Here is a 72,089-nt window from a genome sequence, read left to right on the forward strand (position 1 = left end):
CATCCCTGGGATTCTCCAGGCAAGAACACTGGAGTGGGTTGCCATTTCCTTCTCCAATGCATGAAAGTGAAAAGTGAAAGTGAAATCACTCAGTCATGTCCGACTCTTAGCAACCCCATGGACTGCAGCCCACCAGGCTCCTCCGTCCATGGGATTTTCCAGGCAAGAGTACTGGAGTGGGGTGCCATTGCCTTCTCTGTCTAGCCTGCTAGCCTACCTAAAATTCAGATGTGCCAGCTGCCACTCTGTTAAAATAAACTTATATCAATATCCATTTCCATATCTGTATCTTATAAGTGGATATGTATACAATTATATATACTTACACAATATAATATTAATGTGTGTATATATCTATATATACACACAAACATGTTATATAGATATAGATATATATTACATATAAATTATGAATAAATATATATATGTATATATATAGACACCCATATTGACATTCATTGATTATGTTTCTCTGGAGAACTCTGTATGATATAGGACCTAATCAGGTAGCTTAATAGTACAAACATTTTGCCCTACAACAAAAGTTTAGAGATGTCTTCTGTACCACTATTACTGAAACAAATAAGGACATTTAAAAATTATATTATTGTTGTATTAGAGAAGTGATTTAGGTAGTAATTCCAGCTGAAAAAAAAAAAAAATAATCTAAAGTAATTTTTTTTCTTTTCAGATCATAATTCCTATGGGTAAAACATTCTCAAAGAGTTTAGTAATTTATTAGCAATTGATAATCTGCAAATATTTACAATTCAATTGTGAATAATTTAGAGAAATGTGGACTTTGGAGATTATATATATAGATGTAAAGTATATATATATGTCTGTGTTTATATGTAAAATCAAAAATAATTGTAATAGGTAGAACTAATATGAAATAATTTCTTGTTAAATCACTCTTCAATTATAAGGTAATTTTAAGTAAGCAGTTTTAGATTTTATTAAATGTTTCTCTAATTTATTTACTAACTAATCTAGAGAAAAAGTAGAGCTATAAAAATCATCATAGAATTCCTGGGAAATTATTTAACTAATACCAAATCTAATGCATATACACAACAAATATAAACATAGATATATGCCCTGCACATGCAATGTAGTGAGTAAAACAAAAGGAATTATTGTTCTATTTAGAGTTCAAATTCAAGGATTACAGTATGTACTCTTAAGGCAAGGACACACTGTGCTGACTCAAAACCAAACTTCTTTTACTGACAGTGTAAGAAAGTAGCTCACATGATTTGTATTTGTTTAAAAAAGAAATCACAAGATATATCATTAAATGGATTCTTAAGAGTGACTTGAGGTACCACTACAGGTTTTTGTTGAAATAAATTATTTTCTGACTTAATTTAAGTAATTCATTTAATAACGCAAGCCATTTTTCAAATCTGTTATGCTAGGTCAATATTTTTAGGTTCATTGTAGCCACACCATGAGTTCAAATGAAAATAGGAAGAGACCATGGGTAATAATCTGGCAAATGGTAACAGTGGTAGAAGTAAAGCTCCCAAGTGTGGTTATTAGCAGATGTCATGTGCTACTTGTTACCATGTCATTTTACATTTAGTGTGCTAAAAGAAGCCACTTTGGAATAAACGTCTTTTGGATTTGCACTTTAAGATTTTTATCACCACCACTGCTATTATACACAGCATCCAAAAAATGAGTCTGATTTAAATTAAGCATGTAAGGAATATTAGAATTCTTGAAGCAGAGCCATTGCAAATCAATCTCTATAAATCAAAATTATTTGGCTACATTTTCACATATGCATTTCTATCTGAAGATAATATAATGATAAATGTAAATTCATCAAAATTACATGCAGCGTAGTAGAGATAATATAATATAATTAGATATAACATTTATCTTCATTTAGTATCAAACATGAGCAAAGCACACATTATGTTTAAAATATCAAAGTCACAATAATAAACTATACTTAGCCTTAAGGAAAAAGAAAAATAAGTTTCCCTGAGATTTCTCAAATTAACCATTCATAAATAAGAGCCATCTAAGGTTTTTTTTTTTTTAAACTCTTTCACCTTGCCTTATAAGTTGATAGTGTAGTCATCAATTGCATTAGATCAGGAATCACCAGATGAATTAAATACTATATGAGATAAACCAAAAGTCACAGTTATTATGTAGAAAATGAAAGGAGATATCTTCTGCTGAAGAGTCTCAGGACAGCTTGCATGATACTGTTTGCCTGTTGCTCTCTCTTTCTCTCTCATTTCCAATAGAATCCTGAGCTGTTTGAATCATACTCTGAGATACAAGATCACTAAACTATCCAGAGGGAGGAAAGAAAATTTCCAGAATTCACTGATAAGGCAGCATCTACACTAATAATACCTGGACAAAATAAATGACTAGTATTCATAATTAAGCTTTTCAGACCAACATAAGGAAATTGTCCTATACATTATTTGATCTTATTCCTCTGAGGTTGCATCTGACTGTCACTTGACTAATTGAAATTCTACTGCACTGCTCACAGTTGGGAGACTACAGGGAATCAGCCACTGTGTATTCCTATTAGACCAGCAGATGTTATATGGGTCAATATAAGCATGACACAAAATAGATTCTTTTAAAACACATCACATTAACCTCTGAAAGTTTCAGGATAATGAGCTAATAAAAAATATTAATTTTATTTTTCTTCAGGACCTGTTTTACAAGGTCCAATGTCTGATCCATTAAATACACATACACACACACACACACTGTCTCTCTCTCTCCTTCTCTCTCTCTCTCTTGCCCCCACTCTCTCCCTCACACTTAAAACTCAGTTTTTAAAATTTAATTCATTTTGAAGTCGGCAATAAAAACAAAAATAAGCCCTTAATATTTGACTTTTCTCTTATTTTTTGCTGTTATTTTAATCTTTCCCAGTCTGTACCAAGGTGTTTGATGTAAATCTCATGTTTCAGATTTAGCTCAAATTATTTGATATGCAAAGTTAGTTAAAGATGGAGACAGGACCTCTCAAAGTACATTTCTCCATAAAAACAACACCACCACTGACAAAAATTGTCAAAACCAACACTTTCTAGAATTATGAAAATTAACCAAAAGCTTGTAACAATCCAGAGCATGACTAAATCTTACTTTAAAAAAAAATTGGAGCATTTTAACTTATCCTATTCCCATATTTCTCAGCTCAATGATAACCTTGAAAATCAACAGTTTTGTAAGGAAGGTAACTATGAAAACCAGAAACTTAGCAGTCATCAGAAATGGCAAGATGGGTTTGGAGAGAACTGTCATCATTTGACATGGCTGGCAATTCCTTAAGAAGTTCCATTATCAGATTATTGTTTCACTTGATCTAACTTAGAGATAACCTTTGTTTCATCTCTATTTGAACTACCTTTTCTGTCAGTAACTTCCTGAAAACAATCAGCAGCAGTGGTTTAACGTCACTGTTCACTGATATATTCCCCACTGGGGCTAACAGTCTTAGCCTTCTTAAACTAAGACACTCTGTCTAAAATGAGATTTCCATAGGTAGCCTGTAAAAGCTATGATATGGTCTTGAGGACACAAAGGTCACATATATGTGCAAGCCTATGTGAATGTACAGCAAAGCATTGAGAAGGGCCTAACTTTTCACTTGTGTCTGACCTTGAGGGTTTTTGAAAACAGAAGAGTTGGAGTTGTAAACTTCTTCCTGGAATATTAAAAGCATTCCTCACAGCCTGCAGAGTTCCTAGGTGAAGACTGGGAGCCTTACTGGTTCAAAGTATTTAAAGCTATCCTTGTCTGATCACTATCTGACCACTAAGTCAATTAAGCATAGACAGTAAAGCATCTGCCTGCAATGCGGGAGACCCTGGTTTGATACCTGGGTTGGGAAGATCCCCTGGAGAAGGAAATGGCAACCCACTCCAGTACTCTTGCCTAGAAAATTCCATGGATGGAGGAGCCTGGTGGGCTACAGTCCATGGGGTCTCAAAGAGTTGGACACGACTGAGCGACTTCGCTTTCAGTGGCTGCACTTGACAAATAATAGGGATGATAAAGAATTAGTCCAGGAATCATGTTAAACAAGTAATTATCATCAACACACTACTACAATGACAGCAAGAGCCAACAAAAATCACAAACTTAAAAAAATTAGGTAAAATGTGATTTCTATGGATGCCCCATTTGATTATTTAAAATGTCCAGTTTTCAACAACAACAAAAAACATGAAACACATAAAGAAACAGAAAGTGTGGCCTTTATATAAGGGGGGAAAAAAGCAAAGAAAGCTGTTTCTGAGGAATCTCAGATGTAGAACTTAGAAAGAGTTTAATAAGCTATTAAAAAATGTTCAAATGGGGCCGGTGCACTGGGATGACCCAGAGGGATGGTATGGGGAGGGAGGTGGGAGGCGGGTTCAGGATGGGGAACACGTGTACACCTGTGGCGGATGCATATTGATGTATGAAAAAATAAAAATAAAAATAAAATGTTCAAATAACTAAAGGAAGTATATCTAGAAAATTAAAGGAGTATGATAATAATGCTTTAGTAAATAGAGAATAGCAATGAAAACATAAAAAATGAAACAGGATAATACAGAAATTATTGAGTTGAAATGTATAATAATTGTAATAAAAACCACTAGAGAAATTTAACAGCAGGTTTGAATTGGCAGAAGAAAGAAACAGCTAACATGAACATATATTTATTAAGGTTATCTCTGATGCTGGGAGGGATTGGGGGCAGGAGGAGAAGGGGACGACAGAGGATGAGATGGCTGGATGGCATCACTGACTCGATGGACATGAGTCTGAGTGAACTCTGGGAGTTGGTGATGGACAGGGAGGCCTGGTGTGCTGAGATTCATGGGGTCGCAAAGAATCAGACATGACTGAGCGACTGAACTGAGCTGAACAGAGAAATAAGAAAAGATACAGACAGACAAATAAAGTTTCAGAGACCTGAGAGACACAATCAAGCGTGCCAATCTATTTGCAATGGGAATCTCAAAAGAGAGAAGAGAAAGATGTATAAAGTTTATTTGAAGAAGTTATGGCCAATAAAGTCACAAATTTATTGAATATAATTAATCTGCCCATTTACAAATCTTAGTCTCAAAGAATTATACACTGTGTTGCATCAGAGTTGAACTGTAAAAACAGAATCTTGAAAGTAACAGGAAATAGTGATTCATCAAATGAGGGACTTTCAATGAGATGAATGGTTGAATTCTTTTCAGAAATCATGATGACCAGAGGCATAGTAGGGCACAGTCAAATTGCTAAAGGAAAAAATAAGATTGTCAACTAAGAATTCTATATATAGCAAAACTATTTCTCATATATGAACAAGAAGTTAAATTATTTTCAGATCAGCAAAAAATGAGTGAAATCATCACTAGTAGAAATTTTCTATAATAAATATTGAAAGTCCTTTAGCCTGAATTAAGAAAGAAAAAAAGGGGGGGGAAGTTGGGGGGAGAACACTAGACCATGGTTTAACTCTACACTAAAAAAGCACTGGTAAAGATAACTACATGGTTAACTATTAAAAAAGTATGAACCTTCTATTTACAATTCTTCTCTTTGATATAAAGACAACTATATACACTAATAAATATAAAACTGTATTAATGGTTTATAATGTATAAAGGAGAAGAGGGCAACAGAGAATGAGATGGTTGAATGGCATCACCAACTCAGTGCACAAGTTTGTGTAAACTCCAGGAGATACTGAAGGACAAGGAAGCCTGGCATCCTGTAGCTCATGGGGTCACAAAGAGTCGGACATGACTTAGAGACTGAACAAAAAATGTATAAAGACATAATTTATATGGCAATAATAGCATGAAAGAAGGAAGAAGAGCTATACTGGAGGAACAGTGTTTATACTATGGAAACTAAAGTGAAAGTGAAGTCACTCAGTCATGTCCAACTCTTCGCGACCCCATGAATTGCAACATGCCAGGCTTCCCTGTCCATCACCAACTCCTGGAGTTTACCCAAACTCATGTCCATCGAGTTGGTGATGCCATCCAGCCATCTCATCCTCTGTTGTCCCCTTCTCCTCCTGCCCCCAATCCCTCCCAGCATCAGGGTCTTGTCCAATGAGTCAACTCTTCGCATGAGGTGGCGAGTATTGGAGTTTCAACTTCAGGACCAGTCTTTCCAATGAACACCCAGGACTGATCTCCTTTAGGGATTACACGTAGGTAATTAAGTAACTTAACAGTATAGCAAAGGAAATATGGAAATTAAAATGGCATTGTAAAGATAGGAAACTGGCCATAAGACTAATTCACTTCTAACACAAGTTGCAAATTCAGGGGTCCACAAGACTACTCTCAGCTTGATAATTCACTATAAGCCCTCAAAGAACTCACCAAAAGCAGTAATACTCACTGCTACAGTTTATTAGTCATAAAGAAGGTTGAGCACTGAAGAAATGATGCTTTCGAACAGTGGTGTTGGAGAAGACTCTTGAGTGTCCCTATGACAGCAAAGCAATGAAGCCAGTCAATTCTAAAGGAAATCAATCCTGAATATTCAAGGACTGATGCTGAAGCTGAAGCTCCAATATTTTGGCTACTTGATGTGAAGAACCGACTCACTGGAAAAGATCCTGTATCTGGGAAAGACTGAAGGGAAAAGGAGAAGGGGGCAGCAAAGGATGAGATGGTTAGATAGCATCACTGGCTCAGTGGACATGAATTTGAGCAAACTCTGGGAGATAGTGGAGGACAGAGGAGCCTAGTGTGCTGCAGTGCATGGGGTCACAAAGAGTCAGGCACAACTTAGCAACTGAAAAACAACAACACAGTCTATTACAACAAGGATAAAGATTAAAGAAACTAAGGGAAGAGACCCATGGGGAAGAGTCCAGGAATTTTCCAAATATAGAGCTCCCAGTTTTCCTCTCCCAGCAGTCATAGAGTGTTGACTCAGCAACAACCTGTGGCAGATCCATATGCATGGATCAATACCAACCAAAAATGATCACCGGAGGCTGGGTGTCCAGAGTTTTTATTAGTGCTTTGCCATGTAGATATGACTGACCACATGTGTGGCTGATCTTTGCCTCCAGTCCCTCCAGAAGTCAAGCTGATACTTCATGATCCAAATCTTCACAATAAATCACATAGTTACTGTCTTCTGCAACTCAAATTCTCCACATAAACAAATATACTCTTATCGGGCCAGTCATTCCCAGGGCTTAGATATTATATCCAAGGAACTAAGGGCAGAGAGACAGACCGCTCTTTGGTAAAATTAATTCTTTTTCATACAGATGTATTATAAAATATCTCTGAGCCTAACTCAAAGGAGGACAGTGTCAACTACAAATTGGCACTTGCCATGGTGCTTGCCATCTACCTCTTCAAGGATTAAATCATGGGCTGCTGCAGCTGCTGACCTTCAACACCCCTTGAAGGAGTTCAAGGTCAAGAGCAGAAGTGAGGCACTGTGTACTCAGGGCAAAATTGGCAGAACAGGTCTTCAGATAGATAACCTCAGGAGCTGATTGTATGAGCCTTATTCTTATATCTCCTCATATCTAGACAAGCACTAAAATCTTTCATGGTGACAATTGTTTCTCATGACTAGTAGAAGCTTCATGAGACCAGCAGAAATTTTCTACAAAAAATGTGTGCTTGATTGCATGTCCTCCCCCTTTACCAAAATCACACATATACTGTCCGTTCCGCCTTCCTTTTTGGAGCAGTTTCTCAGAACTATCTAAGGTGCTGTCTCCCAGGCTGCAGTCCTCATTTTGCCTCAAATAAAACTTAACTCAGAATTCTCACGTTGTGCATTTTTTTAAGTCGACAACAGTAAAGGAAGAACAGAGAAAAAATGATGTAAGGCACACAGAGAACATATAGGAAATGGTTAAGATAAATGCTGTCTTTTCAGTAATTAAATGTAAACGGAATAAACACTTCAAGTAAAAGCTGGAGAATGGGTGAACAATTAAAAACCATTATACAACTATATACTCTTTTCTAGAGACACACTTTAGATTCAAAGATCCAAAGATTGTTCATAAAAGATGGATAAGGATAAACCACACATTCAGTAAACAGAAGAGGGTTGGCATGACTATATTAACACCAGACCTCACTAATATCATGGACTTTGTGACAGAAAGCATTAGTAGAGATGAAGGCCATATTCTGTTTGATTCAACTTACATGAAATGTCCAGAATAAGAAAATCCATAAGGACAGAAAGATGATTAGTCATTTCCAGAGGTTATGGGTGAGGGGAAAGTGGAGTGTGACTGCTAATAGGTATGGTGTTTTTTTGGGGGGAGCAGGTTAATACTCTAAATTTAAATGGAAGTGATGATGTACAAGTTGCTGATTATATAAAAAATAATGAATTGCATACTTTAAAAAGGTGAGCTTTATGATATGTGAGTTACAGCTCAATGAAGATATTATGAAGATATAATGCTTAAATATTACTATTGCTTGAATGTAACATTTTAGAAATGTGTATAATTATTACATATGTCTGCTTGTTTTCCAGTATGATCACCAAATAACTCTTTAGGAAAACAATCTCTGGATCTTGAGTGTAATTCCTTCGTAAGCTGTCTTTTTTAAAGGAATATCTTCAAGGGGACTTATTGCCTCTTGTGATTTGTCCTTACAGACAGTATTTTGTTTGCTTGTTTTAAGAAGAATGTAAGTATATAAACCCCCAAAGGTGGATTTCAAATTGGATGGTGGTAAAATCTACACAATTTTTTTTTCCTCTTTGCTGCGTAAATATTTTAAGCCATTCTAGCTGCTCTATGCAGTAATATTTTATCCACAATATAAGGTAATACCTATCTAGAGCTTAGTTTTCCAAAGCTCTGGGTAGTCCTCTAAACTGCTGTGTATTCTATGAACAAGTTTTTTACTGGAAGATTTATGCTAATACTATTGAATTAGTTTGGGTTTTCTTCCCTAAAATGAGTGAGAGATTTGGAGTTTTTACTAGCCTCAAAAAAGCTATTTTCAAAGAAAGTGATATTTTTGCTTATATGCTTCAGTAACTTTAAATTAAGGCAGTGGGGAATTTAAAATGCTGGAAAAAAAGCTCAGCAAGAAATAACAATAAAAGACTAGCCACATGAAAGCATTGCAAAGGAAGCCAGTGGGATATAATTATTACTCACATTATTATCAGAGGTGAGTTATGTGAGAGAGTGGTAACATCAGATAGCAGGAAAGTCAATGAGGCCACAGGATCACAAATCATTAGGAAAAACATCCCATATGCACACGTTATTCTTTGTATGTGTTTTTCACTTGAAGAACTGAAATGAAATTTAAATCAGCATTTCACAGCTGCCATATTTTGCCTTTATATAATATTTAGACCTTTAATTTTCCATAAAGAAGAAAGTTAAAAATTCACTTAAATTACATATGAAATCCTTATTTTGGTGACTGTTTTGTTATGCACTTGTTTTAAATGTAGAAGTTTCCCAATTTTTTACTCAGAGTGAAATAATGTAGCTACCATGTTTTGGAATAGAGAAACAGGGATAGAAACATATAATATTCACACGGTAAAAAAATAAAAGGACCTAAGTACTAACTGCCATGAGAATTATCCTCTCATTATCCATATACAGAAAATAGGACAACATGTGTGAAATGATGAAATGACAGTTTTCAGTCATTAGGCAACAGGCAGTGAATTCTGAAGGAAAAGGGAGCAAGAAAAGTAAGTCTCATATTTTCATCTTTGCCTCAGCTTACTGCCCAAGGCAGTTTTGAAACGTTGAACAAAAAAGAATGAAGAAAGATGAACTTTAAACCCATGGAATAACTTCAAGCGCATAAACATATGAAATGGGAAACCAAGAAGCAGAGGAGAGAGACAAAGAACCAGGACAACGTTTTTTGTCCACACTTTTTTGTTGTTTCGTTGTTCAGTTGTGCCTGACTCTGTGCAACCCTGTGACTGCAGCACTCCAGGCTTTCACACTTTAAATATATACATCCGTGTGTCAACTACCTCAGTAAAGCTGGAAAAATTAGAATCTTTGCTAAGGCCAGAATCAAAATAATAACAAAGATCAGTTAGTGAATTTCTCATGATTTTCTTCTGACATAGTGATTAGACGTGATCTGAAAATGGAAATACATATCAAAGAAGGCTCTCTGGTAGTTTGAGTTTTCGCTGCTGATGCTCTTTTGTGTCCTTGATTCATCTTGAAATGCAAAGTTTCCTACACAGAATTTATCAGAGATGATGTGTCTCATCTTCTACTTGCTCAGTATCTGGAAACAACACAGGACTCAAAAGCTATTGTTGAGTGTAAGATTAGGTAAGTAACAGCCACTCAGAATGTGTGCCACTTCATATCTTTCCTTGCTTGGGAGGTGAAGATTTCATACTGTAATGGAGAAAACCAGCCCAAGTCTTGCTTTTTCCTAGCAGTGTGGCTATACGCTTACTTCCCGGCCCTCTGATGTTTGCTTCAGGAGCATAAATATGCACAATTGAGGCTACTTGCACCTTGGCATCAAAGGGCAAAACCATGGGAGACATCTGCTTCCAGCCACAGGTCCTCAACATTCTTTACTTTCTGGGGATGAAAAACTGGCAGTAGGCATCTCAGGTGGTTTCCAGTCTCAAAAGCATGGACACGAACCTGGAATGCTTGTCTTGGTGTACAAAACAACCTAAGTCTAAAGAGGTACTGTTAATCTGGCTAGGCAGTTGTTACCAGTGAACCTTTATTTTCTAAAGTAAAATGAGGAATTAAATTTAAAAAATAAAGGAAAAAAACAAAAAAAACCCTACTACCTAATCCAATGTTATGGTGATTTCCCCTTATGTTTTCTTCCAAGGGTTTTATAGGTCTTGCTGTTACACTTAGGTCATTAATCTGTACTTAGTTACTGTTTTATGTGGTGGGAGGTAGGGGTCCAGCTTCATTCTTTTGCATGTGATTAATCCAGCTTTTCCAGACACATCTGTTGAAGACACTATTCCTTCTCCACTGAATTATCCTGGTGCTCTAGTCAAAGAGTAATTGACTATTACTGGGAGGGTTTATTTCTGGATTCTCAGTCTATTCCATTGGTTTGTGTCTTATGCCAGCACCACACTATTTTATTCAATTAATGAGGCTTTGCAGTCAGTTTTGAAATCAGGAAGGGTAAGTCTTCCAATTTTGTTTTTATTTTTCAAGATTGGTATGACTCTCCTGGGTTATCTTCTTTTATTAAAAATAAAATTAATATGTAGCTCCATTTCAGTGGCTTTCAATTAGGGATTGTGCTAAGTTGCTTCAGTCATGTGAACTCTTTGTGACCCTAAGGACTGTAGCCTGCCAAGGCTCCTCTGGCCATGGGATTCTTCATGCAAGAACACTGGAGTGGGTTGCCATGCCTTCCTCCAGGGGACCTTCCCAAAACAGGGATCAAATCCACATCTCCTGCAGCTCCTGCATTACAGGTGGATTCTTTACCACTGAGCCACAAGGGAAGCCCCAATTAGGGGTCATTTGTCCCCAGTTCCAGGCGTACTTGGTGGTATCTGGAGACATGTTTGGAATCCTTATCTAATTAGTTAAAATAATCATTTTAATTTACTGAGTTGTTAAAGTATGATTTTCCTTCCGTGAAAGAACTGAGAGAGACTTGAAGCAGTAGAGCACATGATGAAAACAGTGCAGTTCCTTGATGATGGGCAAAGAGGGTATTTTGTGGGCACACTTTTGTTAATGGAGCTAAATGTATGCCTCATAACCTTTTTCTCATTTTAGGCTACATCTCCATTTTAGGCTATATTTAAATACTTGCTTATCTTCTTGGTATCTGGGAAGTTAGCAGTTCTCAGAGTAGAAGTTGGTAGGGGTGGCCTGGTGTGTATCAGTGACCCTGTCGCTGAGTGAAGCAGCTGGGGCTTAAGTCTCCAGAGGCTACTATAGTGCCCTAACTTTTAGGAGCCAGGGGAGTCAGTAGGTGGGTGTCACAGGAGCAAAATAAGGGGTTTCTGGGAACTGCAATACAGGCTGTAGCCTGGAATTCTGCATCTTTCCCAGGGGATAGTTCAGGCTCAGTTGGTACTATCCCCGCTGCAGACAGGCAGCTATTAACCGGGGTTGCTGGCTATCAGGCTCCCACTCATCCTCCCAGAATCAGTCCCTCCAGGAACAGAGGCTTCTGTACAGAGGCCTAGTCCACACACAAGGAAGGGACCACCCCATTTCTCAACCAGGGGTTGAATTGGGATGGCCAGAGCTCCTACTGTCTCAGTCCCAGCTCTCAATAAGGACAGATTCCTTGGAAAACTACCAAGCCCCCTTTTCCCACTGTCCTACAGCCTTACAAAGTCTAGATCTGTCACAAGCGGTAGTGTAAGGGTAGAGGCCCAGGAGAGCTTGGTTCCTGCTTCAGGGATGCAGACGCGCCGTCTGCACTCAGGAGTGATCCTGATGGTCCCTAAGACCCACACTGCTTCTGGGTGTCAAGGAAACTAAACAAAATCTCAGGTTCCTGTAATTCTCTCAGTGTTGGAAAGAATGTACTCCATGGTGGAATATGGGAGATACTAGTGACTCAGAAAGAATGCACCCCATGGTGGAATATGGGAGATACTAGTGACTCAGAAAGAATGCACCCCATGGTGGAATATGGATATCCTAGTGGCTTCCATATAATGATACGGGGTTTGATGTAGATCATACTTGGATGGCCTAGTGGTTTTCCCTACTTTCTTCAATTTAACCCTGAATTTTGCAATAAAAAGCTCATACTCTGAGCCATAGTCAGCTCCCGGTCTTGTTTTTGCTGACTGTATAGAGCCATCTTTGGCTGCAAAGAATATAACCAATTTGATTTCGGTATTGGCTATCTGATGATGCTTATGTGTACAGTCATCACTTGTGTTGTTGGAAGAGGGTGTTTGCTATGACCTTGTAGTCTCTTGACAAAATTGTTAGATTTTGCCCTCTTTCATTTTATACTCCAAGGCCAAATTTACCAGTTACTCCAGGTATCTCTTGACTTCCTACTTTTTAATTCTAATCCCTTATGATGAAAGGGACATCTTTCTGCAGAACTATGGACAGAGGTTTGTAACAATGTACAGAAGGTGGTGACCAAAGAAAGAAATGTAAGAAGGCAAAGTGGTTGTCTGAGGTGTTTATACTAAAGGCTGAGGAAAGAAGAGAAGCAAAAGGCAAGGAAAAGGGGAAAAGATATACCCAACTGAATGCAGAGTTTCAAAGAATAGCAAGAAGAAATAAGAAAGCATTCTTAAGTGAACAAAGCAAAGAAATATAGAAAATCAATAGAAGGAGAAAGAATAGAAATCTCTTCAAGAAAATTAAAGATATCAAGGGAACATTTCATGTGAGAAAGGGCACAATAAAGGATCAAAATGGTAAAGACCTAACAGAAGCAGAAGAGACTAATAGAAAGTGGCAAGAATACACAGAAGAACTATACAAAAAAAAAGTCTTAATGACTCAGATAACCACAGTGATGCAGTTAATCACCTAGAGTTAGACATCCTAGAGCTTGAAGTCAAGTGGGCCTTAGGAAGCATTACTGTGTACAAAACTACTGTAGGTGATGGAATTCCAGCTGAGCTATTTAAAAATCCTAAAGAAATTGCTGTTAAAGTGCTGTGCTCAATATGCAAGAAAATTTGGAAAACTCAGCAGTGCCCACAGGACTCAAAAAGGTCAGTTTTCATTCCAATCCCAAAGAAGGGCAATGTCAAAGATTATTACAATTGCACTAATTTCACATGCTAGTAAGGTTATGATCAAAATCCTTCAAGCTAGCCTTTGGCAACATAGGAACCAAGAACTTTCAAATATAAAAATTGCATTAAGAAGAGGCAGAGGAACCAGAGACCAATTGCTAACATCTTTTGGATCACAGAAAAAGCAAGGGAATTCTAGAAAAACATCTACTTATGCTTTATTGACTGTGCTAAAGCCTTTGACTGGGTGGATCAAAACAAACTGTGGAAAATTCTTAGAGATGGGAATACCAGACCACCTTACCTGTCTCCTGAGAAATCTGTATGCAAATCAAGAAGCCACAGTTAGAACCAGACATGAAACAATGAACTTGTTCAGAATTGGGAAAGGAGTATGTCAAGGCTGCATATTATCACCCTACTTATAGAACTTCTATGTAGAGTACATCATGTGAAATGCCAGCCTGGATGAAGCATAAGCTGGAATCAAGACTTCAGGGAGAAGCACCAACAACCTCAGATATGAAGATGACACTACCCTAATGGCAGAAAGTGAAGAGGACCTAAAGAGTGTCTTGATGACGGTATAAGAGGAAAGTGAAAAGCTGGCTTAAAACTCAACATTAGAGAAACTGTGATCATGGCATCTGGTCCCATCACTTCATGGCAAATGGAAGACGGAAAAGTGGAAGCAGTGACATATTTTATTTTTTGGGGTTCAAAAATCACTGAGGATGGTGACTGCAGCCATGAAATTAAAGGACACTTGCTCCCTGGAAGGAAAGCTATGACAATCTGCATATTAAAAAGCAGAGACATCATTTTACCAATAAAGGTCTGTACAGTCAAAACTACGGTTTTTCCAGTCAATGTATGGATGTGAGAGTTGGAACATAAAGAAAGCTGAGCATCAAAGAACTGATGATTTCAAATTGTGGTGCTGGAGAAGACTTGTGAGGGTCCCTTAAAGTGTGAGGAGATCAAAGCAATCAATCCTGTCTTGTGCTTAGGTGATCAGTTGTGTCCAACTCTTTGTGACCCCATGGACTGTAGCCCTCTAGGCTCCTCTGTCCATGGAGATTCTCCAGGTAAGCATACTGGAGTGGATTGCCATGCCCTCCCTTCAGGGGATCTTTCCAACCCAGGGATTAAACCCAGGTCTCCCACATTGCAGGTGGATTCTTTACCATCTGAGCCACCATGAAAGCCACCAATCAATCCTAAAAGAAATCAACCCTGGATAGTCATTGGAAGGACTGATGCTGAAGCTGAAGCTCCAGTACTTTGGCTACCTAATGTGAAGAGCCGACTCACTGGAAAAAATCCTGATATTGGGAAAGACTGAAGGCAAAAGGAGAAGGGGGTGGCAGCAGATGAAATGGTTAGATAGCATCACCAACTCAGCGGACATAAATTTGAACAAACTCTGGGACATCGTGAAGGACAGGGGAGCTTGGAGAGCCGCAGTCCATAGGGTAGCAAGTGCCAGTCATAACTTAATGACTGAACAACAAGAAAGTGGCCTCTAATCTCCAGACGCTTCCACATGTGGGGTTTGAGGGGATCCGAGATTGGTGTATTGTGGTGGGTAAACTCAGGCTTCTATTATGTTAGCACCTGGGATCTAGACCACATTAGTCTACAATGCCTCCACTTCACACAAGGATTTGTCATCTATTAATAGTTCAACGATAGTGTTGTTCCTAATATAAAAACATAGTCCAGGTTCGATGCACGATACTGGATGCTTGGGGCTAGTGCACTGGGACAACCCAGAGGGATGGTATGGGGAGGGAGGAGGGAGGAGGGTTCAGGATGGGGAACACATGTATACCTGTGGTGGATTCATTTTGATATTTGGCAAAACTAATACAATTATGTAAAGTTTAAAAATAAAATTAAATTAAAAAAAAATAAAAATAAATAAATAAATAAATAAATAAATAAAAAGAAAGGGACAGAGTATGGAAGTTGGGTGGAGGTAGGATTGCTAGAGTTAGTAAATGAAAACACAGGATGCCAAGTTAAATTTCAATTCCAGATAAATAAACATGTGGTTTTTAAGTATATCTCAGTTATCACATGGTATATACTTGTACAAAAGTCTCTTATTTATCTGAAATTCAAATTTAACTGGGCATCCTGTATTGTTCTAGCAAGCCTAGCTGGATGAGGCAGAAAAGTCTATGGGAGGGGTGGTGTTGGTGTTGGTGGTAAATGATAATAAAAATACCTTTTAAAAGAAAAAAAAAAAAAAAAACGGTCACATTGTTCAAGGTATTAGTCTGTGATTTTGAAGTCAAATGAAGAGAGATCACCTTGAACTACAGACAAAATGCAAGACTGTGTTTGCCTGATCTCTTGGCAGAACTGGAAGCTATATACTTGCTTTCATTGTGATGCGCAACCTAGTGGCAGCATTCACATTTAAGTACATTCAGATCCCACCTGCCTCCAATCTCAAAGCCTCCTGATATTTACCAAAAGGACCTGTCATTTACAAGATGAAAAACTGGCTTATGTCAGTTTGTGACAGTCAATTATATAAATAAATAGACAGTCATAGGAAATGTTTCACTTGACAATAAATGGCTCCCCTTTCTATTTCAGAAGTTTACCATAGACAAAAAAATGTATCAGGACTGTATCTATTTATAGTTACCTGGAGTAAATAGGCTTGGTAGCACAGAAATCATCACAAAGCATTGATTACCTACAATAATAAATATTTATATACAAAAACAGAAGTGGAAATGCATGACAGATTTAGTGCTAGGACTTTTGCTTCCAACCATGATGGATTACCAAAGACTGAATTCTCCCCAATGATTTCAAACACTATAACACTGAACAGAAGGTAAGAAATAATGATTTTCATATGTGTGACAATAGGTAAGGCAGGTCTGTGATATGTGAATAACGAGAAACAAAGGAGGTGAGTGTTGTGCAAGGAGGGAAATGAAAATAGAATCCAGAGATCTTAATCTGTTGAAGGGATCAAAATCATAATTCAGGGGTAGGCTAATACAGATAGAGTTGAGGGGACATAATATTAGAAAAAAAGAAGTTAATAGACATTCAAGCAATATTGCATAGGAACCTGGAATGTTAGGTCCACGAATCAACGTCGACATTCTAAGAATCAGCGAACTAAAATGGACTGGAAATGGTGAATTTAACTCAGATGACCATTATATCTACTACTGCGGGCAGGAATCCCTTAGAAGAGATGGAATAGCCATCATGGTCAACAAAAGAGTCTGAAATGCAGTACTTGGATGCAATCTCAAAAATGAGAGAATGATCTCTGTTCATTCCAAGGCAAACTATTCCATATCACAATAATCCAAGTCTATGCCCCAACCAGTAACGCTGAAGAAGCTGAAGTTGAACGGTTCTATGAAGACCTACAAGACCTTTTAGAACTCACACCCCAAAAAGATATCCTTTTCATTATAGGGGACTGGAATGCAAAAGTAGGAAGTCAAGAAACACCTGGAGTAACAGGCACATTTGGCCTTGGAATACGGAATGAAGCAGGGCAAAGGCTAATAGAGTTTTAACAAGAGAATGCACTAGTCATAGCAAACACCTTCATCCAACAACATAGGAGAACTCCACACACGGACATCACCACATGGTCAACACCGAAATCAAATTGATTACATTCTTTGCACCCAAAGATGGAGAAGCTCTATACAGTCAGCAAAAACAAGACCATGAGCTGACTGTGGCTCAGATCATGAACTCCTTATTGCCAAATTCAGACTTAAATTGAAGAAAGTAGGGAAAACCACTAGACCATTCAGGTATGACCTAAATCAAATTCCTTATGATTATACAGTGGAAGTGAGAAATAGATTTAAGAGACTAGACCTGATAGATAGAGCGCCTGATGAACTATGGACGGAGGTTCGTGACATTGTACAGGAGACAGGGATCAAGACCATCCCCATGGAAAAGAAATGCAAAAAAGAAAAATGGCTGTCTGGGCAGGCTTTACAAATAGCTGTGAAAAGAAAAAAAGCCAAAGGCAAAGGAGAAAAGGAAAGATATATGCATCTGAATGCAGAGGTCCAAAGAATAGCAAGGAGAGATGAGAAAGCCTTCCTCCGCAATCAATGCAATAAAATAGAGGAAAACAACAGAATGGGAAAGACTAGCGATCTCTTCAAGACAATTAGAGATACCAAGGGAATATTTCATGCAAAGATGGGCTTGATAAAGGACAGAAATGGTATGGACCTAACAGAAGCATGTGATATTAAGAAGGGGTGGCAAGAATACACAGAAGAACTGTACAAAAAAGATCTTCACAACCCAGATAATCACGATGGTGTGATCACTGACCTAGAGCCAGACATCCTAGAATGTGAAGTCAAGTGGGCCTTGGGAAGCATCACTATGAACAAAGCTAGTGGAGGTGATGGAATTGCAGTTGAGCTATTTCAAATCCTGAGAGATGATGCTGTGAAAGTGCTGCACACAATATGCCAGCAAATTTGGAAAACTCAGCAGTGGCCACAGAACTGGAAAAGGTCAATTTTCATTCCAATCCCAAAGAAAGGCAATGCCAAAGAATGCTCAAACTACCGCACAATTATACTCATCTCACATGCTAGTAAAGGAATGCTCAAAATTCTCCAAGCCAGGCTTCAGCAATATGTGAACCGTGAACTTTCAGATGTTCAAGCTGGTTTTAGAAAAGGCAGAGGAACCAGGGATCAAATTGCTAACATCCGTTGGATCATCGAAAAAGCAAGAGAGTTCCAGAAAAGCATCTATTTCTGCTTTTTTGACTATGCCAAAGCCTTTGACTGTGTGGATCACAATAAACTGTGGAAAATTCTGAAAGAGATGGGAATACCAGACCACTTGACCTGCCTCTTGAGAAATCTCTATGCAGGTCAGGAAGCAACAGTTAAAACTGGATATGGGACAATAGACTGGTTCCAAATAGGAAAAGGAGTACGTCAAGGCTGTATATTGACACCCTGCTTATTTCACTTATATGCAAAGTACATCATGAGAAATGCTGGGCTGGATGAAGCACAAGCTGGAATCAAGATTGCCTGGAGAAACATCAATAACCTCAGATATGCAGATGACACCACCCTTATGGCAGAAAGTGAAGAGGAACTAAAAAGCCTCTTGATGAAAGTGAAAGAGGAGAGTGAAAAAGTTGGCTTAAAGCTCAACATTCAGAAAACAAAGATCATGGCGTCCAGTCCCATCACTTCGTGGGAAATAGATGGGGAAACAATGGAAACAGTGTTGAACTTCATTTTCTTGGGCTCCAAAATCACTGCAGATGGTGATTGCAGCCAGGAAATTAAGACGCTTACTCCTTGGAAGGAAAGTTATGACCAACCTAGATAGCATATTCAAAAGCAGAGACATTCTTTTGCCAACAAAGGTCCATCTTGTCACGGCTATGGTTTTTCCTGTGGTCATGTATGGATGTGAGTGTTGGACTGTGAAGAAAGCTGAGGACTGAAGAATTGATGCTTTTGAACTGTAATGTTGGAGAAGACTCTTGCAAGTCCCTTGGACTGCAAGGAGATCCAAGGAGTCCATTTTAAAGGAGATCATTCTTGGGTGTTCTTTGAAAGGAATGATGCTAAAGCTAATACTCCAGTACTTTGGCCACCTCATGCAAAGAGTTGACTCATTGGAAAAGACCCTGATGCTGGGAGGGATTGGGGGCAGGAGGAGAAGGGGACGACAGAGGATGAGATGGCTGGATGGCATCACTGACTCAATGGACGTGAGTCTGAGTGAACTCCAGGAGTTGGTGATGGACAGGGAGGCCTGGTGTGCTGCAATTCATGGGGTTGCAAAGAGTCAGACACGCCTGAGTGAACTGAACTGGATAGATATTCAAAGGGAGCTCTTCAAGTTTTAGCTGAGTATTGGTATGGCTATATATAAAAACAAATTACACAAGGGCAGATAGAAAATTACTTGAAGTTGTTGGATTATCAATTCCTGGAGCTCACACAGGGCTGAGAGAATTTATCTTTCCATCAGCAGAACAGAAAGACCTTCTAACCCACAGATCATACAAGACTTGAGAAAGTTATTAAATTAATAATGGGCTTAATTATGTCCACAGTAACAGCTGATCTGTATTCATACTAACAAATTGTAAAGCAAGCCTTAACAGATTCAATTGATAACTCAACTGCATTCCAAGCAAAATCCACCACTATTTAGGGGAATACAACAAAATCTATCACTCAAATGTAAGATTTACAAAGTTCAGCGATCAATCACCTATTACCAGGGACAGTAAGACTCCTACATATGAATGGCTTCCATTTTCATGAGTCTGTTTTCAATACCAATATTGTACTCTTTTTATTACTATAACTTTGCAATATAGTTTAAAATCAAAGACCATGAAGTCTCTAGTTTGTTCTTCTTTCACAAGAATTGCTTTGTCTACTGGGGGTCTTTTGTGGTTCCAAAAAAGTTATTTTTAAAATAGGAAAAAAGATCTATTCTAGTTTTGGACTTTTTAGCAGGCTAAAATTTACCTTAAACATATTTGGCATTCACATTAAATTTCATTTCTAATACATGAGAATCTCAGATAATCAGTATTATCAAAACTTTTTTGTGGAAAACATCCTGTCCACTGATATAATTCAAACTAACATATCCATTGCCTCTTTATCTTCATAATATTTTTCTTCAATTGCTGTAAAAAACTTATGCCAGGTTTCAATATGTAGCTTTGACAACACTACATCTACAACCCTTTATATTTTTATATATAATTTAGTATATCTTTTAGTGGATCAGTAAGGGAGAATTTAGAAGTAAATCATCTGTTCCTCTCACAGGTCTGGGGAAGTAATACAGTCAAATTGGTCTGTAAAACATTGAATCCTGTGCTTTCTCCAGAACACTGTTTTACATCACTGCTATGTTTACTAAAGCAAAACAGCTGTATAATTATTTTCCCACAAAGACAGTTATTTGCAAACTATAAAAGTGCTTCATATTCTAATTAACATTGTCCAGCAAACACTTATAGAGGGTCCACAATGTGCAAGCATTATTCTAATTACAGTAAATTACAGTAGTTCTGGTTTATGCCTTTGACTAATTTAGAATTTGCTAATGACCAACTTATCTGTAGAAGTACCAGAATCATAAGACATTTTGAAAAATTAATTCACCACCCTCTTAAATAGTTTAGTGACTCATTACTTAATGGAATATCTTACTCAACAATGAAAATATAATCAAATGAATCATGAAATAAGACATCATATGTGCTTCATTTTCCCTAACAATTTCTAACATTTTAAGTTTCAAAATCCTTTTCAATTTCTTATTCTGATTATCAATCCTTTTGGTTAAATAACACAACAAAAGGTGAAACTGAAGCTCAGGGCTATATGTGAATTGTTGTCTGTCACAATATATTTTAATAGCTGGCTAAACATCACTTCATGGTAAATAGATGTGGAAACAATGGCAGACTATTTGTTTAGGCTCCAAAATAACTGCAGATGGTGACTGCAGCCATGAAATTAAGACACTTACTCCTTGGAAGGAAAGTTATGACCAACCTAGACAGCATATTAAAAAGCAGAGACATTACTTTGCCAACAAAGTTCCGTCTAGTCAAGGCTATGGTTTTTCCAGTGGTCGTGTATGGATGTGAGAGTTGGACTGTGAAGAAAGCTGAGCACCGAAGAATTGATGCTTTTGAAACTGTGGTGTTGGAGAAGGCTCTTGAGAGCCCCTTGGACTGCAAGGAGATCCAACAAGTCCATCCTAAAGGAGATCAGTCCTGGGTGTTCATTGGAAGGACTGATGCTGAAGCTGAAACTCCAATACTCTCGCACCTGATGCGAAGAGCTGACTCATTTGAAAAGACCTTGATGCTAGGAAAGATTGAGGGCAGGAAGAGAAGGGGACGATAGAGGATAAGATCTTTTTATTAAAATTTCTTTAATGTCCTACAAGTTTTGCTGTTTTATATATATTGATAATTGAACCTAATTCTCACATATACATTCTACCTTACTATGGAATCAAGAAAAAAAATCTTCAATAAAGAACTTTAAAAAAGAAAATAACACCTTACATCAACCTGTGGGTATTTTACTTTTTGAAATAACACTTTGGGATAGCAGAATTTATTTAATTTTAGACACTTCCATAATTAAAAAGTTGTGTACCTATAAATATCTAAACTAAAACAAGAAACTAGCAATATTTCTCTCAAGCCCTTATCTCCAATATGTCATAGTGCCGATCAAGAGAGAGCTACAACGATGTTTGACTATTACATTATATTTTAAAGCACAGATTTTGACTGATATTTTAAATGTAAGGAATCATCGTAGAATATTGAGTTCCTGTAATTAAATATTAAGAACAAGTATAAAATAATATTTCTGAAATTTTAATTTTTTGAAATATTTTTAAGTATGTAGAAAAATTCATTGGTGAGTTCCTTATGTTCACAAACTTATTTTTTGATGAACAGACTTTTCACTATTTTAAATAAAGCATACACAGAGTTAGAGAATACATTTTAATGCAGGCTATATATCTTTTTTATTTTGAATTGTGGAAAAAACACATAAAATTTACCAACTTAATCTTCTGACAGAACCTCAGAGAGATCTGTATACCTATGGTTACAGCAGTATTATTCACAATAGTCAAGAGATAGAAGCAACCCAAGTGTCCACTGATGGATGGATGAATAATCAAAATGTGTTATATACATACTGTGAAATATTATTTACAGTATGTGTATAAAAGAAAGAAAATCCTGTATATGGATGAACCCTGAGGACATAACACTAAGTGAAATATTAGTCACCAAAAGATAAATAGTGTATTTTTAAAGTAAGAATTTAATGATATTGTTTGAATGAGAAAAAATTTGCAATTTTCACTGAGTTTTATAGTGCCTAAGACTGCTTTATAAATTTAAAAAATTATAAACTTTTAGTGTAGTGAAAACCTAAGATGTCGGATGCCAGTTTTATACATTAGGAATTTCCAGGCCAGAAATTCAGCATTTTATCCAAGTTTATATAAGTAACAGCAACTTACTCAGAATTCACAATGGGGCATAATATGCTAGATGTCTTAGATGCTATCCCATTTAATGCTCATCATTTAATGATTTAATTAGTTTTATTCACTTAACTTTATGCCTGAGAAAGCTGAGACTTCAAACGTTAAGTAACTGGCCTAAGATCAAATAGGAGAGGGTGGAGAAAACATTTGTTTTACTCAAAGCTCATGTTCTCAAACTAGTAAGTTATATTGCCTTCTTCAGCTTGTGTCTAGATCAGTCTTCTTTTATGCACTCTACCAGTAATTGAAAATACATGAGTTTTGTTTAAACAGTTTAAATGATTGAATTTGAATGTCTTATCCTCCTGAATAGCTACCTTGCGCACTGTAACCTATTTTGTTTCTTTAGGGCATATTAAAAAAAAAAAGTGTGTACCTTGTAATAATAATAAATTGGTACTATTTCTTTAACATGCAACAAAGGTATCAAGAGTATGACAAAGCTTAAAACATAGCATTTGATCTTAATTTATTTGCAAATATTAACAGCAAACACTTTTAAATCACTTCTCTATGTCAGGAATACTCATGCATATGAGTGTGTGTGTATGTTGTTAATACCTTCATAATACCTTGGAAATCATAAAGCACATCATAAAAGCATAAAAAATACTTAGGTATTAACAACAGATACACAAATGCATATATATTGCTGGCAAATAAAAAAGTGATAATATATAGAAGAATCATAGTTCTACGAACAACCGAATAGACTAGGTATCAATATTATCTCTGTTTTACAGATAAGGAATCAGAGGCACAAAGAGCTTATACGTACAAAGAAAGTGGAAACCAGGAAGGGCCAGGATTTACACCCATAAAATCTGAATCAAGGGTTTGTTCTTAATCAGTTACCTAAACATTTAATGCTAAATTACTGTCTTTTTCATATGAAGCATTGTTTTGGGTTAAATGTGTCCACCCAAAATCCTTGTGTTGAAGTCCTATTTCCCAGTATTTCAGAGTGTGGCCTTATTTCAAGGTAGGATCTTTATGGAGGTAATCAAGTTAAAGTGAAGTTACTATGGTAGATCCCAATCTGATATGACTAGTGTCCTGATCAAATGTGTGCGTGCATACTGGCTCAGCTATGTCCGACTCTTTGTGACCCCATGGACTGCACCCCACCAGGCTCCTCTGTCTATGGGATTTTCCAGGCAAAGTACTGGAGTGGGGTGCCATTGCCTTCTCCGATGATAGCTCTAGAAAACTAATAAAAGAACCATTACCAAAAAATTATCATTATATGTAATATTATAAAACTAGCTTTAATAACCACAGCTATGCATTCTAGCTGAATACCTGTTATTGCAAGATTAAGACATTGGTATATATATTACAGGGATTCTCTGGTGGCTCAGATAGTAAAGGATCTGCCTGCAATTTGGGAGACTCAGGTTTGATCCTATGATAGTGATAGGATCAGCAATATCAGACACCTTAATGGAATGTTTATATTAGAAAGGTGAGTCATGTTTATTATTATGTAGTTTGGGGCTCTGAAATGATTGAAAAACAGTCTCATATGTGTGGAAAGAATTGCTATTATTAAGGTAGTTATTGAAAGGTAGCCCATAAAATGTAATTATTAGGCAAGCCATATCTGGTTTTTTTTTTTAATGATTTTCTTTACATTGTTCAAGGTACATTCTACTCACTTAAACCAGATCTGAGGTAAGACTTTGAAAGACACATATTAGCCAATGCTCAATATAAGTCATAACAGAGGTGGAATACTAGCCAGGCATGAATTTTACTACTTTATTTACAAACTTTTTCAAAGACATACCATGGGCACTCCAGTATATAAATGTTAATAGTCTAAGTTATGCTAGAATTACCATGGTTTACTACTACTCTTGACATTTCAAAGACTCTTGCTCCCTTATTGGCAAGCAAATAACAGGATTTTTTATGCATTTTTAGGAAATGTTAGAAATAAGTGAAATTAAATTATATGATTTATAACAACTGAGGATAATATGAAAATATTTCTTGGGGTCAAATAATTTATGCACACATTTCTGACAACTGGATATATGCTGAGGGTCCTGAATAAAGAAACAATTGAGGAAAACAAAGCAAAATCCTTTTAATCTTCCAATAAAGTCAAGCAGATCTCTTATATATTTCTCCTAGGATTGATTGCTAAACTCAACAGTGGTCTTTATCATCACACTGTTGGTCCAAGCATTACTACAAATACATTATTATGGGATTCTCCATTTAAAATTATGGAGGAAAGGCTTTTTACATACAAAATAATTTGCTTTTTAAAGAAGATCTCATTAGGTAGCCACGTTGTGATGAAGTTAAATATTTGTTTAAGTATTTGGCAATGAGGCTGCATTCAGCAAGATCCTGGGAATTCTCCTCCTCCTTTGAGAATTTCAGCATGGCAGGGGTGTGTCTATGCCTCTATTTCTACACTTTGCTCTACATTGAACAATATTTCACTGATATTAATGCAGGTTCTCACTTTTTACTTCTGAAGACTGGCATTAGGCAACCTGAGGGATGAATACTTTGAACAACTTGAGAATTACAGAACATTTTTGAACATGTATAGATTTTGAAAAGAAGATAAATGTATAGAAGAACTGAAGAAATAAAGTTTCTACAGAAATATGAAGTGAGAAAATTTTTCTATACTTTTGACAAAGGGAAGATGATTAATAGTTTGCTTCTCTTGTAACATGATGCTGCTGCTGCTACTGCTAAGTCGCTTCAGTCTGTCTGACTCTGTGTGACCCCATGGACTGCAGCCTATCAGGCTTCTCCGTCCATGGGATTTTCCAGACAAGAGTACTGGAGTGGGGTGCCATTGACTTCTCTGCTTATAACATGAACATAGTGATTGTGAGAATAATATGTACTCTTAAAAATCTGTAAATGTGAGTATTTCTATCAATGTATTCATTCATTCTTGCATTGATCAAATATGTACTTAAAAGTGGCTTTGTGGGATATACTCTGTTAGTCGAGGGTTAGAAGGTGGCAAACCTTATGGAGTTTACAGTTTGTAATCTATCATTAATACAGAAAATAAAATTGCCCAACTCTCTCCATATAATGTGATTCATAAGCCTCTTGATGTCACCCATAATGCTAGTTGTCCCTATAAAAGAAAACTGTGACTCTTTATAGTTTTAGGTGAATTTATTACAAAGCTACAGTTTTTCCAGTAGTCATGTATATGTATGAGAGTTGGACCATAAAGAAAGCCGAGCACTGTAGAATCGATGCCTTCGAACTGTGGTGCTGGAGAAAACACTTGCTGCTTTTGTACTGCGGTGTTGGAAAAGGCTCTTGAGAGTCCCTTGGACTGCAAGGAGATGAAACCAGTCAATCCTGAATATTCATTGAAAGGACTGATGCTGAAGCTGTAGCTCTAATACTCTGGCCACCTGATGCAAAGAGCCAACTCATTGGCAAAGACTCTGACACTGGGAAAGATTGAAGGCATAAGGAAAGGAGGTGGCAGAGGATGAGATGGTTATACAGCACCACCATTCAATGGACATGAATTTGAGCAAACTCTGGGAGACAGGAAAGAACAGGGGAGCCTGGTGTGCTGCATTCCATGGGGTCACAAAGAGTCAGACACAACTTAGTGACTGAACAACAAGCTTAATCAACCTGGATTATTTTCCCCCTACTGGGGGAGGTGGGGTTCTCAGTTTTCTGAAGACTTTAAGTTGCCTAATTTTCTCACTGTAACCACCTGGTTTCCTTAGTCCAGATGTTAAATCGTCATCGTGAATGTTCAGCAATGGAACAGGTTGAGTGTTAATTCTCTCCCTCTTTCACTGCACAGTGATTCATCAGAAAAATGTTTATCTGTTTCATGTTGTTGTTTCTGTCTTATTATTATTGGATTATTGGATGTTAGAGAAGATCTTTTATCTTATGATTTCTAAAAAGATATGATTTTCACTGTATGTGAAAGAGCCAGAAACAGGGGGCTAAGTGTACAATGTATTTCAGACCAATGGTAGTAAGCAGAGTTCAGTTCCTCATAGCACTTCTGACTTTGCTACATAATTATGAAGTGAAACTAAACAAGAAATGAGCTTAAAATCATTAGACACATGCTATGTAAGTAGAGCTCTTTGCTGATAGTAAAATGAGTCATTGAATAGATTCTTCTGAAGTCAACACTGCTAATACTGTTTTTCTGGTTGTAATTTGGAGGGTTTTGTGTGTATTTGTTTTATTCAAGGCTTTCTTTTGTGTCTTGTATCAGAGAATTTTTCTCACAAAACCTAAAAATAGTAAAACAAAATACAATCAATATTTATATAATTAAATGATTATTTTCCTCAATGAAACATTCCACTAGGAAAGTCTCCTTAGGTTCAGAAATGTTTTTAACTTTTAATTTTTTTAAAGTTGTTTACAATGAGGAACAAATGTGTCATTATCATGACAGACAAAAGAGAAATAACTGGAAGGAAAATGCAGTTATACTGGAATTTACCAAACTATTCCAATCAAAGCCTTTATCAACGTGCTCAAGAATAGAATTTCAGATAATGTATAAAATCCTACCACAGAACTAAAGCTAGAAGCCTAATTATATTTGAATGCACCCTGTGGGATCTCTCCTGTGACTTATTTCCCAGGAGTTTCTGCATTAATTTTTATTCATTATCCCTCTTTCACATATTTTTCTCCAAAGACATGGGAGAAAAAGATAATACAAGAAAAGCAGACCTTCTTGAAAAGTCTTCCAGGCTTCATACATTTCACTGAAGAACTGGAATGTGGAGTAATTGGTGGCCTCTGTAAATATTGGTATTAATCAGTTACCCTGTGCCTGTCAACTTAAGGACTGAAACAGTTTTATTTTTTTTACTTTTTAAAATTTATCAGCTTATTTGAAACTCATAATTTGAGTTAGTATTTCAGAACTATATAACCAGTTGATCTTGAATATTACTTTCCCAGAAGAAAAGGTGTAAATTATTGTTGATTATTATAAAATAATTATACCTAACAAAATTAGATGTCAGAATTTAAATACAGCTCTACATTCTGTACAATTTTTGCATATGCTCAGGATGAAATCTCTCTGTTTCTTCTGAATATTTTAAGACTACTATTTTACTCTTGAGAATCTGTGGGATGATCTCTGCTATCAGCCGAATGCATAGATTGGGTAATCAAGACAAATATACAAACATAAGTGTCTGATTCATCAGAAATGCTTCCATTAAAGCAGTAGAAGATAATAAAGGCTAATATAAACAGCTATTACATGAAGTACAAAAGAATAGCTTCTCCTGACAGTTACTTTCTAGACTGGAGCTTAATTTCTTGTGGGTCTTTCACAGAGGTTTATGTCAGTATTAAAACTCACTAAAATCAAAGGAAAATAAAGGTTTAATGGTGGGGATAGATCCTGGCAGTTCTTTTTAATGGGAATGTGCATGTCTTCATTATAATCCATCAATCTGTATGTTTCTATTGATGGGGCACCTTGCCATCTTAATATGATTTTAATTTCTAACATATTAGAGATTAAGGATAGTTTAGATGCTCTAAGTTGCACATGGGTAATGCAATCCTCTAAGGCTTATCTGTAACCTTTGTTGCAACTGACATAGTGTAGCAATGGAGCACATAGACTCTTGAATGACATTGCTTACCAGACCCAGTAAATGCTTAAAATGTGAGAGTTGGACCAGAAAGGAGGAGGAACACTGAAGAATTGATGCTTTTGTACTGTGGTGTTGGAGAAGACTCTTGAGAGTCCCTTGGACAGCAAGGACATCAAACCAGTCTATTCTAAAGGAAATCAATCCTGAACATTCATTAGAAGGACTGATGCTGAAGCTGAAATTCCAATACTTTGGTTACCTGATGTGAACAGCTGACTCATTAGAAAAGACCCTGATGCTGGGAAAGATTGAGGCCAGGAGGAGAATGGGATGACAGAGGATGAGATGGTTGGATGGTATCACCGACTCAATGGACATAAGTTTGAGCAAGCTCTGGGAGATGGTGAAGGACAGGGAAGCCTGGTGTGCTGCAGTCCATGGTGTCATAAAGAGTCAGACATGACTGAGTAACTGAATAACAACAAAACCTCACTGAAGATTAAAATTAAATCATGAAGCAGACTTATATTTAAGATTTGGGGATTAGAGATTTCTGGATTCCTTTAATGGAAATTTTGGTTAATACATAAATGGGTACTTCCATAGCTGCAGGGTCAGTCTGGATGTAAGAAAATAATTCTCATTTATGCAGAATCACTATCTGACACAGCATGACTGATTCACTACTTTATCAAGAAGAGAGACTTGATGATAGACAGTCGAGTGAGGTAGTCATATGGATTTTCATTGCTTAACTTAGATTTTCCTGAAGGATTCTTTGAATAGTTGACATAGGCTCAGATATAGATCTCCTGGGAATGAAATAAACTTATAAAAAATAATGTTTGCATTAGTTTGGTGATGTATTTGTTTTCTTGTAGAACTTCCATGGTCAGGGAAATAGTATTTTTCTCTACTTTGACAAATTTTCTTTTGGCGTCCTTCTTCATTAATATTTATTAGGCTTTTTATATGTGTCATCAAGAGATAAATATTTCTAGGTAAGTAGCAATAAAAAATATAAATCTGCCTTTTTCCCCTGATATATGACCCAAAACAACTTACACAAATGCTATTTTTCCAAAATTCCTCAACGGATTTGATTCAATCTACACCAATTTCTAATCCTCTGGTGGCTCAAATGGTAAAGAATACGCCTGTAATGCAGGAGACTTGGGTTCAATCTCTGGGTTGGGAAGATCCCCTGGGGAAGGGAATGGCTACCCACTCCAGTACGCTTGCCTGGAGAATTCCACAAACAGAGGAGCCTGGTGGGCCACAATCCTTGGGGTTGCAAAGAGTCAGACACAATTACATGACTAACAGTTTTACTTTCTTTAATAATATATTTAATGCTTACTTCTTTTTTTTTTTTTTCTGGAGTGTCTTGTCTTTTCTACATGGTCTAAGTTCAGTTAGAGACATAGATGTTACAGCAAGTTTTTTCTACTGCTATATTATTCTCTTCTTCATATTTATAATAAAGTCTAGGGTATACAGAAAAATACTGTTCTGTATTCGTTTTTGTATCCTTAGTTACTTTAGATGTATGTTTGTTCTTTTCCTTGAATCTGATAATAAGCTTCTTAAGGATAGGTATTATGTCTTATATCTCCTGTATCATCAAAATGTACAGCATATTTGTGTTACAGGATAAACCTAATGAACACATATATTTCATTTAAAAATTTCAGTAGCAGTATCCTCAAATAAGATTTTGACAACTGTTCTTGGCAAATTTCCATAAGATTAAAGCTTTTCTGTATTTCAGTTGTTAACTGATTGTATAAATCCTCACGATCTGTCCTCAATATTTTGGTGAGTGTAAAGATGATAAAAAAGAGAATGCAATGCCTATGACAAATGAAATACTGCCTTTCATATCTGTAAACAAAGGATGTCACAATAATCAATGCTTGCAGCCCTCCAATGTGAGCACATGTGCCCAGAAGAACTCATGAAGAAAAGAATACTTGCCATCTAACAGCCACCGGACTGCAGACACTCCCTACAGTGAGCCCTGTGGAAACTCAGGATGTGAAAACACAGGATACTGGTCCCAGACCAGATATGCACATCTGAGGTGCATATCAACTCTTGTTTCTTCCCATATATAGAAAAGTGCTAAATTTCTTAACTAGGAATATCTGATTTTCTTTAATTAAAAATAGTATCTTGACATTCAGAATACTTGCCCTTTGGGGCAACCTTCTATATAACCTGACTTCCCCCATTACTCCCTTGGAGCAGTTCTCTCAGGGTTAATTGAGATGCTGCCTCCCAGGCTTGAAATCCTAAAAGTTACTGGCAAATAAAACATAACTCTCTACTTTCAGACTGAATTTTTTGTTGTTGTTATTTTTAGTTACTCAGTCATGCCCAACTCTTTGTGATCCCATGGATTGTAACCCACCAGTCTCCTCTGTCCATGGAATTCTCCAGGCAAGAATACTGGTCTGGGGTGCCATTCCCTTCTAATAATGTTTTAGTCAACACCTAAAATAAATTGTGCTATATATTTCCTAATTCTCACTGAAATCCACTCCCTATTATTTCTTATAGTTTAATATACTTCAAGAAGCTGACTTAACTCATATTGCATCAATTAGGCTTCATGTCCTATAGGTTCTGTGTTGTTTTATCCATAAGAAATGGAGGAAAGGGCAGGTCAAGAGCATATTTGCCCTTAGTTCCTCTCCTGATAGGTTTAAACTGAAAATAACTGTTTTTCTATCCCAAGGCCACAGATCCCTTTTAGAGCCAAATGGCCCATTTAATTTGGCTCTACTTCTCCCTGCATTCTAGATGCCTATCTCTCTCTTAGTATAACTGGGACTAGAGTGGTGGGCCTTCTCAGCTCTTGCTACCTTTGCATTGTTTCCTCTGACAATTCCTCATAAATTCTATTCTCAGTTCAGTCGCTCAGTCATGTCCTACTCTTTGTGACCCCATGAATCGCAGCACCAGGCTTCCCTGTCCATCACCAACTCCCAGAGTTCACTCAGACTCACGTCCAACGAGTCAGTGATGCCATCCAGCCATCTTATCCTCTGTCGTTCCCTTCTCCTCCTGCCCTCAATCTTTCCCAGCATCAGGGTCTTTTCAAATGAGTCAGCTCTTTGCATCAGGGGGCCAAAGTATTGGAGTTTCAGCTTCAAAATCAGTCCTACCTACCAATGAACACCCAGGACTGATCTCCTGTAGGATGGACTGGTTGGATCTCCTTGCAGTCCAAGGGACTCTCAAGAGTCCTTTTCATTATAGGGGACTGGAATGCAAAAGTAGGAAGTCAAGAAACACCTGGAGTAACAGGCACATTTGGCCTTGGAGTACAGAATGAAGCAGGGCAAAGGCTAATAGAGTTTTTACAAGAGAACACACTGGTGATAGAAAAAACCCTCTTCCAACAATACACGAGAAGACTCTACAAATGGACATCACCAGATGGTCAACATTGAAATCAGATTGATTATATTCTTTGCAGCCAAAGGTGGAGAAGCTCTATACAGTCAGCAAAAACAAGACCAGGAGCTGACTGTGGCTCAGATCATGAACTCCTTATTGCAAATTCAGACTGAAATTGAAGAAAGTGGAGAAAACCAATAGACCATTCAGGTATGACCTGAATCAAATACTTTATGACTATACAGTGGAAGTGGAAAATAGATTTAAGGGACTAGATTTGATAGACAGAGTGCCCGATGAACTATGGATGGAGGTTCATGACATTGTACGGGAGACAGGGATCAAGATATTCCCCAAGAAAAAGAAATGCAAAAAAGCAAAGTGGCTATCAAAGGAGACCTTACAATAGCTGTGAAAAGAAGGGAAGAAAAAAACAGAGGAGAAAAGGAAAGATAGACCCATCTGAATGCAGAGTTCTAAAGAATAGCAAAAAGAGATAAGAAAGCCTTCCTGAGTGATCAATGCAAAGAAATTGAGGAAAACAATAGAATGGGAAAGACTAGAGATCTCTTCAAGAAAATGAGAGATACCAAGGGAACATTTGATGCAAAGATGGGCTCAATAAAGGACAAAATTCTACTCTCGTCTTTGTAAATAAATTTGTCCCTTCATCAAAACACCCTCAATTACTCTATTGTACTACCTTTTTTTTCTTTGCAGACCCTAAATTACACATCCTCTAAGTAAAGGATGAATAAATAACTATAATCTACCTCTTCAGTACTTAATCTTGCCTATGTTTCTTTTCAAAGAAAACATCCGTACTTAATATCAGTACATTATTAGTGGTAAGCTTTATAGCTGGTGATGCTTAAATAAACAAAATTTATGCAATGTCACTTGCAAGGAGGGAAAATTCTGCTCAGGTTGACCTTCTGGAGAATTTGATGAATGAAAAAATATATATATTGGCAAGAAAGCAATGACATTTACCAGCTTCTAAAATAGGCATTATGTTCTCTGCTCTTGAGCCCATAAGACAGCCAAGTGAAAAGATCTCAAAGTGACTCGACAAAATGTTGGAAGCACCATATGAAAGAGTCTGGCTGACATCCTGTCATGTTAACTTTATCTCTACAAAGTCAGATGTTCTTATTCTCCTGTAGTTGATATAAGAAGATTAAGGTGCTGCATGACAGATGGTTTTAAAAAGTGCATACTATTCCATCTGGACCCAAGAGGAAAAAGCAAAGTCACCCAGAACTTTTCATCTAAAAATTGCAATGAAAGGATTCTTAAATGTGAATTTTAACACTTCACAAAGGAATTCCCCTAAAATTCTAGTGATGGTCAATTCCAGTTTTTTCCCAATTATAAACATTTGTGCTACCTGCCATCTAGATGAGATCGGATTTTAACACAGAAAAAGTTAAAAAGTTCCAGACTCATTTTACAGCAGTAATTCTCTGCTCCTTTCCAATTTTTGTTGTAGCCACGAGTTCCGGGAAACAAACTCACTCAGAAGGACAATGCAGATAGTGGAGTGCAGTTTATTACACCGGTGGGCCCAAGGCAGAGTATCCTCTTAGCCAAGGACCCCGACCAGTTTTTGTGAAAACCTTATATACCCTAAGCGAACATGCCCAAACCCACCTCCCCAAATTCCCTGAAACCCACCTTCCCAAATTCCCTGAAACTAGTCTGAACAAAGGAAAAAGGAACATACAATCAAAGTCAACTCATGATTAATATGCCTTAAACCTAGGTAGTTAACAGTGGACAATTAACAATAGGCTTGTGGTCATTCCTCAATAAGCATAATAGAATGTATGATTCTATTTGGTTACATAGATAATTAGGGGTTCTTTTAGGTGATGGAGGGCCCTGGGGCTCTTCCTTCCAGGGGCCTGGTTTTCCAGTTGGTATGTCCTGTTCATAGATACTGAGCATTTAGCTCAAAGTCCACAGTCCAGCCCAAGATAGAGTCCTGCTTTCAAGATAGAGCCTGTTCTGTTTCCTCCTTCATTTTGATCCTATTTCCTTCAGGTGGAGGTTTTATACACTATTCTGTTGTATAAACGTTAGAAAACATTCAATGATTTTTCTTTTGACTGAGTGTTTTCACTAACAGAAAGATAGAGCCTATAACCAAAGAAATAAAATTCTAGCTGTGCTGTTTCCAAATATACAAAATTTCTACTTATACAGATCCAACATTCAAGGTTTTAAAAAACACTAGGTTGATTCAATCCTACAAATCCACAAAATAATTTAACTAAATGTCATTTGTGTTCATGCATCAAGGTGATTATCGTGCTTCTGGTGGTAAGAATACTGATGATTCTTAATTATGGTGACTATGGTGACTCTGCATTAAGGAAAGACTGTTCTTTAATAATAGACAGTAGGTTTTATCTTTTATGATAAAGGCTAATCAGGCACGAATGGAGATCATATGAAACTGGATGCAAGGTACATATGATTATCATATAAGATGGGGAATAGTTTTTCATTGTCAGAATATTTCCAATTTCAATTTTAAGTAATCATGAAATAGAGGGAGTGGTAGTATGAATCTATGATTAATAAGATAAATTTACAAAAATAATATGTTTACAATAACTAATCACTAATGATTAATAATCAACATTTATATAGTTGGAATTTCATAGTTCCATTCACAAACACTATACATGTAATATGTGTGTATAATGTTCGTGTGAATCAGTTGATGTGACATAGATTTTTTTTATAATAATGTTAAATAACCCTTCTTTGAGGAATTAATAATGCATTATATTTTATTACCAACTAAATTCATTCTGCCATATTTTTATTCTAATTGAGAAAATAAAGATTATGATTCTCATTTTGCATTCTTACTACATTGAGTATTGTTCTCAAAAATGTATATGAGATTTTTCCTAAGATTTTTTCTGATGTCTTAGAATATGGCTATCTGTGATATTCAAATATTGTTATGTTATTAGATACCATCATTTTAATTAATTGCTTAAACTGACTGAACTTTAACTTGGCTTTTAGTAGGTAATATTTGCATGTAATTTAGAGAGCAGAATAATAATCACATAGCTGACTAAAGATAAACTGTCACTGAAACACAAATTTTCTTGCTTTCTTTTTTCTTTTTTTCTTCCCTTCTCTCAGAAATATTTGAACCACCATGTCTTTGCCAAATATTAGGATATAAATACAGTACACAAAATGGTTTTGAAAAAATAAAATTCATATAGAATTCATGCTTTCAAATGCTTATATTCTAATGGTAGGGCAGAGAAATACATATAAGTAAAATTAAATGTGCAGCATATACTAGTTAAACAAACAAAAAGTAGAAAATGCATATCTATAAAATACTGCAATACTAATGCATAAAACTAATACAACATATGAATATCTTTATGCTAAAGACACAGAATGCAGATAAAAAGAATCAAATGTTTACTATCAAAGAAGATATTACCAATCTCATGGATTGGAAGACCTACCTAATTCTGAGGAAAATCCTCTAAATTTATGTGCAGATTTAATGCAATTAAAAGAAGGCAGAGATGCAACCAAAACATTTCCTCCAGGGCAAGACTTAAAGGCAAATGGCTTACTAAAAATTTTAAGGAACAGATAATTGTCATGTTACACAATATTTTTGTAAAATAGAAATATATGTGTTACATAGTTAGAATAGTGAAAGAGGCTCCAAGATCGTGGTCGGAGGAAGCAATGATTAGAACTTCGCTGAGGACAGAGGAAAGGCAAAAGCCCAGGAAAAAGGAAACCATGGCCTGGAATGAGAACCTTCGGTAGGGAAACACACCTAACACACTCCTTTCACTGATTGGAAACACATTTCTCTTCCTGACTGGTCTCTTGTACAAGCCCTATTCTGCATGGGGAATAGCCCAACCAGACTCAGGAACCACCAATGGGAAGAGACAAAAACTATAGAAAAGGAAACCAAGACAGGTTGGGACCACTCCTATAGGAGCTGGTCCCCTTTCACATCTCCAGGGTTTATGGTCTGCTGCTTAATAAATCCTGCTTGCTTGAGCTGTAACTGGTCTGTCATTTCAATTCTTTGCTACAAGACAAGAACTGAGGGAGAAAAAAAAAAAACAACATATGGAAAGCAACTAAATTTATTTTATTAAAATACATTACCATACTACCAAATAAATAATAAATAATCCCCTCAAAATCACTTCAGCAGTCCTTTTTCATGAATATGAAGAAGCTGCTATAAAATATATGAGAATGAAAATAACAGTCAAAACTATTTTGACAATGAAAAAAAAAATTGAGAGGGCTTGTGCTATACAATTTTAAAGACTATTTTATAGTTATAATAACAAGGACTTTGTGGTATTATAACAAAGATTAGTGAGAAAAAGTTCAGTCTAGAAATAGAACCACACAAATATCACCAGTTGATTTTTGAAAAGTGGTAAAGGAAAGTCAATGGAGAATGAATAGTGTTAAGTGAATGATGTTTGAACAACTGGACATACACTTGAAATCTTGATCTGTTCTTCACACCTTTCCAAAACAAAATGAATTGCATATCCAAAGATGTAATATAAAATTATTAAACATTTAAATAAAACATAGGAGCAAACGAACCTCAGTGACCTTGGGTTATATAAAAAGTTCTCATCTATGTGTGCAAATGCAAAATCCACTAAAGAAAGACTGAACTTTTCTTTAGTCTAACAATAAGGAAACAAACCATTCAATTTTAAAAATGGGTAAAAATCTGAATTGTTAACTTCATCAAAGAAGATATGCAGATGACAAATATGTTCAGGAAAGATGTTCAACCTAATTATTCAATAAGAAAACTGAAATTGAAATCAAAAGGAGATAACAGATACCACTACATGTCTAGTAGAAAGGCTACAATAAATAAAACAATATCAAGTGCTAGCTTACAGTAAGTACTTCTTTACATAACTCTCCCCAAAATATTTCTCCTGAGATATTGTTCCTTCCTGAGACAGACTTCCTCCCTCCCTGGCCTTAGGAACTTCAAACACAACACAACTGAAGTTAAATTCATTATTTTCACATACACACCATGCATACAAAGTCAGCCTTTCCAAATTGCAGTTTACAACTTGGTTCAAAACTTAAAACTCATTCCATCTATACCTTTCTCCTGTATCCTCCACTACTACATCTAATCACAGATGTAGTTCTAGCAATTCTATTAATATTTCTTCTACCTCTCTATAAATAGGGCAACTTCACTTTCCTTGGTTTTACTCACATTTGCACTTTTTTCCTTGAAAAATGTTTTGATGATTTTATAAAACTAAAATGAACTGGAAATTTTTCATCCTAGAAATTATACTGACCTCAGTTTGAAGATACTGCAAAATCTAGTTTTTAAAATATTTGGGAATATCATATTCCAGATCATTGTAGCGTGAAAACCCATAGGTTTTCTTTTTCTAGCCCCCATGGAGCTGCTTTCAGTATTCTCTCCATGCTTAACATTTCCCTATTTTTGCCTTTGTTCTTATTTTTTATTGTCCTCTCCATTTAGGGAGGAAACAGTTTGTTTTCATGATGTAGTAATCAGGCTTTCCCAAGTTGATGCGGTTTTTAAGATAAATGGAAATGCCCTCTCTTCCAGGAAGTTTAATCACATTCCTCACAATAAACATAATACTTTTCTTCTTTAAGTAATCTCAAAGCATTTTGCATCATAATCCAACTCTTGTCACATTCTGACCCCAAACTTACACACTGGCATTTTGCCTGTATGTTACATTCAGCCAGGAATAAATAAAGGGCTTCTAATTTATCACATCACCTTGTGCATGAGATCAGTTGCATAAATGGTCATTGGATTGAATGCAAGTTTGTTTTTCTTGTTCTGTTTTCTTGATACATGAAGGAAATAGGAAAAGGGCAGTGCTTAAAGAGGTGGAGTAAAATGCTATCCAGAATTTGTGAAGGGGTGGATAAAACTAATAAATAATAAAACAGTTTTGCCCTGTGAAGAAAGCTTATAAAATGCTATCATAAAATATGTACCGTGTCCTTTAAAAATGGTGTACTACTCACCTGAATGAAGACAATGAATAATAATTCCAAGGATATTCATACTGATATTTTTTACTGCCCTCTTGCAAAAATAATGGGAGAACAATTGAATTTCTAGCATAGGTACTATGCTTTCAGTCTGCCAACGAGATTTGTTTGGCAATTGGGAATTGGTATTTTTATACCCTGGTGTTGGAAAGCTGGCAACAAACTTAAAAAATACAAATGTTTACAATATAGTAACTTAGGATCAGTTTATTCTTGAGTTTTAGCATATGAAAGCGATGATAAAACCATGACAATGTGACTAAATCACAATACAGCAGGATAAGACTGTTATTTTTGAGATTGTTTTATTATGGTCACATAAGGCTTCTTACTTCCAGAATCTCAAAACTAGTCTCCTAGTATACATTTGCATTGTCCTATCCATCATCTCCCTGCTGTCAGATAGTCTTAAGAAAACACACATCAGATTGTTTTACATTTTCACTACACCATTTAGTGGACTTCCCTGGTGGCTCAGATGGTAAAGCGTCTGCCTACAATGCGAGAGACCTGGGTTTGATCCCTGGGTCGGGAAGATCCCCTGGAGAAGGAAATGGCAACCCACTCCAGTACTCTTGCCTGGAAAATCCCATGGACGAAGCCTGGTAGACTACAGTCCATGGGATCACAAGAGTCATATACAACTGAGCGACTTCACTTCACACCATTCAGTAGTTTCAAAAAGCTTTAATGTGAAATGTGTGGTTCTCTACATATGTTGTCTAGTCAGCTTTACATTCCACATTTCTTCCACCTTATCTACTCATTTCTGTTCTCTTTCATCCATCTTCTTCTACCATCTCCTTCACCTCCTAGGTCTCCAGTAAATCCAGGCTTCTCTTTGTATTCTTCTGATAAACAGAGTGCACTATTTATTTCAGTGAAGACTGCCAGATATCTTCTATCATTCTTTAATGTTTATTCTTTTATGTTATTATCTTATTCTTTAATGTTTATTTATTTTACTTTTCAGGTCTCCTATAATCTGGCTCCAATCATCCAACCAAAGCCCTTTCCTTATTTCCCCTCCTTCCTTGTATTCCCCCCTCCTCCTCCTTTTCCTTCTCCTCTTTTCTCTCCTCTTCTCTGCTTCCTTCCGCCCCTCTCCATCTCATCTTCTCCTACTCCTCTTTTTCTTTCAATATGAGGATCTAAGACAACAAGTCTGAGATGGTTCCATCAACTAGCATTGCTCAAGCAGAAATATTCCCAGTTATACAGGCATTTTAAAATGAAAACAATTCCCAGAAAAAGGGCAGAATTCTTGACTGTGATAAAGTTGGGATTTTTTTTTTTTTTTACCAAGAAGTAAAATGCAAGCAATGTTAACAGGAGGCTTAATGATCCTAATATGAGGTGAGACAGCTTGTTTTATGGAAAAAAAAAATTACTATTAATATATTGTGATATATTTGCCTTTAGGCAAAGAACTACTTTGATATTTGGGGCATACATATATTCACTTTTTTTTTCGGCTGATACATGCAATAATTTAGTTCTTAAGGACATCATAGCTGTACTGGTATTGCTGTATAACAAAGTAATACAAGGAAATCAATAGACCTGATATTCGTTAATATATAATGTGCATGGACAATATACATAACTCAGCCTTATGAGTCTTTCATGTATTTGTACATATTTAAATGATTATTATTAACTAACATATTTATATATTCATTTAACATACATTTACCTACAAAGTGTCTGGCACCACGGTAATTGGGACATATCAGTGAATAAAACAGACAAAAATATCTGCCCTTTTAGAGCTTACATTCAAGTAAAGGGAGAAAAACAATTAAATAAAACACGTAAAAACATATCATGGTGATAGTGCTATTTATAGAAATAAAGGAGGGAATTATGGTAGGTTATGATGTAAAGGTTATTTGCTCACTCCTAACACAGACTTATATAGACTAAATTTAGAGCTGCTGCTGCTGCTGCTAAGTCACTTCAGCCATGTCCGACTCTGTCCGACCCCATAGACAGCAGCCCACCAGGCTCCCCTGTCCCTGGGATTCCCCAGGCAAGAACACTGGAGTGGGTTGCCATTTCCTTCTCCAGAATGAGGGTCAAATAGTGGGAATTCTTGTCGTGTTGGGGTGTTCAGAGATAGAGTTCCTGTAACAACAGTCCTTAGCATCACAGGCATTTTTGGTTGCTGTGAAGCTGAGCTTAAGTGAGGAGGAGGTAGCAGGTATAAGGTTTTTGACGTGGGGTATGAAGATTGTCAAGATGGAAGGCACTGGCCTAAATATCTAGAGACCTGGGTATGGGAAACTTGTCTAGAGCTCCTTGAACCGTGTCTTGAATCCAGGAACAGAGAATACTTGGAACTTTATTTATTGACTGATTGATTGATTGACTTTAACATTGGTAAAGAGTGTAAGACTTGATGAGTGAGAATCATTTCAGACCACACACAGCATTTTGACTCCTCACCCTTGCATAATCATTTTTAGTATTTTTTTTCAAAGTCATCAAACTTGAAAATAAAGCATTGGTACTCAGATATACACTCCACTTAACAAAATTAATCATTTTGAAGAGTTAAATTCAATTTAGATGAGTTAAAGTTTGACCTCTACTGAAAATGAAAAGAATGAATGTTGAGAGCCTAGCTAAACACTGAAGATGACAAAACCTAAGTCACATTATGGGGAATGACAGAGGGACTGTTCAGTATTAATACTATTCTTTTTATTAGAATTGCACTTTTTAAACTCTTGGTGTAACAGAGTTTTTTAAAGTTCTAGAGAAAACCAACGGGTTATAGAAATAAATAAAAATATTGTAGTTAATTCAGAAAAGATAATGATGATGATTCCCAAACACTAAAAAGTAAAATGACCAAGTGAATGGAATTCACATATTGTGAGAAAAGATCACAGTATGTAGACCTGTCTAGAATAAAGGAAAGAAAACATTTAAAATACAATGGGCTGACTTAATTGGTGGTTACAAATAAAAGAAGACATTTTATGCAAATATAATTACAGCTATGAAATTTCACACTATCAGATCAGATCAGATCAGTTCAGTCGCTCAGTCGTGTCCGACTCTGTGACCCCATGAATCGCAGCACACCAGGCCTCCCTGTCCATCCCCAACTCCTGGAGTTCACTCAGACTCACGTCCATTGAGTCAGTGATGCCATCCAGCCATCTCATCCTCTGTCGTCCCCTTCTCCTCTTGTCCCCAATCCCTCCCAGCATCAGAGTCTTTTCCAATGGATCAATAGTCAGAATCAATTAGGTGAAATGTTAGGAAAACCATATGAGAAGATAAGAGAAATAAAAGCCTGGAAGTTCTACTGAGAGAGCTTGAGGGGACCCATACCTGGAACTCATTAAGCAGAGAATGACAACTCTCTGACTTAGATAATTTAGCCATTCATCTGCTTCAAGGAAAATGTTAGGATTTGATGAGACTTTTTTTTTGTCTTTTTCAAAACAGTTTTATTGAGCAATATCATTGGCATAGGAAAAATAGATATATTTAGGCTATACAACTTGATATTTTGATATATGTATACACTATGAAATGCTCACTGCAGTCAAGCTAATCAACATTGCTTCAGTGTGTCCATAAAGTGATGTGTGTCATCCAGAAGTGAATTTTTAAATCTGAAAATACAATCAGTATGATATGTAATTGTTTTATAACTCAGCAATTCCACTGCTAGCTATAGTTATACCCAAGGGAAGTGTTAGTTATATTCACTAACATTCACAAGCAAGAATATTCATAGCAGAGCTTTCATCCAGCTTCAAATTGAAACAGTGAAGATTAATATATTTTAAATATTTACTTATACTATGGAATTCAATATAAAAATGAACATGAATAAACCACTGCTATATTTGATAACAGGGATAAATTATATTAATATTTAATTAAGCAAATAAATCAGTTACAAAAAAGTTGTACTCTATGATTCAAAAACAGACAACCCTAATCTTTCAAGTTATCCTAAAAACAGGTTAGGATAATAGTTGTTTTTTAGGTAGGAATAGTGCCTGGAAGGGAACAGAGGTGGACTTTTTGGGGTGTCAGCAATATTCTTTTTAAAACATGGGTGCTGATTACATAGGGACACTCACTTTATTAAAACTAAGTTTACATATATGAAGATATATGACTGTTAACTAGTACCTACACTATACTTATGATTGTCAGATTATAGGTGCCCACAATTGTTTAACACGCAAATTCAATAGGTAATATTCCAACTTTGTATAAGTTGATCCTAATAATTAAATACAATATGTGACACAATTATAGAAAATTCAGGACACAGAATATTCCTTAAAATATGCTTATCATCCATGATACAATCTCCTGGCACACAGATCCTGAACCTTTGGGGGCCATCTGATCTTATTCACCTTCCTGTGGTTCTCTCATCATTATCATCTTGTGTGGTCTATTCACAATAGTATTTGGGTTTTGTTTTTTTTTTTTTTTAAGGACTGTCCTTCTGTTACTTGCATGCTCATTTCTGTCAAGTCTATGGAACTTCGCATGTTCTGGTAGTTTTATCTAAAATACCTCTTCTTGTTGGATAAAGGAATCCTTACCCGTTCTTCAAGGTTGAGTTTAACCATGATCCACTTGTCTCTTGGAAGGCCAGCTTCACTCTGCCCTGAGCCTCCACTACAGCGTTTGCTTCATTGTGTTATGATGGTGTCTGCTTATCTTTCTCACACACTGGATTGTTTCCTGCTCAAGAGCAAGCATTGTGTCTTTCTGCTTTATATCCTTTCCCAATTACTTCACACAGAGCACAATAACAGGTTATACTATACAATCAGGCATGTCAGTTGACTGCTTAAATCTTAAATTAGAAATTGTATTTTTGGTGAAAAATTACCATGATAAAATATGACCTGCAATTATGCAGGATTTTGTTCTATTGTCCTCATGAACAGTGTGTGTATATGTACACATGTTTTATTATATTATTTTGACCTTCTGGGAAACATTATGTGAAAAGTGGAGTACTGCATACCTATTTTCTAGAAATATGTTTAAATAATACATGACATTCTTGAACAGAAGATTATTTGGAAATTACCCACCCCTATTTGTCTTCTCACTCCCAAATAATGTCCTTCAGCATTTGTTCAAGGAAAAAAAAATGAATTGTTTGCTGAAGCAGCTGCAGATCACCCTGAATAAAAGCATATTCAAACTGTTTCAGAAAAAAATACAGAACCATTTATGCTTAAGAAACAAAAGGGAAACCATCCTGAATTAATATATAACGAAGGAAATGGTAATTATTGGATCCAAAGGTTTCCTGAATCTCACAGTTCTAATGTTTTTTTGGAACTGCTTCAAGCTGAGAACAGCACAAACAGAAAAGAATATGAAATGAAACCCTGTTGAGGGCTCTAGAGTTTTACAAAAGTTACCATGCCTTTTAAGAATGAGGGAAACACATGCTTTGTTCCCTAGCTTCAGTGGCAGGCTCAAGCTCAGTTGCTTTTGAGCATGTCATATTTATTAGAAACATTATTGAGAGAATCAAATGCATCAGTCACAACTCTATCCACCTCCTAAAATGGAGCTGGAAAGCATCGTTAATTCTTAGCTGAGTGTTGCCATGAGAGATAAACAAGGTTTCAATCCTCTAAGCAAAGATATTCCTTATTAAGAGACTTACATTAGCTTCTCTTCACAGAAGCCAGCTAGTTTAGTCATTTGCTTGTTTTTTTTTTTTTTTTTTAATATGCTGCAATGTAAACCAATTAGGTGGATTTCCTCACTTGACAGAAATAGATAACATAGTAATGTCCTTCGGCATGTTCCATGGGCTTTTAAAATTTTATTCTAGCCTAGTGGCATAAAATTATTCTGATTTTAATCTAAGAGCCAAAATATGATACCTGCTGGAATAGTTCATTAAATACAACTAGTCCAGAAGCTATTCTTTCATATTACCACTTTCAGGACTTAGGAAGTGCTTTGGGTCAAAATCCTTCAAGCTATCTTTAGTTATATATATATATGTGTGTGTGTGTGTGTGTGTGTGTGTGTATACTTAGCTGTTTATTCTTAAATAAAGTGAAAGTGAAAGTCACTCAGTTGAGTCCAACTCTTTGCGACCCCATGAACTATACAGTCCGTGTAATATACAGTCCATGGTATTCTCTAGGCCATAATACTGGGGTGGGTAGCCTTTCCCTTCTCCAGGGTATCTTCCCAACCCAGGAATGAAACCCAGGTTTCCCGCATTACAGGCGGATTCTTTACCAGCTGAGCCACAAGGGAAGCCCATTGTTTAAATAAGTGTTGCTTAATCTATTTTCCACTGATAATGACTAAATAATCTCCAAATAAAAAAAAAAAAAACAGATAGCTATAAATTGCATGTTTGTTCTAAGGACACTAAAAGGAATATCAATAAATATTTTTGCATCCAAGATATCTTAAATCAAACCAAGTTCAAATTATAACAGCTTCAGGCTTATCTTTGCTTGAAACATTTCCTGATGCCCCAACACTCACTAATCTATTTTTGTGTGCTATAATATCTGTTTTGCTTTTCCATCTTTATCTTATGCAGTTTAGATGATAATTCAACAATTTCCTCATCATGACTGAGAAGTTTTTTCCAAAAATATTTTCATAATGAATCTTGTCTAGGGGATCCTCTGCTCCCCAGAATCTAGCAAAACTAGGAAACAGATCTTTATTTTACAAGTCTAATGGAATTTCTATTCTCCTTTCATGGAAGAAGAAAGTTTAATTCAACCCAATTTCCTACTACATAAATATGACTGTGTTAATGGGGAATTTTAGTTCCCCAACTTCCAAAGTCTTTTTTTTAATAGGAAAGGTGAAGTTTTGTTCTAGCTATCATTTCAGTATTTTCAGCAATCTGAACTCCACACTGACTTGACCAGAATTTTTAGCTATCATTTTGAAATAGACAATCTCATTTTATAACTACTATGAATGAAATCTGTCTTATAAACATAGCCATATTTCCCTTGTCATTAAAAATATATACTTGCTACTATCAGTTAGGAAATCATGGTTTAAAGTAGTAAGTAATCAATGTCCTAACAAGAGAAATTATTACCAACATGTGAAAGTATCCTCGTTTAGGGAAAAGACCATTGGGTAGTTGACTGGGGAGAATCAACTTTAAGCTTTAATAGCTGTGACTTAGTGATAGAGACTTATGGTAAAAATGGAACCAACATTTACAGTCAAGACTTCTGAACTTGGGGAAGGCTTATATTGATGCAAAGTATACCTTCTTATTCAATATTTATGAAGTACAAGCCACTATCATAAGTACTAGGGGAATCCTGGATTTGCATTATGCACGGCACATTCTTAAAACTGGCATGCTGAGGCTAATACAAGTGATAAAATGTGCAAGAGAAACAACAATAACCAGATGATTCTTAGCCTATTGCTAACAATAGGAACCAGTGAGTTTGCACTGACCAGTCAGTTTGCACTATAATAACTATATATATATTTTTGTAAAGTCTCCAAAAAGCATTCAAAAACACACTTCTAATTCACATCTGGTGTATGGTCCTGGATTTACTCCTGGAGCTATATCCTCTTAAACAGGTTTCTTAAGCTATCTGAACTTCACATTAATAAATATTAAAATAAGACAGTCAGCCAGTGTTCACTTAACTCTAGTATTATCCAGTTCTAATTTGACACAGAAGTCAGGACTAACTGTACACGCAGCTGCAGTAAGAGTCCACTTTGACATTAACACAACAGCAGCTATAAAACAGCAATGGTCCAATACACTGAACTAAATTTTTGCATATTCATTAGTTTTTGTTATTATTACATCAAGAAAATTGAGGGAATGAAGCAAAGGAAGCCAATCAAGTTTATTCTAATAATGCAAAAGTAGTGCTTTTAAAATGATTAAAATGTGAATTTAATATATTCTACATTTAGAAAACATATATAATGTAATTGTGTTTTTTCTCGTTTCTAAGCATATATCCATATATCCTTATCATTATGTATTTTTTCTATAGAATTTCCACTAGTGAGAGGTAATACCTAAAATACAAATATTTTGCATATACATGAAGAATATGTTAACTATTAGAATATTATGAACTATATTATTCAGCTTCATCACATTTTACTGGTTCCTCTGACCCTGCCACACCTCTATGAGTAGTCTCTTCCATAATTCCTTTCAATTTATCCATTGGGAATGCCAAATGTATTTCCTATTAGGAACCTAACTATTGTACTCTTTATCTCTTAAAAAAAAATGAACTAGGCCAAAATGTAATTATGATCTGTAGGGATGAAATTTATGCTAAATTATACAGGGCAGTTAATATTAATCAGAAATCTTTCAGTTCCAAACTTCACAACTCAAAATGACTTTTAAAACCACAATAAAGCAAAAATTATTGACTCCTTCAGTTATGAAATGGTGTTACTTGTTTCTTATTCATATTTTCCTCTGCTTTCAATTATTTGGCTTCAGTCCCTAGTGAGATCTCTGCCCATGGCCGCAAATAATTCTTCAGCCATTCAGACTTTACATGACCATTACAGTTTGCCTTCTCAAAAGGGAAGAGACACTATTTCCCATCTCTTCCATCAATTGCCTCAAAAGATTCCCAATTCATGCACACCACATACACCAAAACTTTGGTCCAGGAGGATATCGTCCTCTTACTGTCTGCTGCTGCTGCTAAGTCGCTTCAGTCGTGTCCGACTCTGTGCGACCCCATAGACGGCAGCCCACGAGGCTCCCCCCTCCCTGGGATTCTCCAGGCAAGAACACTGGAGTGGGTTGCCATTTCCTTCTCCAATGCATGAAAGTGAAAAGTGAAAGTGAAGTCGCTGAGTTGTGTCCGACTCTAGCAACCCCATGGACTGCAGCCTACCAAGCTCCTCCGTCCATGGGATTTTCTAGGCAAAAGTACTTGAGTGGGGTGCCAGTACTTACTGTCTCCAATCTTATTGTCTAGTGTCTAGTATGAGTCAAATACTTCAGTACTCATTCAGGAAGACCAGTGCCCAGAGAAAAGACGTGGAGAAGACAAAAATGTAGCAGATACCCAAAATACTTTTACAAACATAAACATATTGTCATCAATGTTCATTCATTCCTTAATTCATGGACCATATGAAATAATAGCTGTATACAAACTGTATAATGAAACTTCTGTGTAGGTATACAGGGTAAATACTTGGTATATATTGAGAAAGAAATCATAGTAATTTAGTAGTGGAATTTTCAGGAACCTAAGGTTTAGGGCTATGATAGGAATTACGAAATTGTTTTGTAGGGTAGTTCTGATTTACCTCTTTACTTTTTTTCTAAGTCACACTTTAAAGGAGATAATCATACATTAAATTGTGAAACACTGCTATAGTTCATGAGAACGTTGCCTTTCCTACTAGGTTAAAGATACAAAGTTTAAATTTATATATACATAAATGTAATGGTAGCAGGGAAGGAATAACATCTGAAATTTCTGGTTGATTTCAAATACAAGTAAGATATTCAACCCTGCCTCTGGCTATTTATACAAAGGCACAGAATAGAGTTGACATTGCAAGAACCATATTTGCTTTTTTTCAATCTGTAATACCTGTGCAATTCTTTTATTAGTGCTTATTTTCCATCACTGAATAAAGAACAATTTATTTTTAAGTTGCTTAAGGTTAGAAACTGTAAAAAGACAATTATATTTCTGATTTGTAAATAATATGCCAGCAAAATTAAGATGTCTCCACAGCTTAGTCTTTTAAGGTTTCTACATAAAGTATCTTCTGAATAAAATGTATTATATAATGTAGTACATATACACATATAATCTATGTAGTATACATTAGTATAATATAATATGTTCTTTTCTTTGTAAATACTTTATACATTATCATTGGAGAGCTTTCCACTGAATAAAAGTCATAAGAACTTGCTTGAAATTTGATCACTGAAAATATATAAATTTGAATCTGTTGAACTGAAATCATATTTTCCAATCTGAATAAAGAGGGGTTTATTTGCTTCTATCTGGTTAAAAAGTACTGGGAATTATTTTGGACATATACCTAAATAAAGTAGATCCCTTCATGGTCACTACCTGTCAGTGCAGTTCCACATCAGCCCAATTCCACAACACAAGGCATGAACTAACAAAAGGGTTTTATCAAGGGGAATGTACAGGGCAGGTGTCAAGTAAGAAGAGAGGTACATTTTTTTTTTTTTCACTCCCCATCCTTTCATTAATCTCATGGAGAAACAAGCAGAATCATGGAAATTGCTGGATATGCAGTGACATATTTCCTTTTAAACAGTAAAACAGAATGTTCTATAACCCTTACCTTCTTAGAAGATAACTTTTTCAGCAGTGGGATAAGCAGCTGACTGGGTATCAAGTAGTCTGAATTGTAGTTCCAGCTGTTGAGCTGATGTCTAGGAAAGATGTCTGCCCATTACCTGGAGTATTTTGGGACTGATAGGAAGTTGGGCTCAGGAACAGCACCTCCTGCAAGGAGAAGGAAGGCCCTAGACTGCAGAAGAGTTTGGATACACACATGGAGAAGTGGACCCCTGGTGAAAGGTGACTCATTTTTCAGGTTACATATAGTGTAACTCTTGGGTTGTTCCCAGATAATCCACTTCTCAGGCAACATGTTAAAATGTAAAGTGTTTGTGATATTTTGTTACAGTTTGGAAGTAGGAAAAACAGTTATTTCTGATTGATTAGTGTCAATCTGAGTTTTCAGAATTGAGTGAAATTTGATATGAAATTTGCATTAAAAAATTCAAGAAAGATGTCTATTGTAGCACTACTGTTTTTAATTTCCCCAAATTCTCTATAAAGTCTGAAAGGTTAGGAAGACCAGAAGCCTTCTAAGCCTGACTTAAGAGTATTGTTGGAGAGAGAGTAGGTTCTCAAGGCTAGAGACCTGTAGAAAAGATAAGAGTGATATGAACATTTTTGAAATTGTAAATTTCTCTGACACTTGTTTGTTATGGAGGAAACCCATTCTCTCATCTAACAAAAAAAATCCTTTTAATAGTACTTTTTTTTAAATTTTATTTTTAAACTTTACAATATTGTATTAGTTTTGCCAAACATCGAAATTAATCTGCCATAGGTATACCTGTGTTCCCCATCCTGAACCCTCCTTCCTCCTCCCTCCCCATTCCCTCCCTCTGGGTCGTCCCAGTGCACTAGCCCCAAGCATCCAGTATCGTGCATTGAACCTGGACTGGCGACTTGTTTCATACATGATATTATACATGTTTCAATGCCATTCTCCCAAATCTCCCCACCCTCTCCCTCTCCCACAGAGTCCATAAGACTGATCTATACATCAGTGTCTCTTTTTCTGTCTCGTACACAGGGTTATTGTTACCATCTTTCTAAATTCCATATATATGCATTAGTATACTATATTCGTGTTTTTCTTTCTGGCTTACTTCACTCTGTATAATAGGTTCCAGTTTCATCCATCTCATTAGAACTGATTCAAATGTATTCTTTTTAATGGATTAAAGACAATCTCTTTAACAAGTGGTGCTGGGAAAACTGGTCAACCACTTGTAAAAGAATTAAACTAGAACACTTTCTAACACCATACACAAAAATAAACTCAAAATGGATTAAAGATCTCAATGTAAGACCAGAAACTATAAAACTCCTAGAGGAGAACATAGGCAAAACACCCTCAGACATACATCACAGCAGGATCCTCTATGACCCACCTCCCAGAATATTGGAAATAAAAGCAAAAATAAACAAATGGGACCTAATTAAACTTAAAAGCTTCTGTACAACAAAGGAAACTATTAGCAAGGTGAAAAGACAGCCTTCAGAATGGGAGAAAATAATAGCAAATGAAGCAACTGACAAACAACTAATCTCAAAAATATACAAGCAACTCCTACAGCTCAACTCCAGAAAAATAAACGACCCAATCAAAAAATGGGCCAAAGAACTAAATAGACATTTCTCCAAAGAAGACATACAGATGGCTAACAAACACATGAAAAGATGCTCAACATCAGTCATTATCAGAGAAATGCAAATCAAAACCACTATGAGGTACCATTTCATGCCAGTCAGAATGGCTGGGATCCAAAAGTCTACAAGCAATAAATGCTGGAGAGGGTGTGGAGAAAAGGGAACTGTCTTACACTGTTGATAGGAATGCAAACTAGTACAGCCACTATGGAGAACAGTGTGGAGATTCCTTAAAAAACTGGAAATAGAACTGCCATATGACCCAGCAACCCCACTGCTGGGCATACACACTGAGGAAACCAGAAGGGAAAGAGACACGTGTACCCCAATGTTCATGGCAGCACTGTTTATAATAGCCAGGACATGGAAGCAACCTAGATGCCCATCAGCAGATGAATGGATAAGAAAGCTGTGGTACATATGCACAATGGAGTATTACTCAGCCAATAATAGTACTTTTGATGAGTGTTTCACATCCTCACAAAAACATGCTGATTCTATTAGGGACCAATCCCTGCCACTCCTTGTTGCCTCCATGGCAGGAGTTCTGACTCTGGGTGATGTTGGTCCCCCAACCAGGGGACATCTGACAGTGTCTAGAGACATTTTTGATTGTCACAACTGGGAAGGTGGGTGCCACTGGCATCTATGAGTACTGGCAGAGGTGCTCCTAAACATCCTACATGGACAATCCCTAACAAGAAAGAATTATCTTGGCCCAATATTTCAGTGTTTAAGTTAAGAAATCCTGCTCTTAGGACCATAGTAAGAGTTTTTATATATGTTGTCCATGCTGTGAAACAAATGACCACTAACAGAGGCTTAAAAAAAAAAAACCTGTTTATGAACTCACATCTTCTATAGGTTAGACATCTGGATGAGGATTGGCCAAGTTCTCAGCTCTGTACTCAGTGTTTCACAAGGTTGAAATCAAGTTTCCGGTTTGGTTCCATTCTCGTGAGAGTGCTCAACTAGGGACGGATTGATTTCCAATCTCCCTTAGGTTGTTGGCAGAATTCATTTTATGGTGGCTGCAGAATCCATGGCCAAATTGGAGAGAGACAAATGATAACAACACACAATCTTCTTTCAGGAAGGCGTGTGCTCTTTTGTAAAGTGTTCACCCAGTTAGTATAAACCCATTCTAGATAATCTTTCTTTAGGGTTAAGTTCAGTTCAGTTCAGTTCAGTCGCTCAGTTGTGTCTGACTCTTTGAAATCCCATGAGCTGCAGCACTCCAGGCCTTCCTGTCCATCATCAACTCCTGGAGTTCACTCAAACTCACGTCCATCGAGTTGGTGATGCCATCCAGCCATCTCATCCTCTGTCGTCCCCTTCTCCTCCTGCCCCCAGTCTGAGTCAACTCTTCACATGAGGTGGCCAAAGTACTGGAGTTTCAGCTTTAGCATCATTCCCTCCAAAGAACACCCAGGGCTGATCTCCTTCAGAATGGACTGTTGGATCTCCTTATAGTCCGAGGGACTCTCAGGAGTCTTCTCCAACACCACAGTTCAAAAGCATCAATTCTTTGACGCTTAGCTTTCTTCACAGTCCAACTGTCACATCCATACATGACCACTGGAAAAATCATAGCCTTGACTAGACAGACCTTGGTTGGTAAAGTAATGTCTCTGCTTTTCAATATGCTATCTAGGTTGGTCAAAACTTTTCTTCCAAGGAGTAAGTGTCTTTTAATTTCATGGCTGCAGTCACCATCTGTAGTGATTTTGGAGCAAAAAGAAAAATAAAGTCTCACACTGTTTCCACTCTTTTTCCATCTATTTCCCATGAAGTGATGGGACCAGATGCCATGATCTTCATTTTCTGAATGTTGAGCTTTAAGCCAACTTTTTCACTCTCCTCTTTCACTTTCATCAGTAGGCTTTTGAGTTCCTCTTCACTTTCTGCCATAAGGGTGGTGTCATTTGCATATCTGAGGTTACTGACATTTCTCTCAGCAATCTTGATTCCAGCTTGTGCTTCTTCCAGCCCAGCGTTTCTCATGATGTACTCTGCATAGAAGTTAAATAAGCAGGGTGACAGTATACAGCCTTGATGTACTCCTTTTCCTATTTGGAACCAGTCTGTTGTTCCATGTCCAGTTCTAACTGTTGCTTCCTGACCTGCATACAGATTTCTCAAGAGGCAGGTCAGGTGGTCTGGTATTCCCATCTCGTTCAGAATTTTCCACAGTTTATTGTGATCCACACAGTCAAAGGCTTTGGCATAGTCAATAAAGCAGAAATAGATGTCTTTCTGGAACTCTCTTGCTTTTTCGATGATCCAGCAGATGTTGGCAATTTGATCTCTGGTTCCTCTGCCTTTTCTAAAACCAGCTTGAACATCTGGAAGCTCACGGTTCATGTATTGCTGAAGCCTGGCTTGGAGAATTTTGAGCATTACTTTACTAGGGTGTGAGATGAGTGCAATTGTGTGGTAGTTTGAGCATTCTTTGGCATTGCCTTTCTTTGGGATCATAATGAAAACTGACCTTTTCCAGTGCTGTGGCCACTGCTGAGTTTTCCAAATTTGCTGGCATATTGAGTGCAGCACTTTCACAGCATCATCTTTCAGGATTTGAAATAGCTCAACTGGAATTCCATCACTTCCACTAGCTTTGTTTGTAGTAATGCTTTCTAAGGCCCACTTGACTTCACATTCCAGGATGTCTGGCTGTAGGTGAGTGATCATACCATCGTGTTTATCTTGGTCGTGAAGATCTGTTTTGTACAGTTTTGTGTATCCTTGCCACCTCTTCTTAATATCGTCTGCTTCTGTTAGATCCATACCATTTCTGTCCTTTATCGAGCCCATATTTGCATGAAATGTTCCCTTGGTATCTCTAATTTTCTTGAAGAGATCTCTAGTCTTCCCCATTCTGTTGTTTTCCTCTATTTCTTTTCATTGATCACTGAGGAAGACTTTCTTACCTCTTCTTGCTATTCTTTGGAACTCTACATTCAGATGCTTATATCTTTCTTTTTCTCCTTTGCTTTTCGCTTCTCTTCTTTTCACAGCTATTTGTAAGTCCTCCCCAGACAGCCATTTTGCTTTTTTGCATTTCTTTTCCATGGGGATGGTCTTGATCCCTGTCTCCCGTACAATGTCACGAACCTCCATCCATAGTTCATCAGGCAGTCTGTCTATCAGATATAGTCCCTTAAATCTATTTCTCACTTCCACTGTATAATCATAAGGGATTTGATTTAGGTCATACCTGAATGGTCTAGTGTTTTCCCTACTTTCTTCAATTTAAGTCTGAATTTGGCAATAAGGAGTTCATGATCTGAGTCACAGTCAGCTCCTGGTCTTGTTTTTGCTGACTGTATAGAGCTTCTCCATCTTTAGGGTAACATAAGTCAATAAATCATTAGGGACCTTAATTACATATAAAATCCCTTCTCCTTTGCCATAAAGCATTAGATAACGATAATAGTGGTAGCCTATCACCCTTGCCATATTCAATTGGTTGGAAGGAAGTTGCAAAGTCCACCACCATTCGAAGGGAGGGAATAAGGGCATGGCTCTCTGGTGGTCACTTTGGGCTGTGTTCACCACAGTTCCTATCTGGAAAGAAAAAAGGTCTAACTTTATAGGTGACAGTGTCTTTCTCTACCCAACCTGTAGATATTTTGAACTGGATGGGGAAATAGATACTAACGAATAGATTCCTTGTATTGTTTCCTAGTTTGTGAAGTGAGAGCCATTATAATAGGAACAAAAAACTAAAAGTCCTGAAAATACCACCAACTCCTATAAAAATAGTGAATCAAGAACCGTCTAGCTTCATTAGGGCCAATATAGAGTACAGTGTTAGTCACTCAATCATGTCCAACTCTTTGCGACTCCATGGACTGTAGCTGCCTGGCTCCTCTGTCCATGGAATTTTCCAGGCAAGAATACTACAGTGGGTTGCCATTCCCTTCTCCAGGGGATCTTCTTTGATCTTCCAGGGATCAAACCTGGGTCTCCTGCATTTCAGCTTCTTTACCATCTGAGCATTAGGGATTGCTTATAGGGCACAGAACTGCCATCAAAGATGCAAGGATGGTAAATCCTGACACATTCTCAATTTATATCACCCGCTTGGCCTATACAACATGTAATGTGCTTGGGAAGGTGATAGGAGGTTTCCATAAATTTAATGAGATGGTAATGCCAATTGCAGTTGCCACCATACTGGATACAATATTTTTCTGGGGAAAATAATCTTACTTCTGGCACCTGGTATACATCGACAGGCCTGCCAAATGCTATTGGTTACATTCCCATAAGTGAGCAAAATCAGAAGCAGTTTGTAACTATGTAGTAAGGACAATAGTAGACCTTTACTACTCCACTTTTTCTCTCTGTTGCCACAGTCATTTTGATATCCCTCATAATCTTGCTGACCCATTACACTGAAAATCTGGGGGATTTTCACTTACATTGGATCTAATCAGCAGTAAGAATACCAGAAGCCTTACTATTAGGTATGCTTCCAGAAATGTGGTACATAAACCCTCAACTTAAGGCCTACCCTATTGGTGCAGTTGCTAAGGATGCAGTGGAATGGAGCATTTAGGGATAGTCCTATTAAAATAAGAACAACCTTGCTTCACTTCACACCACCCACAAAGAGCAGGAGGCACAGTGCTCTGTAAGACCCCTCAGATTTTAGAGTGGCATATTCTACACTTGATTGCTCCTGTCTGCCCATCTTGTATTAAAGCTAATTCCTATGGAATACAACCATTATTGAGACTTGGAGCACAAATTTCTGCAGCAGAACCAGGTTGTAGTCTTACAAGATACCCTACTATTCAGATCATATGGCTCCACAGAGAGTCATATTGTAAGTTCTAAGGCAGAGAATTTTACTGTAGGAGATGCTGGAAAATCCCAAAGAAGAATCTGAGTACAGACTCTCCTAGAGTTAACAAATTCACTACTTCTATCACAAACCATGGCCAATTAACTTAAGAGAAAAAAAGCAATAGCCTAATTTATAGGCAAACCTTCACGGTATTCTGAGGTTGATGGCTTTCACACTACTGCCTCACTTAGCAGTGACCTCATCCTTTCACTTTGAAGGGAAATTTTCTCAGATGGTGCATCTTTGATGGTAAATCTGTTTGGTCACCTAATGTTAAAGAAGAAATGGCTTGAGTACCCAACCTGCCAATCACAGAGGCAGATGCTGATCTCTAGTACATTTCCATTCTCTGGGGAAGTCAGTAGGCTTCCCAGTGGTTGGTTCACCACTTTGGACCCTTCCTTTCACAGCACACAGCTCTTTTTTTGTTACTAGAACACACATATATTCCAGGTATGGATTTGCCTTCCCCTTTTGTAGTGGTTTTGTCTGTACTATTATTTTTTTAACTTGCTGAATGCTTTATGCACAGCATGGCATCTCTTATAATACTGTCTTCAACCAGAGGACATGACTTTTTTAATAGAAGAAAATGGAGCCTATTATACAGAGTGAAGTAAACCAGAAAGAAAAACACCAATACAGTATGCTAACGCATATATATGGAATTTAGAAAGATGGTAATGACAACCCTGTATGGAAGACAGCAAAAGAGACACAGATGTATAGAACAGTTTTTTGGACTCTGTGGGAGAGGTGGGGGATGATTTGGGAGAATGGCATTAAAACATGTATAATATCATATAAGAAATGAATCGCCAGTCCAGGTTCGATGCAGGATACAGGAAGCTTGGGGATGGTGCACTGGGATAACCCAGAGGGATGGTATGGGGAGGGAGGTGGGAGGGGGTTTCAGGATAGGGAACACATGTACACCTGTGGTGGATGCATGTTGATGTATGGCAAAACCAATACAATATTGTAAAGTAAAAAAAATTAATTAATTAAAATATGCTGTCAAAAAAAAAAAAAAAAAAAATGCTATGTGTGACTAAAGCTGTAGATTTCAATTTTGGAGTATAATACATTTTCTACCGCCCTGAGATGATATCATATCTTGATGGTAATTTGCGGGTCTTCTGTGTCTAAGACACAAATGCTCCACTACACAAAGAACAGAGTGGCTGCTGAAGGGTAGAAGCCATAGACTACTGCAATTATCTTCCATTTATCTCTCAGAGTCTCTCTCCACAGAGAGCAGGAGTAGGGGTCCTGCTCTGTGTCTTAAGAGAACTCACTCCTATGGATTATACAAAAAGGCTCCCATGTTTTCTGGTTTGTTTAGATTCAGCCAATGGTAAGTCCTATGAGGAGATTAGAGGGAAGCAGAATCATTACTGAGTGATCCTGGGATGTATACTATCATGATATTTTCTCTTTTGCTCTCCATAGGTTGGCTACATCCTTTCAATGAAGGTCAGGGCTCCTCTCAAGTTGGCCCTCTCTATATGATTCTGCTAGGTTTAGGTAACTGCTCCTGTCTCCATCTATTCAAATTTTGGAGTGTTAATAACACCACGTTAAGCCTTTTTAGATACTATTTATCAGTCTGTCTCCTCCTCAATTTAGATTTAAGTTCCTGGTAACAGTCAATATTACCAGTCCTGGGTACTTCACTGTTCCTGGCAGTTTGTGCCCAAATTATTGTAGGCAGTCCTTTGTTGATTACTAATTACCCTAACTGGAGTCTGATAACTATTTACTATGGTGCTCCTGACTTATACAATGGCAGAGGCCAGAACACAACTCAAAGAGGAAAAGAGATAATATCGTAGACTCATCCTCAGGAGTGGGCAGCCAGGAAACTATTGAGATATACCTCTTAATTTTGCAGATAGAAACCCAATAACATGAAGACTCAATATTTTTGTAGACTTGAAAAGATAAATTAGATAGAAATAAAATTGGCACTTTCAAAAGAAAAACAGAGAAAATCAACATTTTAGCATGTGTTGCCTCCAGTTTATCCTTCCTCAAAAGTGGCTCAATTTATGAGAAAAGTTACATGAGCCTCAAACCACGTAAAACTAGTACAGAATGACTAATATTTAGGCCAGATTGAACCAAAATCTCTCTTTTGTACTTATATTCCTTTTTTTGTTTGTTTGTTTGCACAAAACTGAGACTCTGGTCAGAGAAGGCAATGGCACCTCACTCCAGTACTCTTGCCTGCAAAATCCCATGGGCGGAGGAGCCTGGTGGGCTGCCGTCCATGGGGTGGCTAAGAGTCGGACTCGTCTGAGTGACTTCACTTTCACTTTTCACTTTTATGCATTGGAGAAGGAAATGGCAACCCACTCCAGTGTTCCTGCCTGGAGAATCCAGGGACGGGGGAGCCTGGTGGGCTGCCGTCTATGGGGTCCAACAGAGTCGGACACGACTGAAGCGACTTAGCAGCAGCAGCAGCAGAGACTCTGGTAAGATCTTTGGCAATGCTAAAAAGGATTAGACCTGGAACAATAAAACTGTTTGACATAGTGACATTAGGAACTAAAAATTTCTTTGCTTTTCAAAATATCATGTGTGTGGGGTCCATACTCAAGCTCTAAAGGAATATGACTTTTTGCTTTCAGGGTTAGATTTTGCTCCCTCTACTAAGAGATACTCCTGATTCTGTGGTGAACAAAAACATAATTTCCAATCCTATGACAGTTTCAAATAGCATTAATTTCCTCTCCATTCTGTCTGATCATCTACATGTGTATGTGTATCCATCTTTTCAATATGCCAGCAAATTTGGAAAACTCAGCAGTGGCCACAGGACTGCAAAAGGTCAGTTTTCATTCCAATCCCAAAGAAAGGCAATGCCAAAGAATACTCAAACTACTGCACAATTGCACTCATCTCACATGCTAGTAAAGTCATGCTCAAAATTCTCGAAGCCAGACTTCAGCAATACCTGAACCATGAACTTCCAGATGTTCAAGCTGGTTTTAGAAAAGGCAGAGGAACCAGAGATCAAATTGCCAACATCTGCTGGATCATTGAAAAAGCAAGTGAGTTCCAGAAAAAACATCTATTTCTGCTTTATTGACTATGCCAAAGCCTTTGACTGTGTGGATCACAAGAAACTGTGGAAAATTCTGAAAGAGATGGGAATACCAGACCACCTGACCTGCCTCTTGAGAAACCTATATGCAGGTCAGGAAGCAACAGTTAGAACTGGACATGGAACAACAGACTGGTTCCAAATAGGAAAAGGAGTACATCAAGGCTGTATATTGTCACCCTGCTTATTTAACTTCTATGCAGAGTACATCATGAGAAACGCTGGGCTGGAAGAAGCACAAGCTGAAATCAAGATTGCTGGGAGAAATATCAATAACCTCAGATATGCAGATGACACCACCCTTATGGCAGGAAGTGAAGAGGAACTGAAAAGCCTCTTGATGAAAGTGAAAGTGGAGAGTGAAAAAGTTGGCTTAAAGCTCAACATTCAGAAAACAAAGATCATGGCATCCAGTCCCATCACTTCACGGGAAATAAATGGGGAAACAGTGGAAACAGAGTCAGACTTTATTTTGGGGGGCTCCAAAATCACTGCAGATGGTGACTGCAGCCATGAAATTAAAAGACGGTTACTCCTTGGAAGGAAAGTTATGACCAACCTAGATAGCATATTCAAAAGCAGAGACATTCCTTTGCCAACAAAGGTCCATCTAGTCAAGGCTATGATTTTTCCAGTGGTCATGTATGGATGTGAGAATTGGACTGTGAAGAAGGCTGAGCGCTGAAGAATTGACGCTTTTAAACTGTGGTATTGGAGAAGACTCTTGAGAGTCCCTTGGACTGCAAGGAGACCCAACCAGTCCTTTCTGAAGGAGATCAGCCCTGGGTGTTCTTTGGAGGGAATGATATTAAAGCTGAAGCTCCAGTACTTTGGCCACCTCATGCGAAGAGTTGACTCATTGGAAAAGCCTCTGATGCTGGGAGGGATTGGGGGCAGGAGGAGAAGGGGACGACAGAGGATGAGATGGCTGGATGGCATCAACGACTCAATGGATGTGGGTTTGAGTAGACTCTGGGAGTTGGTGATAGACAGGGAGGCCTGGCGTGCTGTGATTCACGGGGTCACAGAGTCAGACACGACTGAGTGACTGAACTGACTGAACTGACTGATCCATCTTTTTATCTGTCATCTATTTCCATGTCCTCATCAGCACTTTACTTGGGGGTTCATATATAAAGAGCTTTTTCTTCTAACGGATCTGGCTCTACTTCAGGCAAGCCCATGTGGAGTCACCATGACCATTCTGTTCCAGCAGAGCAATACAACTGGCAGCACCAGCTCAGCCCCTGGGATAGCAGCAGGATAGCAATGATTGTAAATTTAAAACAGAAAAATGCCATTTTTGAGTTGTGGATACATTCTAGTTGAACATTAACTGTGACTTCAGAAAGACATTTTTCTGTTTTAAATTCAGTAATTGAACTTCTTGTATGTTGACTTCCCTCACCACGGGCTAAGCCAGCATGGTCATTTTGAACAATTTCCCTCCTCTGTGACCTGAAGAGCAACAGACATTTCAAACAATGGGCTCAGAGGAAAAGCACGCCATGCATGGGAAAATGACTAAAACATCCTGAAAGGATTTCCAGTGTCGGGGGCCTTCGGGGAATTGCTCTAGCCCGATACATGCTTTCCTGCAAAAGACTCAGATTTGAACACAGAGAAACAAAGAAAAACTAAAACAAACCCTGTTGTTATGAGACTAATTTAAACAATCATCTCGGGATTTCTTGTTTGCTTTCTTTCCTGTTTTGCTTTATTTTGTTTTACATTTGCCTCTTTTATCTGTATTGACAATGAAGAACTGAATCATACCCGTTCATCAAATATGTTAACCCTGGAGTGAGCCCTGGGCAAAATGATCATGAAATATCTGTCTTTGAGGGACATCTTGAGCTCCTTATTTGATATAAAGTTTTTTCTTTTCCTTTTTCCCCATCCCAATTCTTTTCCAGCTTTTGTCTAATCCTTTCCCTTAATTGTCAAATCCAATGGATCATCCTAGTGTTTATTATTTTCCCTCCCGTAGAAATGAATGGAAAACATCTTGTCCCTCTTGATTTCTCTCACAGAACTCTGCTAATGTCCTATTCCTTTCTGACTTTCTTTTTTTGGTCTCCTTGTTTCCATATTGGGATTATTGTCTGCTTTCTGCCCATTAAATAATTTTTCCCCCTGCTACCACTCATTCTGTTCTCAGCTGTACTGCACTGGGATGCTGCTGCTGCTGCTAAGTCACTTCAGTCGTGTCTGACTCTGTGCAACCCCATAGACAGCAGCCCACTAGCTCCTCCATCCCTGGGATTCTCCAGGCAAGACACTGGAGTGGGTTGCCATTTCCTTCTCCAACTTCCTGCCCTATTCATTTCATATCAGTTTTATCCATCATACATACAATTTGAGTAGTTTTTGGTACATTATTTATTGTTTTTACAAAAATAAGAAAATATATATGCAATCTTAGTCTTATTCAAGCAAATGATGGCATATTATACATATATGTACTCAATACAAATACACATGTAGCCATGTATTTTATCATGGCTTTCTTATTCTATAAAAAAACACATTTTGGCATTTTGTAAGCCACCCCATAGCAGTTCATAAAACATTTGTATTTTATTTTAAATCTGTGTAGAATTCTATTTTAGCCTCAATCCTAAGCCCTATCTGACCTGAAGCTTAAAGAGATATACACTTCTTCAACTATGAAATGAAAACTGCCTTCTGTCCCACTAAGATATTAGTTAGGAATTCTAGGCTTTGATTTTTCTTTTCCCAAAATAAATTTTCCAGTGCTATCAAAAGTGACCACTACCTGCCACTATCTTTGTAAGCACCTTTTTCGCCATAGCAACTAAGTATCAATACTCCTTGATCACCCAGTATCTTTTTCTTCATCTATACTTCATCTTATATTATCACTGCTGATAATGTAGGCAATCATGATATTCCACATGCTGTGACTTCTAGTATCTTATCCTCCAAATGAGAAGAATGATTTATGTTTGCGTTTTCTTTTGCTGGACAAGACTTTCTGAGGTGAAATGATAATGCTGACAATTGCCATCCAAGACTTCCCTTCTCGGGGGTGCATGTTAATTGTTGGTATGGCAGGCTACAATCCATGGGGTTGCAGAATAAGTCAAATGAACACATATACATGGACTAACAATCTGGCTTGGCCTAAATGGAAAGCCTTTGCTGGGGTAAAGAGAGAATCCCAAACTTCTTCATGAAAGAGAGAAAATGAGGTGAAGAGCATTGGAAACTGGGAATCATCAAATATATGGCTGGTATGCTCAAAGTGTGAAATGTTATTTCCTTTGTTATATCTGACTCTTTGTAACCCATGAACTAGAGCCTGCCAGGCTCCTCTGTCCACAGAATTCTCCAGACAAGAATACTGGAGTGGGTAGCCATTCTGTTTTCTAAGGGATCTTCCAGACCCAGGGATCAAACTCAGGTCTTTTGCTTGGCAGGCAGATTCTTTACTGTCTGAGTCACCAGGAAAGCTAAATATATATATTGGAGCCATTTTCCTTATTTTATTTACTATATTAATGCATTATTTTGCAATCTTTGTATAAAAATTCCTACATCTGGATTATGCATGTCTCCTTTTTCTCTTGATTATCAAATTTTCTTGCCTCTTTGTAAGTTTAATATTTTTTTTGGACTATATATATATATTTATTTTTTTTTTTCTGGGTCCTGAAGTTGTATAGACCATTGAGTTACATTAAAATCTTTAAAGGCAGAGATTTGGAAGTGAAATCTGGACAATTACCATTTCTCACGGTATTTGAGTACCATTTCTCATGGTATTCGAGTAAAAAGACCTGTTGGGAGAAAGGGCTGGACTTCAAGCACATGGCCAGTTATCCAGTTAAGGCACAAGCTATGTTCTGAAGCTATACTGGATGGTGGTGGGGTTTAGTCACTAAGTTGTGGCTGACTTAGTGACCTCATGGACATAGAACTGCCAGGCTAAGTCTGTCAATGGAATTTCCCAGGAAATAATACTGGAGCAGTTTATAATTTCCTTCTATAAGGGATCTTCCCGACCAAAGGATAGAACCCATTTTTCCCACATTGCAGGTGGTCTTCTGCATAGGCAGGCAGATTATTTACCACTGAGCCACCAATGATTCCCAGTACACTGAATAGGAGGCTGGACATCTAGGCTGGGAAACTTCAGGGGAAAAAAAAGTGCTACAATGTTTTAAGGCTACAAATAAGATCCTAACCAGATACACACTCAAAATTCTAAGAAAACTATATTCAGAGAAAAGGAATGAATATAGATAAAATAAGAACTTGTTAATTGCAATACACACCTGACACAGTTTAATTTGTCAAACAGAGGAAAGAGATTATCTGATTTGTAAGAAGATGGAATCATATGGTCTTATGGCCCTTTGGCTCGATAAAGGACAGAAATGGTATGGACCTAACAGAAGCAGAAGATATTAAGAAGAGTTGCCAAGAATACACAGAAGAACTGTACAAAAAAGATCTTCATGACCCAGATAATCATGATGGTGTGATCACTCATCTAGAGCCAGACCTCCTGGAATGTGAAGTCAAGTGGGCCTCAGGAAGCATCACTATGAACAAAGCTAGTGGAGGTGATGGAATTCCAGTTGAGCTATGTCAAATCCTGAAAGATGATGCTGTGAAAGTGCTGCACTCAATATGCCAGCAAATTTGAAAACTCAGTAATGGCCACAGGACTGGAAAAAGTCAGTTTTCATTCCATCCCAAAGAAAGGCAATGCCAAAGAATGCTCAAACCGCACAATTGCACTCATCTCACATGCTAGTAAAGTAATGCTCAAAATTCTCCAAGCCAGGCTTCAGCAATACATGAACTGTGAACTTTCTGATGTTCAAGCTTGTTTTAGAAAAGGCAGAGGAACCAGAGATCAAATTGCCAACATCTGCTGGATCATGGAAAAAGCAAGAGAGTTCCAGAAAAACATCTATTTCTGCTTTATTGACTATGCCAAAGCCTTTGACTGTGTGGATCACAATATACTGTGGAGAATTTTGAAAGAGATGGGAATACCAGACCACCTGACCTGCTCTTGAAAAACCTATATGCAGGTCAGGAAACAACAGTTAGAACTGGACATGGAACAACAGACTGGTTCCAAATAGGAAAAGAAGTATGTCAAGGCTGTATATTGTCACCCTGCTTATTTAACTTATATGCAGAGTACATTATGAGAAACTCTGGACTGGAAGAAACACCAGCTGGAATCAAGACTGCCGGGAGAAATATCAATACCCTTAGATATGCAGGTGACACCACCCTTATGGCAGAAAGTGAAGAGGAACTCAAAAGCCTCTTGATGAAAGTGAAAGTGGAGAGTGAAAAAGTTGGCTTAAAGCTCAACTTTCAGAAAATGAAGATCATGGCATCCGGTCCTATCACTTCATGGGAAATAGATGGGGAAACAGTGGAAACTGTCAGAGTTTATTTTTTGAGCTCCAAAATCACTGCAGATGGTGACTGCAGCCATGAAATTAAAAGATGGTTACTCCTTGGAAGGAAAGTTATGTCCAACCTAGATAGCATATTCAAAAGCAGAGACAATACTTTGCTGACAAAGGTTTGTCTAGTCAAGGCTATGGTTTTTCCTGTGGTCATGTATGGATGTGAGAGTTGGACTGTGAAGAAGGCTGAGCACCGAAGAAGTGATGCTTTTGAACTGTGGTGTTGGAGAAGACTCTTGAGAGTCCCTTGGACTGCAAGGACATCCAACGAGTCCATTCTGAAGGAGATTAGCCCTGGGATTTCTTTGGAGGGAATGATGCTGAAGCTGAAACTCCAGTACTTTGGCCACCTCATGCGAAGAGTTGACTCATTGGAAAAGATTCTGATGCTGGGAGGGATTGAGGGCAGGAGGAGAAGGGGACGACAGAGGATAAGATGGCTGGATGGCATCACTGACTCGTTGGACGTGAGTCTGAGTGAACTCCAGGAGTTGGTGATGGACAGGGAGGCCTGGCGTGCTGTGATTCATGGGGACGCAAAGAGTTGGAAACGACTGAGCCACTGAACTGAGTGTCCAAAAAAATATTAAACTTACAAAGAGGCAAGAAAATTTGACTCATAATCAAGAGAAAAACAAAAGGAGACACGCATAATCCAGATGTAGGATTTTCATACAAAGATTGCAAAAAGTGCATTAATATAGTAAATAAAATAAGGAAAATGGCTCAAATAAATATTAAGATGAAGATATTCTATACAGAATTGGAATCTATAAAAAAAGAACTGCATAGATACCCTAAAGTTATCATATATTAAATTAAAAACCCCAGGAATAGATTTAACAGAAAATTGGACACTGTAGATGAGATGAGATGAATAATGAATGATTCGATAAAAGCCAACTTTCACTGGATTCATCCTTCTTCAAAGCATTTTTCCTATTCAATCATAAAGATCATTCTAAAATGCAAATTTTATTACTTCCCTCAAAAAAAAAAAACAACAGATTCTTAGTGCATTTAGGATAGTGTACATATTCTTTAATATATTAATATAACTTTATAAGACCTGCTCCATTTTCTATTCCTGGAGCACATTATTCACTCAGTAAGTATTACTTAAATGAAATAGAAGTTTATTAGTGGACAGTGAGGAGCCTCACCTAATAAAACTATATGATATAAATATCAGTTCAACCTGTTAAAATGCTTATTTGGGAGACATTGCACATTCTTGTCTAAGGGCCTGGCAGGCTGAAAGCAATACATCAGAATTTGGTCTGACAGGGTATTACAGAGTTGATTTTAGCTGAGAAAAAGGTAAACTAAGGACTACTTAAAAAAAAATATATATATATATATACACACTATTGAAACACAGTAAAAAGTGGCTCAGACAGTAAGGAATCCACTTGCAATGCAGGAGACTCCGGGTTTAATCACTGGGTCAGAAAGATCCCCCAGAGAAGGGAATGGCAACCAACTCCATTTTCGTGGCCTGGAGAATTCCATGGACAGAGGAGCCTGGTGGGCCATAGTCCACGGGGATGCAAAACATCAGACACAACTGAGCAACTAACACTTTCATACTTTATTAGAACAATACTTGTTTCTAATCAACTCAAGCTGAGACAAAATCTTCCTTCCTGAGACTCTCCTAGTGACCAATGTGAGACTATCAGGATTCATTTTTCTTTTTTTCCAATGCTTATTCACAAATTCTCTGTGATCATTTCAGACTTGGACAACAGAATGTTGATAATCCTCCACGCAATTTCAGTTGGTATTTATCTTTCTTGGGAAAAAAAAAAGTTAACATCAAAACCACACTGAAATAATTAGAAATTTTCTAAGCTTTAAACAAATATCTTTAGCCATTTATGTTCTGAGTAAGGATTACTGGCTTTGCTAGTTGAGTTCCTCATATCTATAGAAGACCAAAACCAGATTAAATATGTTTATTGTGGAAGAGACAGATACAGTTGTTCCTTTGACCCTCAGCAGATAATAAACCATGGATACTTAAGTCCCTTATATAAAATGGCACAGTATTTGCATATAACCTGTGCACATCCTCCTATATACTTTAAATCATCTGTAGATTAATTATAATTCTGGACCCGTTAGAAATGCCATGTAAATAGTTGTAAATACAAAGCAAATGCTATGTAAACAGTTGCTGGTATGAGGCAAATTCTGCTTTTTGGAACTTTTTGTAAATTTTTCAAATATTTTTGATACATTGTTGGTTGAATCCACAGATGCAGAATCCCTGAAATCAAAGGGCAAACTGTGTAAGCTGTTTTAATATTGAGTTTATTAAGATGTAAAAGAAGGAAAACTAAAAAAAATGTATTCTGAAAAAAAGCTGGGTGCTATTTTTCTTCCAAATTAAAAATTTCAAATATCTTTTACTTTCCTGATAAATTGCATTACATAAAAACATAAGGATTCTTCAACTGTATCAAAAATTATTCTAGAGAACTCCTTTCATAAAAAACTCACATTTGAAATAAAACTAGAAATGACATAGAACTTATATATGTAGGAATACAGCAGAAAATTTCTATATCAGAAAAATAATATTGAATTTCTTTTGAATTAATTTTGTCATTAAGTTCACACTGAATAGACTTAAATATAATGTTTACTGAACTTTGGATATTGTTGAGTATTAAGTGATACAGATTCTTCTAATGCAAATTATGGTAAATTACATAATTCCTGTAAAAATAAATGTAGTAGTATTTTTTTGTGTGTGTGGTAGAGCTCTACTTAAGTTATATTTATCCTTCTCCTGACTAAGTTGATTAGAATACACTTTTAATCAAACTAAGGTAGTAGTATAAACTATCTCATTTGATGCCATTTTAATTCCTGTTTCCTTGGTCACAGAGTGCATATTCAAACTTAGAGATTTTGGCAATATGTTCCATTAGTCATGAGAAAGAAATGTTTGGGTCAAAACACAAGGATGTACTGTATAGCACAGGGAACTCTACTCAATACTCTGTAATGGCCAATATGGGAAAAGAATCTAAAAAAGAGTGATATACATACACACACACAGATATATATATATATATATGTGTGTGTGTGTATATATAATGGATTCACTTTGCTGTATACCTGAAATGAATACAGCACTGTATATCAACTATACTCCCTGAAAAATTTAATAAATAAACTGTAAGTAACTTGAACTCTTAAAAAAAAACAGATTCTATGAAAACATAACAAAAATCATGTATGCTGGGTTACTGGTGATACAATTACAGTTCCGTTCAGTTCAGTCGTTACATTCGTATCTGACTCTTTGTGATCCCATGAACTGCAGCACACCAGGCCTCCCTGTCCATCACCAACTCCTGGAATTCACCCAAACTCATGTCCATTGAGTCGGTGATGCCATCCAAACATCTCATCCTCTGTTGTCCCCATCTCCTCCTGCCCTCAATCTTTCCCAGCATCAGAGTCTTTTCCAATGAGTCAGCTCTTTGCATCAGGTGGCCAAAGTACTGGAGTTTCAGCTTTAGCATCAGTCCTTTCAATGAACACCCAGGACTGATCTCCTTTAGGATAGACTGATTGGATCTCCTTGCAATCCATGGGACTCTCAAGAGTCTTCTTCAACACCACAGTTCAAAAGCATCAATTCTTCGGCGTTCAGCTTTCCTTACAGTCCAACTCTCACGTCCATACATGACCACAGACTTGACTAGACGGACCTTTGTTGGCAAATTAATGTCTCTGCTTTTTAATATGCTGTCTAGGTTGGTCATAACTTTCCTTCCAAGGAGTAAGCATCTTTTAATTTCATGGCTGCAATCGCCATCTGCAGTGATTTTGGAGCCCAGAAAAATAGTCAGACACTGTTTCCATTGTTTCCCCATCTATTTGCCGTGAAGTGATGGGAATGGATGCCATGATCTTTGTTTTCTGAATAATGAGTTTTAAGCCAACTTGTTCACTCTCCTCTTTCACTTTCATCAAGAGGCTTTTCAGTTCCTCTTCACTTTCTGCCATAAGGGTGGTGTCATCTGCATATCTGAGGTTATTGATATTTCTCCCAGCAATCTTGATTTCAGCTTGTGCTTCTTCCAGCCCAGTGTTTCTCATGATGTACTCTGCATAGAAGTTAAATAAGCAGGGTGACAATATACAGTCTTGATGTACTCCTTTTCCTATTTGGAACCAGTCTGTTGTTCCATGTCCAGTTCTAACTGTTGCTTCCTGACCTGCATATAGGTTTCTCAAGAGGCAGGTCAGGTGGTCTGGTATTCCCATCTGTTTCAGAATTTCCCACAGTTTATTGTGATCCACACAGTCAAAGGCTTTGGCATAGTCAATAAAGAAGAAATAGATGTCTTTCTGGAACTCTCTTGCTTTTTCGATGATCCAGCAGATGTTGGCAATCTGAACTCTGGTTCGTCTGCCTTTTCTTTTTTTTTTTTTTTAATTTTATTTTATTTTTAAACTTTACAATATTGTATTGGTTTTGCCAAATCTCGAAATGAATCCGCCACAGGTATACATGTGTTCCCCATCCTGAACCCTCCTCCTTCCTCCCTCCCCATACATTCCCTCTGAGATGAGTGCTATTGTGTGGTAGCTTCAGCATTCTTTGGCATTGCCTTTCTTTGGGACTGGAATGAAAACTGACCTTTTGCAGTCCTGTGGCCACTGCTGAGTTTTCCAAATTTGCTGGCATATTGAGTGCAGCACTTTGACAGCATCGTCTTTCAGGATTTGAAATAGCTCAACTGGAATTCCATCACCTCCACAAGCTTTGTTCGTAGTGATGCTTCCTAAGGCCCACTTGACTTTACATTTCAGGATGTTGGCTCTAGGTGAGTGATCACACCATCGTGATTATCTGGGTCATGAAGATCTTTTTTGTACAGTTCTTCTGTGTATTCTTGCCACCTCTTCTTAATATCATCTGCTTCTGTTAGGTCCCTAACACTTCTGTCCTTTATTGAGCCCACCTTTGCATGAAATGTTCCCTTGGTATCTCTCATATCTCTCATTTTCTTGAAGAGATCGCTAGTTTTTCCCATTCTGTTGTTTTCCTCTATTTCTTTGCACTGATCGCTGAGGAAGGCTTTCTTGTCTCTCCTTGCTACTCTTTGGAACTCTGCATTCAGATGGGAATATCTTTCCTTTTCTCCTTTGCTTTTCACTTCCCTTCATTTCACAGCTATATCTAAGGCCTCCTCACACAGCCATTTTGCTTTTTTGCATTTCTTTTTCTTGGGGATGGTCTTGATCCCTGTCTCCTCTACAATGTCACGAACCTCCATCCATAGTTCATCAGGCAGTCTGTCTATCAGATATAGTCCCTTAAATCTATTTCTCACTTCCACTGTATAGTCATAAGGGATTTGATTTAGGTCTTACCTGAATGGTCTTGTGGTTTTCTCCACTTTATTCAATTTCAGTCTGAATTTGGCAATAAGGAGTTCATGATCTGAGCCACAGTCAGCTCCCCGTCTTGTTTTTGCTGACTGTATAGAGCTTCTCCATCTTTGACTGCAAAGAATATAATCAATCTGATTTTGGGGTTGACCATCTGGTGACGTCCATGTGTAGAGTCTTCTCTTTTGTTGTTGGAAGAGGGTGTTTGCTATGACCAGTGTGTTCTCTTGGCAGAACTCTATTAGACTTTGCCCTGCTTCATTCTGTCCAAGGCCAAATTTGCCTGTTTCTTGATTTCCTACTTTTGCATTCCAATCCCCTATAATGAAAAGGACATCTTTTTTGGGTGTTAGTTCTAGAAAGTCTTGTAAGTCTTCATAGAACATTTCCACTTCAGCTTCTTCAGCATTACTGATCAGGGCATAGACTAGAATTTCCGTGATACTGAATGGTTTGCCTTGGAGATGAACAGAGATCATTCTGTCGTTTTTGAGATTGCATCCAAGTACTGCATTTTGGACCTTTGTTGACTATGATGGCTACTCCATTTCTTCTAAGGGATTCCTGTCCACAGTAGTAGATATAATGGTCATCTGAGTTAAATTCACCCATTCCAATCCATCTTAGTTCACTGATTCCTAGAATGTCGATGTTCACTCTTGTCATCTCCTGTTTGTCCATTTCCAATTTTCCTTGATTCATGGACCTAACATTCCAGCTTCCTATGCAATATTGGTCTTTACAGCATCAAACCTTGCTTCTATCACTAGTCCCATTCACAACTTGGTGTTGTTTTTGCTTTGGCTCCATCCCTTCATTCTTTCTGGAGTGTTTTCTCCACTGATCTCCAGTAGCATACTGGGCACCTACCGACCTGGGGAGTTCATCTTTCAGTGTCCTATCTTTCTGCCTTTTCATACTGTTCATGGGGTTCTCAAGGCAGGAATACTGAAGTGGTTTGCCATTCCCTTCTCCAGTGGACCACATTCTGTCAGACCTCTCCACCATGACCCGACTGTCTTGGGTGGCCCCATTCGGCATGGTTTAGTTTCATTGAGTTAGACAAGGCTGTGGTCCATGTTGATCAGATTGGCTAGTTGTCTGTGATTGTAGTTTCAGTCTGTCTGCCCTCTGACGCCCTCTCAGTGCCTACTGTCTTACCTGGGTTTCACTTACCTTGGATGTGTGGTCTCTCTTCATGGCTGCTCCAGCAAAGCTCAGTCACTGCTCCTTACTTCGGATGCGGGGTAGCCCCTCTCGGCTACTGCCCTTGTCCTCGGGCACAGGGTAGTTTAAGGCAGGTCATAGTTCAGAGATCTTATATACAGGTGCCTCTTCATTCACATCATTTCATTCCCTATATTATGGCCAAAGATAGTTATACTTTGGAGAAAATTTTTAAATATTTATCATGCAAAGTATACATTCATATTTATCCCTACTCAGGCAAGGGGACAGTAAGGCATATTTGCTTCTTAAATGGTGTTATATTGATATGTGAATTCTATGAATGAATGCATTTTTGTAGTTTTATTATATATCTCACAATGCCTGGTTAAAAGACATTACAGCCCAAGTTGCAGTTTTAATAAATAAAACTTTAATAAATATGCATTGTAATACAGAAACTGAGAAATTAAGCAGGACTTTGCAATCTTATAATAATTTGTCAATATTATCGCTATATACAGAATACATGCACTGCAGAGAATTTAGTTTCTGTAGTCTACCAAAGTTACATATACAGTGTCTCTCACGTACCCACTGCACTTATTTTTTATAGTATCCCTGCAGGTTCAGTGCTATCAATTCCATTTTTCTTTTAGAGAAATTTAAGTGTCTTGTTCATTTCAAATCATAGCTAAACCTTATTATAAAACATCTTGCTCTACTGTATGTGGAGTAATAATATATTGCATGTGCTCCCACTGTGCAAGGCAATGCACATGTAAACTCACTAAAACCTCTCTGAAGAGAATGCTGTGCTTATTTCTAAGACCTGAATTAATTAATATCCATCTGTATGTATATTTATGTCATCCACTTTTAATTACACATAGGTAGAGCAGCCTGTCATTCAGGCATAAATCATTTTACTCTTCAGCCTTTACAATAGGGAATTAACCCCATCCACTATTTCTGGAGGAGGGCATGGCAACCCACTTTAGTATTGTTGCCTGGAGAATCTCATGGACAGAGAAGCCTGGCAGGCTGTCATCCATAGGGTTGCAAAGAGTTGGACATGACTGAAGTGACTTAGCATGCATGTTTACTTACTGTTTAACATACAATTAGCTTACTGTTTAACATACAGAATTTCCTGAATTAGCAATGTCAAATCTCTGCTCTGTGGTTATTTTCCAAAGAGGAGAAATTAGAGTTGTTTATTGTAGACATATTATTGATAAGTATTCTATACATCACAGTGTATGGTCCTTATGAGGATTCCTGGGATAAGATTTACTGAGGTCTTAGAAATGGGGATAGACTTTCCAAACTTCATCTTAACTGTGGGCACTCTGAGTAATGTAACTGAGAAGATTTTTCCCTTGTTAGTGATTCTCAGAAAGTTCAGAGCAAATTTGTGATCCCATTCTAAAAAGTGTGTAGAACCTTATGGCATGTATTTTATCCTTGGCTTCATTTTATTTCTTTTACTGTGCTGCTGCTGCTGCTGCTAAGTCGCTTCAGTCGTGTCCAACTCTGTGCAACCCCATAGATGGCAGCCCACCAGGCTCCCCTGTCCCTGGAATTCTCCAGGCAAGAACACTGGAGTGGGTTGCCATTTCCTTCTCCAATGCATGAAAGTGAAAAGTGAAAGGGAATTCACTCAGTCATGTCCGACTCTTAGCGACCCCATGGACTGCAGCCTACCAGGCTCCTCCATCCATGGGATTCTCCAGGCAAGAGTACTGGAGTGGGGTGCCATTGCCTTCTCTGTACCATTAATATACTTCACTGTAGTATATTCCATAGTTATTTCTATTGTGCTGTTTGTGTTTAAGCTGTCTACATATATCATAAATATAACTTTACTCAGATTCATTTCACAGAATATTTGAGGCAGTTTCCTTAGAATACATGCAATAGAGCAAAAAAAAAAAAAAACAAAGCAAAGGAATTTATTATCATGGAGATTATGAGTGTGAATTAAGGGGATATCCAGCTATGAGTCAAATACAGTTTTTAAAATTAGACTACTCATTTGGTTCAGTGTTTTCTTGTGTGCAAAGGACAAAAAGTATATGTTAATTACAAAATTTACATTGTCAACTAGGAAGATAT

Source organism: Bos mutus, chromosome 4 (genome assembly GCF_027580195.1).
Source record: "Bos mutus isolate GX-2022 chromosome 4, NWIPB_WYAK_1.1, whole genome shotgun sequence".
Taxonomy (NCBI): domain Eukaryota; kingdom Metazoa; phylum Chordata; class Mammalia; order Artiodactyla; family Bovidae; genus Bos; species Bos mutus.